Raw genomic sequence first — 72089 nt, 5'->3', positions numbered from 1 at the left:
GGTCGTTGCGCTCGGGGGGTCGACCGAAGCGTCCATCTCGAATGGCTCTGAGCTCTTGACAGTCATTGGTGTTGTGGCTGTGTACGTTGTGGAAGGCGCAGAACGTTCGGCTGCCCTTGGACGACTCAGGATGGTCCCGACTGTGCTTTGTGTCAGGCTCCGCCGCGAGCACGGCCACCCCCTAGCGCTTCACGTCTTTGGCCTTGACTTTCTTTTCCTCTGGGTCGGTAGCTGGGAGCTCGAGGAGGGAAAGGCGCCCTTCCCCAGCTCTAGCGCACTTGATCGCTATGTTGAATAGCTCCAGAGCCGTGCATAGCTCCTCGTGGATGACGAGCTCCTCCTTCATCTTGACGTCTCGGACGCCGTCGGAAAACGCGGAAATGATGGCCTCGTCCGTCACCTTGGGGATCTTGAGACGAACGTTGTTGAAGCGCTGGATGTACTTCTGCAAGGTCTCTCCTGGCTGCTGCTTGACGCGACGTAGGTCACCCGCGGCCGGCGGACGGTCGCGAGTGCCCTGGAAGTTGGCGACGAAGCGGTCGAGCATCTCACCCCAGGAGGAGATCGAGCCCGGGGGCAGGTTCAGGAGCCACGAGCGAGCACCATCCTTGAGAGCCATGGGTAACCAGTTTGCCATGACTTTCTCGTCGCCATTGGCCGCCTCGATGCTCAGCTCGTAGAGCTGCAAGAACTCCGTAGGGTTGGGGGAGCCGTCATAGCGAGGAGGCAGGTCCGGCTTGAACTTGCCCGACCAGACCACGCTACGCAGCTCTGGGGTGAAGGCGCGGCAGGCTGCTGTGGCCACCGGGGCCCGTCGTGGGGGCGGAGCTGGATCTTGATGCCGTCGCGCTGCCGCCGCAGGCGGCACACGGTCTTGACGTGGTGGCGCCGGGAGCGCGGGGGCGTTCTCCGGCGGCCGAGGAACTTCTTGGCAGCTTCTTTCTTCGCGCGCGGGCGCCCGGCGCGGTGGGTCACGTCGAGGGGCCGCGCGCCTTGGCGCCAGGGCACCGTCTTGATGCAGAGGTGGTGGAGGTGCTCCGTGAGCTATGTCGCCCGCAGCTGGCGGGGGGTGAGGCAGCGAGAGGGACGGTGCGGGGGAGCCCCCAGTGGCGCTGACGAGCTCGGTGATGCGATCCAGCCAGTCCTCGTAGAGGTCGTCGACCGAGCGGTAGCGCAGGAGCTCGCATGCCATGAACAGCGCGGCCAGCGCGTCCATGGGCGCGCGACGAGCGTGAGACGATGAGCCGACCGGAGTCAACGATGGAGTGGCGATGCGGCCGTCCCGCCGCACGGAGGGGTGCAGCGAAGACGCTTGCTGCTCGTGACGGAGAACAACGGGGAGGCCCGCCGACAGGGGCCGTTTGAGCGACGAGGGCGGCGATGGCGGCCCGACGCTAGGCGCGCGCTCGACGCGCATCAGCCATAGGCACGATAGAGCGGTGGAGCGCGAATCGGCGAAAGGAAGGCTTCAGCGCACCCCTACCTGGCGCGCCAAATGTCGGATTCTGTGTTCCGGCAAAACCCTTGAGGTTCGACCACTGGGTGCGCACGAAGATCTCTCCCTCCCCTAGCTCACGCTCTCACTACGATCCCAAGGCTCAGCACGTCGAACCCGCAAAACAAAGGACACAAGGTTTATACTGGTTCGGGCCACCGATGTGGTGTAATATCCTACTCCAGTGTGGTGTGGTGGATTGCCTCTTGGGCTGAGGATGAACAGGTACAAGGGAAGAACAACCTCCTGAGGAGAGGTGTTCTTGCGCTCGGTGAGCTTGTGCGGTTGAGGATGATCCGAATGGCCCATGATCAGTTGCCTCCTACTATGGTGGCTAGTCCTATTTATAGAGGCCTTGGTCCTCTTCCCAAATATTAGGCGGGAAGGGATCCCACAACGGCCAATTTGAAGGGAGACAGCTAGTACAAGTTATCCTGACAAAAGGTGGTCTTGGCCTGCCAAAGGTTCTGGTGGTGACGCCGTCTTGGGCTCCACGGTGACCTCCGTCCTGCCGTCCTGCTGGTCTTGGTCTCTTTGCACCAATATGGAAACCTTTGCTTGACTTCTCGGGACTCCGCGCCTGCGCCTGCTCCTTTAGCACCGAAGAGGAAGCTGGCGCCCTGCGCCCGCTGGCGCCCGCCTGGCCTTGGTCGTCATGGCTTGTGTCACGGGGAGCTCACGAGGTGCCCCTCGCCTTGATCTCTCCGCCCCTTGCGAGCCAGCCTGGTGAGGCCGCCCCCGAGGAGGTCTTGCGTCGTCCGCCTCGCGAGGCTTGGCCCCTCGCGAGGGTCTTGAGCGTTCGCTGATGAAGATGGGCCATACGGGGCCGCTAGTGGAGCCACGCCGTGGGCCGCAGGCAGGCAAGTCTGGGGACCCCGTTCCTAGGACGCCGACAAGGGGTACGTAAAAGACTCGACTTCTATTGATCCCGTTTCTTTTGGCAAAGTGATGAGGCCAAGAAGAAATACAGACTGGCTAGATGGGATATACTGTGTAGATCAAAAGACCAGGGTGGGCTAGGGATCGAATATTTAGAGGTCAAGAATAGATGTCTGCTTAGCAAATGGTTATACAGACTATCTACCGAGACTGAGGGCATGTGGATACAAATCTTGCGGAATAAATACCAACACTCTAAGACCTTGGCCCAAGTTAGTGCAAGGCCAACGGACTCACCCTTTTGGAAGGGATTAATGAGGACAAAAGTATCTTTTTTCTAACGGGTAAAGTTCTCCGTTAGTAGTGGTACCACAACTAGAGTCCGGGAGGATACCTGGCTAGGGGAGACGCCCTTGGCTCTACAATATCCTTCCTTATATAATATTGTGCAACGTAAGGAGGATTATGTCGCTACAGTATTAAGCTCGGTACCACTTAATATCCAGTTTAGGAGATCCCTCGTAGGGGAACGCTGGAATGCTTGGCTTCACCTGGTCCGTAGGTTGATGGATGTTCAACTTTCAGACCAGGCAGATACTATCAGTTGGAAGTTAACCTCGAATGGAATTTTCTCTGTGAAATCCATGTATTTGGACTTAATTGATTCCGGTCCATTGTCGAGGTCTTTACACATATGGAAGATTAAAGTTCCGCTTCGCATCAAAATCTTTATGTGGTTCGTGCACAAGGGAGTTATTTTGATCAAAGATAATTTGCTAAAAAGGAGTTGGATTGGTAACTCCAGATGTTGTTTTTGCGACCAAAATGAATCGATTAAACACCTCTTTCTCCGATGTCCGCTTGCACAATTGTTATGGCGATCAATACATATAGCTTTTAACTTTCATCCCCAACGAGCATAAACACGTTATTTGGGACGTGGCTTACTGGAGTGGACAAATATATAGCTAAACATATTCGGATAGGGACATGTGCACTCTTATGGGCTATATGGAACACGAGAAATGATATGATTTTTAATGGGACAAACTTCACTAACTTTTTGCAGTCATCTATAGAGCTACAACTTGGATCCGTATGTTGTCGTTACTCACTCATGCAGATTTCAGGGAGCCTTTGGATATTGGGTGCAACCGCTGGGAGACGGTAGCATGGGCTATCTTCAGCCAATTTGGATGGCGACTTAATAATAGGCTAGGTGTGTAGGCATCGTAGTCTATTCTTGATTGCCGAATGTGGAGCGTTTTCGCCGAGTGTGGCACCCTACAGACTTAATTTTTTTTCTATTTGCTCGGACTATGAGCAGCATTGGAACTTAAGACCTTCTTGTGCTTCTTAATAATATGGCCGTATGCATCTATGGTGCAGAGGCAGGAGGTTTTCCTCCTTTTCAATTTTTTTTCAAAGATGTCAAAAATCAACGTGCTCTCAACGGAGCCTGCTAGGCTTCTAGCTTACCTGAACACCCTTTGTTGAACTTTATCTATTTTTGGACATCCTTGAGATGACATCAAATTTTGCAAACAGGTCGGCATGCCCATGGTAGGAATTCATGTCAGGTTGAACGATTTTTGACACCGTATGCAAGTTTCGGCACGTCCGGTCATTTATCAGTCTTTTTTGACCAAGAAATCTCCAGAAAATGCAAAAATTGTCAAGAACCAAAACAACTTGACATGGTGCGTGGAATTGGTCGTACAAGTCTTACTAGCAAAAGAAATGTTTAAAATCATAATTTAAACATGTACTTAAAACTGTTATTTTTGTCCATGTTTCGGCGTGTGACAGTGAACCGGCCTAGTCTGGTGGCCTCCTATGAATAAAGTATTCAATTTTTGAAGTTTTTTTTTCAAATTTGTGAACTTGTTTTCAAAACGATGAACTTTCTTCAATTTTGCTAATAATTTTGTTAAATTCATGAACTTTTTTTCAAACATGGCCAGAGCGCCGGAAAAGCTCACCCAGGAGCGGGGTGGACGCTTCCGCGGCGAACCCTCTCTTTCTCGGTGGGGAAATGGCCTTTGTAGCTGCGGTGGGCAGGTGGGCGGCGCCGGGATCGGCACGACGGCGGAAGGAGTAGTGCGCGAGGGGGGCGAATCTGGAGAAAAAATGTTTTTTGCTAGACAGTGGTGGCCCATGCGTCATTTTCCCTTCCGTCGGAGCCCCTAAGCGCCCCCTAGTGCACTGGGTTCGACCTAGGATTGCCGGGCCAAAAATAGGCCGAACCGGCGGAAATCGGTGTCCTGGGGGCGCGGCTGGGGGATTTATCGGCGCCGGCGGAAAAAACACACCCTGCGGGGCCTGTTGGGGGCGCGACTGGAGATGCTGTTATTCGAGGTCGAGCGATCGAGTCCTCAGAAGTGCGAATAAAATGCATAACTTTCTCTTGAGAGGTCCAGATTGATCGGCCGATGGACATGTTTTGCACACCGGCCTAATGTATTATTTTATGTTTTGTGCTATCGTTATCACTAATGGGCAGCGTGGTGGAGTGGCAAGATGTTTAGTCTGGAGGGAAAGGTAATGAGTTTGATTCCTGGTCTAGTTCCTTTTTTCCCAGGATTTTTAAATCTATCTTTGAATAGATAGTGGCCCAGCGCCTCATGGGCCGGCCCAGTTGTGCCTGGTCTCGGCGAGCTAGCTCGTCCATACGCAGGCCGCGTATCGATGGTCTTAGTGCCGACGATGTACTTTCAAAAAAGACTATCATGCCCTTTATTATGAAGAGGGACCACAACCATTGATGCGTTTAGGAGGGTGTACCGAAGCGAAAGTGTTGGGCTACACTAAGAATAGTGTTGGCCATAGATTTCTAATAGTGAAATCTGATATACCTGATGTGAAGGTCCGTACAATTATGGAGTCCAAGGATACTACATTCTTTGAGGATATTTTTTCTGTGAGATATATGCAAAACGTTTCGAGAGAGGAATCTTATGAGAGTCCTAAGCTTGCCATTTGCATGGAATATTATGAACAAACATGAGGAAAATCTTGAGGAGGACGACGAAGAAACCCTTGATAAGGGCAAGAGAAAAAGGACGACAAACACCTTTGGTAATGATTTCCTCGTGTACCTCGTGGATGATACTCTCACTTCTATTTCAGAAGCGTATGCCTCTCTAGAAGCTGACTATTGGAGAGATGCGGTCCGTAGCGAGATGGATTCCATCATGGCTAACAGGACATGGGAGATCACTGAATGTCACTATGGTTGTAAACCGTTGCGATGTAAGTGAGTGTTCAAAATGAAGCTTAGGCCCGACGGTATGATTGAAAAAAAATACAATGCTAGGCTTGTGGCCAAGGGTTAGCCTAGAAAAAAGAAGAAGATTTCTTTGATACTTATTCACCTGTGGCCAGACTGACCATCATTCGAGTATTACTCTTGTTGGCGGCCTCGTATAATTTTCACGTCCATCAGATGAATGTTAAGACGGCTTTCCTGAACGGAGAGTTAGACGAAAAAATTCACATGCAACAGCCAGATGACTTTGTGATAGGTGTTGGGTGCCCGCCAACACAAGTATCCCTCCCAACCCCAACGCTACAACCTGCCATTAGACTAGAGTTTGCTATCACCTCACCCGTGCCAATCCTATGCTAAAAACAGGCCACCCAAGAAAAATCCAACCATGGAGACCACGAGGAATATACACAACTATTTAGAATTTGTAGCTTGTGGTACTAATCAATCCTTGAGCCAGCTAATCTGGGGACAAGATAAAAAAATTCACACTCATAGGCAGGACAATTCAAGGGATGGAGGTGGATGCAGACCTGAGCAAGGAGGATGAGGCGTCCGATTTCCAATCTGGAGCTCGTCTTCAGCTAATCGTGGAGGGGAACAGCCAACTCGCTCAATTTATTTATGCACCCAACAGAAAATACGAAGATTTTGAAGGATTTCATTGGGGATGCATGAGGAAAAAATGTGGAAAGTGGAGGAGGTCAGAGTGGAGAGGATACAGGGATTTGTTGTAGACGAGTTCATCCATCCGAAGAGTTTGGCGTGGATTTGTTTCGCGCTTCCGTTTGCCGTCGAGGGCTAGCCAAATCGGCTGTCCCGCGGAGCGAAGATTTTTCGGCCCACCCAGGCAAGCTGCCCCAAAAAGCACGATTATATTTGGTTACCAAACGGGTAGCCTAGCTTAGCGAGGCAAAAACGGCTTTTGCCAAGGAACCAAACGGACCCAAAATTGCTAGATGTTGTTACGAGTCTAATTTTGCAATCTCGTGGGATAATGATCCTACATAGTTTATTCTACCTGAACTTGTTTCTGATATATCTCTTATTTGAGTTGAATAAAATGTGCCACAAGTTCAAAAAGAAAAAAAAACCGAGGTGAAAAAAGAGCAGTATTCGTTGCTCCATCCACCACTTTTGAACTTTTGATGTAACGACCAGGAATCACCGGAGGCCGAATCAGACGGTCAACGTCGCATCGGGCAAAGGATCAAACGGCCCAAATTCCCTAAGCTCTTAGAGCATCTTCAGCCGTTTGCCCCCCAAGGAGGCATTTTTTCGCCCCTTGGGGGGCTGCCGGCGAAACATTTGATTTGGGGGGCAAAAATTTTCCACTCGTTGCATCCCCACGAGCAGTGTTGGACTCCCACGAACAGAGCGGCATTTCGTCGAGCATCTTGCCCGCGGCGGCATCGACTACCTCCTTGTCGCGCAGCTAGAGCAGGTCGCTCCTGTCTTGGCCTTGACCTTGTCGTCTTCTCCGCCGCCGGAGACGCGCTGCTCGAGCTCGGCGCGCCCATGCTCCTCGTGTGCGGCCTCGACGGCGCCCCCGTGCTCCTCGTGCGCGGCCTCGACGGCACCCCTGTGCTCCCGTTCTGTGTGGCCCGCGCCCTCCCTGCCCCGCCGTCGCGTTCGACGCCGCCGAGAAGACATGGGCGCGGTGCTGTGGCGCCCCGGACCATGGTGCCGAGCACGCCCGTTCGGCTGCTGCTGCCTGTGCATGCCCGACCACGCAGAGGCGGGCGCGGGCGTGGGCCGTCCCGGCCACACCCCGGCGAGCTCGGGCGAGCTCCGCCCCGGCCACGCCCCGGCGGGCGCGGGCGAGCTCCGCCCTGGCCACGCAGAGGCGGGCGCGGGCGCGGGCCGCCCCGGCCACACCTCGTCGGGCGCGGGCGAGCTCCGCCCCGGCCACGCAGAGGCGGGCACGGGCGAGCTCCGCCCCGGCCACGCAGAGGCGGGCACGGGCGAGCTCCGCCCCGGCCACGCAGAGGCGGGCACGAGCGTGGGCTGCCCCGGCCACACCCCGGCTTGCGCTGGCGAGCTCTGCCCTGGCCACGCAGAGGCGGGCGCGGGCGAGATCTCCGCACCGGCCAGGTCCCGGCGGGCGTGGGCGAGCTCCGCCCCGGCCACGCGCGGCGGGTGCGAGCTCCGGCGACGGCTCCTCCCCGTGCAGCTCGTTGTGCAGCGTCCTCTCCAGACTCCCATGCGGCGGGTAGGCAGAAGGAAAGGGAAAAGAGAGGAGAGAGAGGAGGAGAGGAGAGGAGAGAGAGGGGGGGTGGGTGGCTGACGTGGGCCAATTTGATTGGTTAAGCAAAAGCGCCGGTGTCCCCAGATGCCCCCCAATGGCCTGGGTGTGGGCTGCGCGCGTCGGCTGTATTTTTTGTCTAAACCGGCGAAAAGTGAGGTCCTGGGATCCGAGTGGGGCGTTTTTTGTCCACCGGCGTCTAAAAAGTGGCTTGGGGGGAGATGCTCTTAGGCAGCTCATGTGTTCAGGCAAAGGATCGATCGGTAAACAAAAGCTACGTACCATGGGGTCGCAAAACCTGCCCTGCACTAGGCCGTGTCCTATGCGTCCTGTTTCTTGGGGAGGCAAAGCTCGTGCCGTGCTGGCCGGCTTTACGTACGGAGAGATGCTTCATGCTCCGTCTCACTGCACGAATAACAGCCGATGAGCAGTCTTCTTCTCTACACGACCTAAAATTAGGCGTGTTTGGTTGAATACCAGAACAAGCCACGCCGCGAACGAAAATCAATCGGCGCCAAACCTTTGGCCTGCAGCACTGTCGTCCAAAATGAATTAGCAACGCCCTACACTCTCGAACCTTGGTGCCAAAGCCCTCATCAACCTATAAATACCCACACAACCCTGAGCCATAAACCTCAGCCCAAACCATTGCGTACTGCCAGCCTCTCTCCTTCCTCGACGCCCTAATCCTCCAAGCCATGGCGATGGCGTCCACCAAGCCCCTGGCCCTCCTGCTGCTCGTGTTCGTGGCTCTGTGCGCGACGGCCATGACCGCCGCCGGCCAAGGCTCCTGCAACGGCCACAAGGTGACGGTGCAGAACCTATGCGGCCACGACCTGAACCTGGGCATCGAGGCGCGCTCCAACAGCAAGGCGCTCTTCCCCAACGGGTATCTGCTCCCCAGCGGGAAGCACGAGTCGTTCGACGTGTGCGCGTGGACGGGGAGCGTGTCGGCGCAGGGCGCCGCCGTGGCCGAGTTCCACATGGACCACGAGGGCGGGGCGTACTACGAGGTGAGCACCAACCAGGCCAGCATGCCCGTCCGTGTCTCCGTCACCCCGCACGGCAGCCCGCTGCAGGGCCACTGCCCCACCGCTGGGTGCGACACCGGCAACCACTGCTTCGAGCATTCCGTCCCCGGCGGCAACTGCCACGGCGTCACCGAGATCAAGATCGTCTACTACAACCCATAGGTCCACCGACCGCCTACGAACCTAGCTGCTTGCTGCACTTACTAGCTACTACTGTTTAATGTTGCAGCTGCAGCTATTGCCGGTTAATCTTATTGTGTGTTCCGACGAGGTTGTAACTGTTAGAATTAATGGGCTAGGTCCATAGCAATTTCTGAAATCTCAAAGCCCATGTGTAAAATGGCAAGTGGTGGTGCTAAGTTTAGTCTCACCCCGGAAGTTGAAGAAGAGTTGGACCTGTTTATATAGTGAGTTCTCTCCACCACTCTAAGTGGTGTGTGAGAAGAGAAAGGGAAAACCACACGCGCGTGCTCGCTCGCCTCGCCGGGCCGTGGCGAGGCGTACATGCGACATGCGCGTGAATGGTCCGTCTTCTTGCAGGAGCGCAGCTTCCTTTTGCCGTTTTATTTTTATGTCTTGGCAGACAAGTTTTTGATTTCTTGTCCGGTAAGTATACGAATTAGAAACCGAGTCGGTTTGGGATTGTGGTCGCGACACAATACCGCCTCTGGTCCTAATATATATACAGCTACCGGCTGCGGCCAGAGACACACCGAAAAACACCTAGGGTTTTGCCTCATCTCACAACTTGCGCCGCCATCGTAGTCTACTCCATCCCAAACGCCGGCGTGCATCGGCGCGTGGGAGAGCAGGTCTCCGGAACCGTTCGTCTTTGCGATCCTGCACCGGGAGAGGACGAATTAGGTTTTGGGAAGCGCTGTGCGCGACTGCTCAAATTCGTCATCACGGGTCGTCTTCCGTCCAAGTCGGGCGGTGCTACTCATCGTCGTATTCATCGCCGTCAGCAGCAGATCGTCGCCAACATCGTCATCAACACTGTCGCACCCATAATAGCTAACGATCAGTACGTCCAACATCCTCTGTTCATGTCTGTTTCTACAGCTATTGTTACGTGTTTGCTGCTGTTATGCATGTCTTGCTGTTCTTCTAGTTTGCTAGATTATTGCATGCTAGTATCTCTTCTAGTCATGAATTATTTACTGGAATTAATCATGAACTTGCCTAATATTCCAACAATCCAAAAACCTAATTATAGGCAATTTCCTGAGTTAACTATGGCTGGATTCGCTGATGCACTGAGGCCGGATAAGTTTACCGGTGTGCACTTTAAGAGGTGGCAGGTGAAGACCACGCTCTGGCTTACTGCTCTGAAAGTTTTCCACGCTAGTGTTGGTGCTCCAGAGGGAATGACCGACGAAGATCGGAGAAAATTCCAGGAAGCCAATACTATGTTTGTGGGATGCATTCTGAGTGTTCTTGCTGACCGTCTGTGTGATGTGTACATGCACATAAATGACGGAAAGATTCTGTGGGATGCACTGAATGCAAAATTCGGTGCAACAGATGCAGGCAGTGAACTGTACATCATGGAGAGTTTTCATGACTACAAGATGGTGAATAACCGTTCTGTGGTTGAACAAGCTCATGAGATACAGTGCATTGTGAAGGAACTTGAACTCCTTAAATGTGTTCTACCCGACAAATTCGTGGCTGGGTGCATGATTGCAAAGTTGCCTCCTTCATGGAGGAATTTCGCCACAACTCTGAAGCATAAGAGACAGGAGATATCAGTTGAAAATCTGATTGCATCTCTTGATGTTGAAGAAAAAGCTCGGGCTAAAGATACTACTGAAAAAGGAGGTGAGGTTCAGCCTACTGCTAACATGGTGCAGAGGTACCCACAGAACAAGAACAAAGGGAAGAACAAACCTGTTTTCAACAAGCCTACCAAGACTACTACCTTCAAGAAGAAGAAGTTCAACAAGGCTGAGCTAGAGTGCTACGCCTGTGGGAAGCCTGGACACTTTTCCAAGGAATGCCCTGAACGTGCAGACCGCAGAGGGAAAACAAGCTCCAAGACTGTCAACATGGTGACCGCTAGCAATACTGATGGGTATGGTAATTTACCTATTGTGCTTTCAGTATTTCAATCATCTTCGTGGTGGATTGATTCGGGTGCTAACGTTCATGTGTGTGCTGACATCTCCCTGTTTACTTCTTATCAGGTCGCAAGGGATTCTTCCGTCCTAATGGGGAATGGGTCACATGCTTCTGTTCGTGGCATTGGCACGGTGGATCTGAAGTTTACTTCGGGAAAGATCGTGCAACTAAGGAACGTGCAGCATGTCCCTACTATGAACAAGAATCTAGTTAGCGGCTCCCTTCTATGTCGAGATGGATTTAAGGTAGTTTTAGAGTCCAATAAAGTAATCGTGTCAAGATTTGGACAATTTATAGGAAAAGGCTATGAGTGCGGAGGCTTGTTCCGCTTTTCTCTTTCAGATTTTTGCAATAAGTCAATAAACCAAATTTGTGCTAGTGTTAATGATGATGCAAGTATTTGGCACTCTCGTTTATGTCATATTAATTTTGGTTTAATGTCTCGGCTATCCAGCATGAGTTTAATTCCGAACTTCACAGTTGCCAAAGGTTCTAAGTGCCATAGTTGTGTGCAATCTAAGCAACCTCGAAAGCCTCATAAGGCTGCCGAGGAGAGAAACTTGGCACCTCTAGAACTCATACATTCTGATCTTTGTGAGATGAATGGTGTGTTGACAAAAGGTGGAAAGAGATATTTCATGACTTTGATTGATGATGCGACTAGATTTTGCTATGTTTATTTGTTGCAAACTAAAGATGAAGCATTAGACTACTTTAAAATCTATAAAGCTGAAGTTGAAAATCAACTAGAGAGAAAGATCAAGCGTCTTAGGTCCGATCGTGGTGGAGAGTATTTTCCAAAAGTTTTTGATGAATTTTGTGAGGAACATGGTATTATTCATGAGAGGACGCCTCCCTATTCACCTCAATCAAATGGAGTGGCCGAGAGGAAAAACCGCACATTGACTGACTTGGTGAATGCCATGTTAGACACTGCTGGTTTATCTAAGGCATGGTGGGGGGAGGCTCTATTGACTTCATGTCATGTCCTGAATAGAGTTCCCAACAATAATAAGGAGAAAACCCCTTATGAGGAGTGGGTTGGGAGAAAACCATCACTTTCTTATTTGCGCACTTGGGGATGTTTGGCAAAGGTCAATATTCCTATTCCTAAGAAACGCAAACTTGGACCAAAGACAGTGGATTGTGTCTTTCTAGGGTATGCTCAACGGAGCATTGCTTATAGGTTTTTAGTGGTAAAATCTGAAGTACCTGATATGCATGTTGATACTATAATGGAATCTCGTGATGCAACATTTTTTGAGAACATATTTCCTATGAAAGATATGCATAGCATTGCTAGATTTTCTTCTGAGATAATTCCTGAATCTAGTACAACTGATGAATATTTCGAACAATCACATGAGGAAGTCCTTGAGAAGGATAACAATGAAGTTCCTAGAAGGAACAAGAGACAAAGGATTGCAAAATCCTTTGGTGATGATTTCATTGTATACCTTGTGGACGACACACCCAAGACGATTGCAGAAGCATATGCATCTCCGGATGTAGATGATTGGAAAGAAGCTGTTCATAATGAGATGGACTCAATTCTTTCTAATGGAACTTGGGAACTAACTGATAGACCATATGGTTGTAAACCTGTGGGCTGTAAGTGGGTGTTCAAAAAGAAGCTAAAGCCTGATGGTACTATTGATAAGTACAAGGCGCGGCTAGTGGCCAAGGGCTACACTCAGAAAGAAGGCGAAGATTACTTTGACACCTATTCACCCGTTGCTAGAATGACCACCATTCGAGTGTTACTTTCCTTGGCTGCCTCTTATGGTCTTATCATTCATCAAATGGATGTAAAGACAGCTTTTCTCAATGGAGAGTTGGAAGAGGAGATCTATATGGATCAGCCTGACGGGTTTGTGGTAAAGGGTGAAGAGAGAAAGGTGTGCAAGTTGTTAAAATCTTTGTATGGTCTGAAACAGGCACCTAAGCAATGGCATGAGAAGTTTGAAAGAACTCTGACTTCTGCAGGATTTGTCATTAACGAGGCTGATAGGTGTGTTTACTATCGCCATGGTGGGGGCAATAGTGTCATATTATGTTTGTATGTGGACGACATACTGATCTTTGGTACAAACATTAATGCAATTAATGAGGTCAAGTCTTTTCTATCAAAAAGTTTTGACATGAAAGATCTGGGAGAAGCCGATGTAATTCTAAACATCAAACTTATTAAGGATGAGAGTGGGATTACATTAACGCAATCTCACTATGTTGAGAAGGTCTTGAACCGATTCGGTTTTATGGATAGCAAGCCTTCTCCAACACCTTATGATCCCAGCGTGACACTCAGAAAGAACAAGAAAGAAACGAGAGATCAATTAAGATACTCTCAAATTGTCGGTTCACTCATGTACTTAGCTAGCGCTACAAGACCAGATATCTCTTTTGCTGTGAGCAAACTGAGTAGGTTCATGTCCAACCCGGGTGATGATCATTGGCATGCACTAGAAAGGGTCTTGCGCTATCTGAGAGGTACTATGAGTTACGGAATTACTTATTCAGGGCATCCTGCTGTGCTAGAAGGATATAGTGATTCAAATTGGATCTCCGATGTTGATGTACTTTACGCAACAAGTGGGTATGTATTTACTCATGGTGGTGGCGCAGTGTCATGGAGGTCTTGCAAGCAAACCATATTGACGAGGTCAACTATGGAAGCAGAATTAACTGCTTTGGACACAGCTACTGTTGAAGCAGAATGGCTGCGTGAGCTCTTGATGGACTTGCCGGTTGTTGAAAAACCTGTACCGGCTATTCTTATGAATTGTGATAACCAAACGGTTATCGCTAAAGTGAACAATTCTAAAGATAATGCAAAGTCATCAAGACACGTGAAAAGACGTTTGAAGTGTGTCAGGAAGTTGAGAAACTCCGGAGTAATAACTGTTACGTATATACAAACAGACAAAAACCTGGCAGATCCCTTTACAAAGGGACTATCACGAAATGTGATAGATATTGCATCGAGGGAGATGGGTATGAGACCCATAGATGTTACACCATAGTAGTAACCCAACCTTTGTGATCGGAGATCCCGTGAATTAGGATCTGGGAAGAACAAGCTATTGGTTAACTGAGGAGAGTAATAACTTATGATTGTCTCTAAGTGAAGATGCAAAACTCTCAGAGCTGTAAGGCTCAGATCTGTAAGGCAGGTTGGCAACATGCCTTAATGTGGTTCTATTGGCTATAATTAGCAAAGATGCTGTCCTACAGAGCAGTCTCGAAAGAACACACCTATATGAGTTCTGACTATAAACGTCGCAGTCTATGAGATTTGGGTGATCTCTAGTAAGCTCACGAAGAGACCAGGGAGTATGACGTATAAGCTCCAAACCGCGGGGTACCCTACTGGCGGTCAGCTACTGGTTAAGACTTTGAGTGAAATCTGTTCACACAAAACTAGCAATTCAAGGCATAGTCCATTGTCAAGTTGTGAATGGATGTAGCTTAAAGTTCTAGGCAGAAGTTCAACTTAACAGTCTCTGCTGAAACACTGGTATATTAAACAAGTGGTGAGAGAAGGCAAATCTCCAAATGGGTATTTGAGATCTGGTGGGGGATTGTTAGAATTAATGGGCTAGGCCCATAGCAATTTCTGAAATCTCAAAGCCCATGTGTAAAATGGCAAGTGGTGGTGCTAAGTTTAGTCCCACCCCGGAAGTTGAAGAAGAGTTGGACCTGTTTATATAGTGGGTTCTCTCCACCACTCTAAGTGGTGTGTGAGAAGAGAAAGGGAAAACCACACGCGCTCACTCGCTCGCCTCGCCTCGCCTTGCCTGGCCGGGCCGTGGCGAGGCGAGGCGAGGCGTACATGCGACATGCGCGTGAATGGTCCGCCGAAATCTGGTCCGTCTCCTTGCAGGAGCGCAGCTTCCTTTTGCCGTTTTATTTTTATGTCTTGGCAGACAAGTTTTTGATTTCTTGTCCGGTAAGTATACGAATTAGAAACCGAGTCGGTTTGGGATTGTGGTCGCGACACAATACCGCCTCTGGTCCTAATATATATACAGCTACCGGCTGCGGCCAGAGACACACCGAAAAACACCTAGGGTTTTGCCTCATCTCACAACTTGCGCCGCCATCGTAGTATACTCCATCCCAAACGCCGGCGTGCATCGGCGCGTGGGAGAGCAGGTCTCCGGAACCGTTCGTCTTTGCGATCCTGCACCGGGAGAGGACGAATTAGGTTTTTGGGAAGCGCTGTGCGCGACTGCTCAAATTCGTCATCACGGGTCGTCTTCCGTCCAAGTCGGGCGGTGCTACTCATCGTCGTATTCATCGCCGTCAGCAGCAGATCGTCGCCAACATCGTCATCAACACTGTCGCACCCATAATAGTTAACGATCAGTACGTCCAACATCCTCTGATCATGTCTGTTTCTACAGCTATTGTTACGTGTTTGCTGCTGTTATGCATGTCCTGCTGTTCTTCTAGTTTGCTAGATTATTGCATGCTAGTATCTCTTCTAGTCATGAATTATTTACTGGAATTAATCATGAACTTGCCTAATATTCCAACAGTAACGTCGTCAGTCGTGTACGATCGGATTAGTAGTTTAACTACTACTGTATTTTGTGGTACTATACAGTGTATTACATAATTAATCGGAGGGAAAACCTCTCTATTTTATAAAGAAAATCAAAAGTATATGTAAAGGCGAGTCTAGACATGTGTGTGAGATTCCTTCATCCGTGTCGCAAAATTGGTTGCGCAGTAGCCTCTCGGCAGCAACTTTTCTTTGTTTGCGCTCATATGCCGGTGAGCTACAGCAACAATCGACGGAAGAGATTTGATGGAACTATTCATGTGCCTGCAGGTGTGTTTTCACAAATCACTTTCTTATCTTAAAATAGGTCAGTGATTGCTAAAGTTTGAGAGAAAAGTTCTTTTGTTGTTTCGCCATGATCAAGGTACGGTAAAGCCCTTCATGGGATTCTAGGAAAACTAATGTGGAAACGGTATTTTTGTGATGGCAGCAAACATATGATCTGGTAGGCATGAATGCATGATGGATGCTAATGCTTGATAATATTTGAGTTGCGGTTACAATGATCTGAAATCTGACCAACCTAAAGAGACCGGAACACGCTTTGTTGTTCTACTCTATGTGCATATTACTCCTACATATCTGAAAAATTCCAAGTATACGAATCCTTTGCTTATTCATGCTTGTAACCGAGACCTTATTCAAAAGATTTTATGTGTGGTGGGTCAGAATTTCCGCCCGCAACTGCTGTCGTAGATGCAGTGGTGGGCTTTTATTTTCACTCGCCACTACTACTATCCAAATAACAGTGGCAGGTTCCTGACCATGCTTGCTAATCATATGAGGCCACCTATAACATTCTCCAAGAACCAAGAGGAGTGGAGCAATGGGTTGCTACCAGTGGAGAAGTGGTCCATGAGGGTGTAGTAGAGTCTGCGGCAGGAGGGCACGTCGGACATGACCGGGAGTTGGCAGCGTCGGGCGCGGTGGGGCAAGATTGGGGCGGCCATGAGGGGGGTGGTGTACGACCGGGAGCGTGGATAGGGCGCAGTGGGTGGTGAGGCGACAGTGGGAAGAGAGGAGCAGCGGCCGGATTGGGGACGTTCGGGAAGGAGGCGTGTTGGATTGGGGATTTTCTTCCAAGTCCACGCTCAGCACAGTGATAAGGGGCACTCCAGCCAACTAGTATTTTTTCTTTGTAATATTTCAAAATGTTAGGGTGTTAGGGTTAGAGGCATGGTGTAACTATTTTGGGTTATAGTTACACCCTTTTACGTTGCTTGACAAACTTTGGCACTTCTTTGTCAATGTTCTCTTTTTAGTGCATCAAATGAAGTTATAGTTACACCTGAGAAAACCAACCGTGACAAACACCTGAGAGAAGCGAAAGTGGGCAGGAATTCTTACTTATAATATCATACATATAAGTACCTGAGAGAACCAACTGTGGCAGACACGAGAGGCTCTGCAAACTCAGAAGCAAGAGGGTGGTCAGGTTTGCTTGAATCTCTTAACTGCATGCATTGAAAATGGAAGAATTGACCGAAGGCTTTACCAGGGCAATATCAGGGTCATGTTAAGAAGCCCACCATCATTTTTGAAGAAGTTGCATCACATGATCTTTGGATTTGGCATACTTTCTTTGGCATGCGCTGGACTCAGAATGACATCAATGTGTTGCAGCGATCACCGTTATTTGCGAGGCCGACTCAAGGAAAATGATGCGGAGCATCCTATGGACATCACCATGTCAAGAGTCCGTTCGGCGAGTGACACGTGCGACATCTACTTCACATACATAAAGGTGAATCATCTCCTTTACACGTGCTCACTTGACCTCTTCGAGGATGGTATACTACTTGACACTTCTCCCGTGTGCATGCATAGATATTGTAGGAGCTTCACGAATGTTGAGGAGGAATGCAAGCGCCAGGGAACAACTACACCATCCGCGAGGGAAGCATGGAAGCGGAGACAGAAGAAGACGGAGCTGTTGAAACTACAACGGACGGACATCCGGTGCCTGGGCAGCCACGCAGGAGCTGCCCAGCAGACGGCCAAAAAGCATCAGCGGCCAGACATCCGGCGCAACCCCGGACATCCGGCACCTCTCCCGGAAATCTGGCATCGACAACATAATGCATCCGAGGTTCGGCCGCCATCGGGCCGGACGTCCGTCCAGTGCCCCGGACATCCGGCGTCTCACAAAGCCCCGTACATCCGGTGCCTGCCTGCGCGCAGAGTCGGGCCAGAGGCCCATGTATCCCTTTCCTACTTACCCCTTCGTGGCTTAGACTATAAATAGACCACCCCCTCCTCCTAGTCAGGGTTGGTAATAGTTTACCTCATTTTAGAGGTAGAGCTTTGCTCATCCTTGTGGTTCTTTTCGATCGAGAGACCGCGGCCTCTTCGGAGAAGATCCACGCTTGGATACAAGACCTCTTCGGAGAAGATCCCCCCAGTGGATTCACGACCCCTCACGGGAAGACCCCCCTCAAGGCCTCCTCACAGAGAAGAACTTGCTACTTGTATCATCCTTTGTTGATCGTGTATCTCTTTGTGTTTCGAGAATCTAGCACATGTGTAATCAAATCTTGTTGGTTTGAGTGTTTCCTCTCGTGTTTCCCCTTGTGTTTTCCCCTCGTGGTCTTCGTAGGATCCGCTCCAATCGTGAAAGATCGGCCCTAGGGTTTCCACTCTACATCATCTTGGTATCAGAGCAAGGTTGATCACAAATTTGGAGCCCCTACCCTTTTGTTTTCTAGCCTAATTTTGTTGATTTCGTCCTAAATTCGAAAATCCGCTCCAAAAATAGCCCCCAATATTTTTTTTTGTGATTTGTTGGTTTGATGATGTTTTGTTGATTTTGATCCATGGATTCGTTGTGTCTTGAGTAGATCTAGCTTTCCCCCAATTTTCTCCACTTTCCATCCACGAAATCTCATCAATTTTGACCCCTAAATCGAGTTGCGAAGTCCAAATCCCGATCTGGAATCGTCGGGCCAGACATCCGGGCCAGAGGCCGGACATCCAGGCCCCAAGCCGGACATCCGGCTCCTGGAGCACAAAAATCTGCACGATTCTGAATATCAGCCCCCGGATATCCGCCCCCACCCCTGGATGTCCGACCCTGGGAATTCAGCCTCCCGTGTTTCACCGTTTTGCCCATAACTTTCACATCCGGAATTCGATTTTCGCGTTCTGTAGCTCGTTGAGTAGCTATTGACATCCCCCATCCATCTAGATAGGTTTAAACACCATTTGGCTCCATCAAAATTTTGGAACTTTGGCATCTTTGCCTAGGTCTTCTACCATATCATCCGCATTGCCACCACAGACTTCCGCAACCTAACCCATTTTGTTCCCCATAGCATTAGTGGTTGCTTGAGTAGTAATTCGAGTCTCCTAAGGTGTTTCGGCTACTTAGGGACGGTTGCTTCTTCATCAACCACCACCATAACTTCCGCATAGGCTTGCCCACCATACACTTCCGCCACCCTAACTTAACCCAATTTTGTTTGGGTTGTGAGTTGTGTCTCCTAAGGTGTGCTCGACTACTTAGGGACCGTGCTTCCAACTATGACACCGTGTATATCCCACCAATACTTCCGCAACCACCATTGCTTTCCCGCTACCACCATTTGACAATTGATATTTGAGATTTTGAGTTCGCGGTTTTTCCGCTTCCTAACATGTTTCGACTAATTAGGAACGGTTCGACATCGTGAACACCGCCACTCATCATCGCCACGAGGTCATCAACGTACATAAGGACGGTAACCTCGATGACACAATTGTATATTCCCCTTGCAATTGCATTAATAACCCCTAGCCCATTTTGCGTCACTTATCTATCGAGACTAGCCATTGAGTGTTGTCGGCAACGTTACTTGTGCACATTAGTGATCATCGATCCGCCCTTCCATTGCATACATACCATATTATATTGGTATCATCATATCCTCTCTTGTGCCACAAGTTTGTTCACCCATATATACAATTGCTATCTTGGTTTGTGCATTTCGTATAGTGGCCATACAAAAAAAACAAATAAGCTTTTAAGCAAAGAAAAAGAGTGAACAAAGAGCTTGTAAGCAATAGCCATAGCATACAATATTGCATATAAGATTGTCATATCCGATCATCTTGGATCATATTGAGAGAAACACCGGGAACCATACATACATAGCATACTTGGGATAGGAAGTTGATACATTTTGCATCTTATAGGTTGTGCACAAGTATCGTATCCGCCTATTGAGAAATCGTGCTAGCGTCTCTCTTGAGTTGTGCAACACGAGCGTTTTCCGTGGATTCCACATTTTGTGCTCATTCCTTGGTTGCACGACCCCATTTATCTATTAGTGTGTGTGTTTCCATGTACCACATATTACTATTGGTGTACTCATTTCACTTGCGAATTTGTGAATATCTTTTAACATTATTGACTCTTGCTAACATTTTGCATCAAATTTTTGTGCCACTATCCTCACCAAGCTACTCCATAAGACTTACTTGTGTAGGTGTGAGAATTGACAAGATCCGGTACCAATCGTGCTATTTCCTTGTTACGTTATTGAGTGATCATTGATCCATCTTCAATATTGGTTAAGGTACATTTGGTCTAGTTCTTCTCTTTCTCCCACTCACATTTGCTCTAGTCTTGTGATGGATAGGAAAGGCATTTCACCTTCGGTCTACAACAACAACAACGAGTTCGATGCCGCAAAAAGCTCCACCGACGCCAACATGCAAGCTCAAATGGAGGAGATCAAAGCCCTCATCAAGTCCTACAAGAGATCTTCCTCATCTTAGAGAAGACGCTCTAGTGCACGTGCTTCCGAGCTACCATCTCCCGCAAGGTCACATTGGCATCGACATCATCAACGACGAGAACATGAAGGTCAAGAGTTCAACACCAACAACCTCTCAACGACTTCACCATCTCCCTTGGCATCTTCCCAAAGCGACTTCAAGGCATATTCGCCTACGGACATACGACATCTTCGCCAACAAGCACCCCAAGACTACACTCAAGAGATGCTCCCCAAGCTCAAGTCCGCAACTTCCATGAGCTACTACGACCTCAACACCGACCACAAGATTCCTTTCTATGGGACTCTAGAACCCGAGGAGTATCTCGAGTGGGAGCACTTGATGGACGACTACCTCAAGCTACATCAAGTTCCTCCTGAAGATCAAGTGAAGTGCGCCACAAGGAACTTCCACGACTATGCGTCCACATGGTGGCTTCACACACCTTCGGAGAGCTATGACATGAGTTGGCCCAAGACGAAGAGAGCTATGCGGCGAGAGTTCGTGCCTCCAACTTACACGGAACAACTTCTACACCAATTGGAGAACACCACCCAAGGATCCAAGTCCATCGACGCGTACTTCAAGGAGATGAAGAATGCCTTGCGACGAGCCGGCGTGGACGACCCCATTTCGGTGAAGTTCCACTTCATGATGTGATTGCACAACGACATCTCCAAGACTATCTTCCTCGAGAACTATAAGTCCCTCGACGACAACTACATTGTTGCTCTCAAGGTGGAACAAGAACTCATTAAGGCCAAGGCTTCTCCACCCCAAGCAGACTTCTCAAAGACCAAGCTCCAAGACGACGAGCATGAGGCTACTACCACCATGATGTCCAAGCCCGATGAGCTCCAAGACGATGCTCCCAAGTTTGACTTCACCGCCATCCCTCTTTGTGGCATTGATGATGCCGAGTCTACTTTGACTCTTTTTCAAGACGGTGCGGCAACGACTACAACTACGGAGCCAATCAAGGGACATGCTTTGGAGGCAAGCGACATGGTGACGAGTAAGTATGATGCTTCCATCTTAGGAGGTGAGAGTGATGATGTGCCATCTTCGGCCTTCATCCACGGCGACGATGACGAGATGATCAGGCATGGGATTTTCCCTTCTGTCATGGAGGAGAGTGATGATGTGCCATCTTCGGCCTTCATCCACGACAACGATGACGAGATGATCGAGCATGGGACTTTCCCTTCGGTCATGGTGGAGAATGATGATGTGTCATCTTCGGCCTTCATCCACGGCGGCGACGACGACGAGATGGTTGAGCATGGGATTTTCCCTTCGACCACGGCGACGTATGATGACTTGAGTGACTTTAGCCACCATATTGAGAGTGAGATGAGTGACTCCACCATACGTGAGATTAAGTGCACCTACTTTGAGGGCGTGAGTGAACCACCACATAGAGAGAGCGAGAGAGTTGATGGGTCTTGTGAGGCCATTTGCATTTCTAACAACTTGACCTCTACCTCTATCGTGTCTTCTCATTTGGTGCTAGGTCCCATATATGATGACGCACCGATTCGCGACAACTACGTCCTTCCTTTGGACAAAACGATGGCCATGGTGGAATATGATGCACCCCCACATGGTTCCATCAAGATGGAGATGACCACCATTTAGTTTTTGCCACCTCACCTACACCACTTGAGTGGAATGACAAAGGTAACATAGGTGAATGTGATGCTCTAGTCCCACTAGTGGACATTCTTGACATTGATTTCTTGCATGCTGTTGATCAACCTATTACCATGCTTCATGCTAGTGCGACTTCCTCATGTGATGATTTCTTGCCCATTTACGATGAGTATGATGATTCTCATGTGGAGTCTATTGGTTGTGATGCCATGTTACATAGGATTTCTTGTGACAATTCTCTATGTCACATCATGTTTTAACAATCCGCTTGACTTGTCATGTGCTATGCATGAGATCAAACATATGTCATATTTGCAATCTCTTCTTAGTAACTATGCATATGCCATTAAAATAAACCCAATTTGCACATATGGCATAGATGACAAGCCCATGGTTATTGGCATTTGTTTCTCTTGTGATGATATTGATATGCTTCCTTTGCATCATTTATCTCATATGCCATGCCATGACCACCTAGCTTCGGATATGCATTGTTTTGGATGTTGTTCATATTCTCCATATTATGATTCCGATATTGCACTTGAGGAGACCCCCATAGTTTCCTCATACATGTTAGGAGATTTTGATCCATCCCATCCATTGCATGATCCCAATAATTGTGTGCACAATATGCTCCCCATGAATAATTTTTTTATTGATGTGCCATATACTTGTGTGCTAGATTTGCATCCCCATCGTGTTATACATAACAACTATTCTTTCATGATGGATGACATGTTCTTATACCATGCATCAAATTTTTTTGAGAGATACTTATCTTGTGCTAACTCACATGTGCACATACACATCATGATGGATGATGTGTACATTTACCAGGCACACAATTTCTTTGGTTTGTGTCTCTTTTGTGTAGGTACCCATGAATACTTGTCAACCTCACAATCCCATGAGTTGACAAAACGAGCTCTAGAGAGCAACGATGACTTGGGATCCCGTGGATTGTCCTTACAACCATTCCATTCACGCAAAAACTTCACGCATTTCTGCTACATGGCCCTCACTTGGCTATGGGTTGTTGTCCATTACATATTATATGCCCATCTTGCCATGTTCACTTTGCATGATATGCTCATTACTATGCCTTTGCCATGCATTTGTGACCCATGCTTTGCATTACACATGGTGATTGATTCTAGTACTTGTATGTGTATTTGCAAGCTTGGTGGAGATATTGCTTGTTATTGACGTGTTCCACTTATGACCCATTCCTACGATGATACTATGATTTTGCTTTGTGTTTGTGCTTGCGTTATGTCATGCATTGTCTATGCCTACTATTTGCTCACATGACATGATTGCCATGATTTCCTCTAGTGTGTTGCATCTTCGCTCCACTAGTTTGCGCAATATGAATGCTATGCTTGCTTATGTTGCATCACCCATAATTCATACTTTCTCATTTCATGCGGTTGATGACAACCATTTCCATGCTTTGCACATGATTGTTATTGGCTTCTTGTCATATATCTCCATGTGTTGTCTCTCTAATGCTAGATGATTTGCCATGTATTGAGTGCACCAATGCTTTTAGTCTTGATAATGAGTTTGCCCCAATAGCATTCTCACATATATTTGGAGATTTTGACATATTACTTGTGAAGCATGCTTTCCTTACTTCTTTGCACCATATACCTAGTGCCATGAATATAGCCATTGTTGCATCATATTATTCATGCACTTGTGCTTCTAATGGTTATGTTCAAGAGAAGAGAACCATCATGATGGATGATGTGTTTATCTACCATGCGCATACATTCTTTGTTTTGTTGTGCGCATGTGTAGGAAACTTGGACTTTGTGTCAACTTCCACTTCACGTGAGTTGACCATTCGAGCTCTTGAGAGCGAGCCTCATACATTCTACCACGACTTGCTTATACATCGCTCTTGCTTGCGCTTCGGCTTTGTGAAGGATGCACAAGGACACGCCTTCAAGATGACATCTTTCTTGAGCATGGATATTGTGGATAATACTACTTGTGTTGCTTGCACCATGAGACTTATTGGTCATCTTGGACTACTTTATTGCGCAGATGTTAGAGATCTTGCTTCGACTTGTCATTTTCACCTTTCCATGCCTCATGACATATATACCTTGTGTGTTGCATCCCATTCTTGGATTACTTGCTTCTATAATATGTTTGGTTGCAACAATGTCATCACTTCACATATGCCATGCCCCATACATTGCTACATGCTTGCCTTGATTGCCTCACACATGATGAACAATTTCTCTTTCTATTGTGTTGAGTGCCACACTATATTCACTACACCCCATGCACGACATGCTTGGATTGTCTTGCATTTGACCCATGTGTTTAGACATCTCATCTTCTTTGGTGTTGTGAATGATTCATATTCCTACCACAGACCTTTCATTGAGAAATTTTGGAATGCTTGCTATGGCCTTGAGGTAGATGCTTATTCTCTTGCCACACATATTTGCATCTCTACCTCACATTTACATGCTTGTCCCTATGATATCTTTGCTTGTGCTCGATTGATATGCTTACATGCCATGTCACAATCCTTTGTCACACCATATGCTTTGCATGATGACGACACTTGTTTGGTGACTCACCTATCGAATGCTTGGTTTTGCACTAATGCTAACCACATTTGTTTTTCCAAGTGTTTGTTGTTCTTACTCCTTTTGAAGGAATCACACGATGGTGCGACATTGGAGAGTGCCCATTTCGAGCTTCAAGAAAATGAGTACTTGGTGAACGTCCACTTCTACACGGCGAAGCAATCTCTTTCCCATGGTGATTTGGTTTTCGATCCGAGGTCAGATCTTTCCAAAGGGGGGGGGAGATGATGCGGAGCATCCTATGGACATCACCATGTCAAGAGTCCATTCAGCGAGTGACACGTGCGACATCTACTTCACATACATAAAGGTGAATCATCTTCTTTACACGTGCTCACTTGACCCCTTCAAGGATGGTATACTACTTGACACTTCTCCCGCGTGCATGCATAGGTATTGTCGGAGCTTCACGGATGTTGAGAAGGAGTGCAATCGCCAAGGAACAACTACACCATCCGCGAGGGAAGCATGGATGCGGAGACGGAAGAAGACGGAGCTGCTGAAGCTACAGCAGCCGGACATCCGGGACAGAGGTCGGACCTCCGGCGCCTGGGCAGCCACGCAGGAGCTGCCCAACAGACTGCCAAAAAGCATCAGCGGCCGGACATCCGGCGCAACCCTGGACATCCGGCGCCTCATGAAAGCCAGGACATCCGGCACGTCCCCCGAAAATCCGGCATCGACAACAGAATGAATCCGACGTTCGGCCACCATCGGGCCGGACATCCGGCCAGTGCCCCGGACATCCGGCGTCTCGCAAAGCCCCGGACATCCGGCCCCGAGCCCAGACATCCGGTGCCTGCCTGCGCGCAGAGTCGGGCCAGAGGCCCATGTATCCCTTTCCCACTTACCCCTTCGTGGCTTAGACTATAAATAGACCACCCCCTCCTCCTAGTCAGGGTTGATAATAGTTTAGCTCATTTTAGAGATAGAGCTTTGCTCATCCTTGTGGTTCTTTTCGATCGAGAGACCGCGGCCTCTTCGGAGAAGATCCATGCTTGGATACAAGACCTCTTCGGAGAAGATCCCCCAAGTGGATTCAAGACCCCTCATGGGAAGACCCCCCTCAAGGCCTCCTCACGGAGAAGAACTTGCTACTTGTATCGTCCTTTGTTGATCGTGGATTGTGTATCTCTTTGTGTTTCGAGGATCTAGCACATGTGTAATCGAGTCTTGTTGGTTTGAGTGTTTCCTCTCGTGTTTCCCCTCGTCTTTCCCCTCGTGTTTTCCCCTCGTGTTCTTCGTAGGATCTGCTCCAATCGTGAAAGATCGGCCCTAGGGTTTCCACCCTACATCAGAAAAGCTCCTCCTTGCCACTATACTATCGATGGACATGAGTACAACATGGGCTACTATCTGGTTGGCGGTATCTATCCTCCATGGGCTACCTTTGTCAGCACCATCTCTAACCCAGTTGGCCAGAAAAAGACTCACTTTGCCCAAAGAAAAGAAGCAGCTAGAAAGGATGTGAAGAGGGCATTTGGAGTTCTGCAGGCCAGTTTTGCAGTTGTTCCTGGACCTACTAAACAATGGGATTCGGAGACCTTGTGGGAGGTGATGACATGTTGTGTGATCATGCACAATATGGTCGTCGAGGATGAGGGTGACAGTGTTGCCGCAACTCTAGAATTTAAGAACATGGGTGATCCTATCCCACTTCCAGACCAAAATCCAGTCACATTTAAAGAGTTTATTCAAATGCATCAACAAATCGGCATCGACGGACTCATGAGCAGCTGAAGGAAGATCTGATTGAGCATCAGTAGGCGGTTAGAGGGGACAACAATGTCGGGATGTGATATTTGAACTTTTTTAATTTGAACTAGTGTTGCATGCGGCTATTTAAACTTCCGCGCTCTATGTATATATGAGGCTATTTGATCATGCGGACTAAAAAAAGAGGAACACCGGATGTATGCATCTACGGTTGGATGGTTGCCTCCCGCATCTGTGTCCATGGACTGGGACGGATATGCGAGAGAAAATTTGTGGGTTGCCATCAAACATGAAGGCCTCCTTTGGTCCATAAATAGGAATGTCACAGGAGTAGGAAAATCATAGGAAGTGATATGATATGCATCTCCATTCCTATAAAAAAAGATATGTCATTTGAAGTATAGGATATAATTTTTTCATTGAGTTTAGGCCTCCTTTGCTTCATAGGAATATTGTAGGAATTATAAAGGATAGAAATTTTGTAGGAAAAATTCCTTTGGAGCCTTTGATTTGTAGGAATGGATTTCTATTTCTATGTAGGATATGAATCAATCCTTCGCATTTCAAAAAAAAAACATTAGCCTAGATTCAATGAAAAAATCCCTATCCTATGCATGAAATGACATCTCTTTCTCTATAGAATTTGAGATGCATGTCATCTCATTTTTTATGGTTTTCCTACCAAAGGAGGTCTAAGATTAATGTTTTTTTCTTTGAAATATGAAGGATTAGAGTACTGCATGCTTCATTATATCAGCAAATAAACGAGTACATAATTAACCCACACGCAGAAACAAACACAAAACACGAGAGGACAGAAGTCCCAATACAAGTGCAAAGAAGACCCTCACAAAATAATGAAGATTGCAATCAAGTCCCTGGGAGTCCCTGAGCACACGAAGCCCAAAACCTGAAGCCGCCCACCGTCGCCGCCAAGACAAACGCCGGGGAGAGACACAGGAAGCCGAAATCATATGAACTGAGGTCGCACCATCGCCGAATTGGCTTTCTGAGTCGAATAAGAGGCCCACCGTAACCGGCGAGGCCATTGTCGCTGTGGAGCGTCAACCGAGGTCCATCCCCATGCTCCTCAGCCCCAGAAACGGTTCCTCCATCAGATGATGTCGGGGGAGAGTCGCCGAATCTGCCGCCACAAGCCACATAGCCTGCACAGGACCACATCTTCTCGTGCTCACCGCCGTGTCCGCCACCGAGACGAACAACACCGGCCACACATCTCCAGTACAAGCACCCAGACCAAAGAATGACGCCGGAGGGCGCACCACCCAGGCGGAGGCAGGTCTGGAGCACACAACCGCGAACACTTGGTCGCCACCGCCGCCATGCCAACCAAGCCGCGAAACACTGGCACCCAGATCCACTGTCAACCGCATGAATCGCCTCGACGAGGGATGAACTGGAGCCTTATTCGATGCCGCCGTGAAAACCATCGACATGCACAAAAGATAGACTGCTCGGCCCTAAACCTACTGCTCTACAGGATCCAAACGCGAGATCCGGCGACTTCCGTCCACACCGACGTCCACAAAGGCCGTCAGGGGAGGGGAGCCGCCGGAATCTGGCGCCGGAGTGGCGTCCGCGCACGAGCGGATCAGCGGAAGATGAGATCGCCTCTTTCTCTGGGAAAGGAAAGAGCGGAACTGCTAGAGTTCCCCTAGTTTATATCCTACCTAGGACTAGGATAGGAATTCGTCCTACAAACCAATGGCTCCAATTTTTTTTTCCTTTGAGCAACCGCAAAAAATATATATATATATATATATATATATATATATATATATATATATATATATATATATATATATATATTTGAGAATCCTATTCCTACACAATTCCTTCGAAAATCCCACAAACCAAAGAACGCTGAAAGGTGAGGCAATTCCTCGATTCCGCACGAGCTCGATAGGGTTCCTTCCCGCTTGCACCCCGCCGCCGCCTCCCGCCGGCGTAGCTCGTCCAGCTGCATCCACACCTCCGACGCTTCCTCCTCCCTCCGTCGCATCCAAGGTCATCGCCTTCGGCCACCGCTCGAAGCTCTGCCTCCGGCCTCCGAGATCCGACGGAAGCCTCCGCTTCAAGCTCCCCGACGCCGGCCCCTGCTCCAACCGCCATCTTGCCTCCGCTTCTCTGCTCCGTCACCGATCCCTGCTGCTCTGCCGCTTCCCCGGCCACTATGGACAGTCACGCGAAGCCGAGGTAAGCACTGCTCCGCTCTTTTTCTCCCTCTGTTCCATACACTAGTGGCTGGATAAGAAACTTTGGTGAAACACTTGTATTTTGTTTGGTTTAAAATCTTCAGGTTCAAAGTGTATATTTTGTTTAAATTGCTCTGGAATGAGCACTTATTCGGATTGATCAATGATCTTATTCTTATGCGGCATTACATGATGCTGGAAACAAAAGTCTCTAATCTGTTTGGCGGTTTGTGTGTCCAATGATGTTTGGCGGTTTGTGTGTCCCACCGTCCCACGAAGCACTAGGAGAAGCGTGACTTGGTTGATCTTATCCATATCGGTTGATTGATTGATCTTATGTCTTCATCGTCGGTCCAAAGGGATCTGGTCGGTGGGTGTTGCCTCGCGGTGGCTTCCCGGCGACGGATCAACTGCAGGAGGAGATGGTGGCCTAGGTGCTGAAGTGGGTGAGGATGCCACCGTCGGTGGCGGTGCCCGTGGGTGTCGTTTTCCTTGTTGGAGGCGATGGTGGGGCGTCCCTCGCTCCATTGTTTCTGGGGGAAACCTCATATCTGGAGGAGGCTACCATTGACAGCGGCACCCGTGGGCGTCGTAGCCCTCGTTGGAGGCGTTGAGGGCCTCCTAGTTCGGATGATGGCGACGTCTTCGTCGTCACCCCCATGGGGGCATCATCTTTGGAGACATTCATCGGCTGGACAGACATGTGGACGGCTTGATGGTTGGGCATCCGTAGGTGGCGGAGCGGTGCTTCATCCTACACATCGATGGCAGCGGGTCTCGGCGGCATGGCGCAGTGGAGACTCGGCGTCCGATGTGTGGCGATGAATTCGCGCAGGAGGATGACGTTGTCTGGCATCGTGGTGGCTTCGATGGCAGAGAGGTCTGGCAAGGCCGATGCGTCATTGTCTGATCCGAGGATGGATCGATGGATGAAGGAGGTGACGGCCCTTGCAAAGTGCGCTGGACCGGTGTGTAACTCGGTCCAAGCATTGTGGCTTGGACGGGGCATCCGGCATTATATGTTATGTGTTGGTGCGATATCTGTTTGGTATTAGGCTCGGACATTCTGCACCTCTTCATCACGGGGATAGGAGTAGCGACAGGTGTCATCAAGATGGTGGCTTCAGGCTTACTGATGTATTATCTTGTAAGGGCTTTGTGAATAATTAATAAAATGGCTGCATGCATCGCCCAGATGCTGAGACCGGGGGTACTTCTTTCTTTAAAAAAAATGGTACTCTTGTAGAACTTGCAGCACGTAACATTGCCATTGCTTGTTTGCTACCTAGTTTTGTCTATTTCATGTTAATGACTTTCAGAAGCTTGTATGCTCCTTCGTTCTGTTGTATATGTTATTCTGTATCAATCAGTTGTCTAGCTGGTTGGTGAGTTTTTTTTATGTGCTTATATCATGAATAAGATATTGATGTTCTCTGTCTTAACAGAAAACGGAGACCAAACAGCTAATTTAGGTAATTGCAAGCACCAAGCAGCCAGATCACGAGGAGAGGGCAAGTTTTGGTTGATTTCAACCACTTTAACCAAGTTTTTCGGTTTGTCAAGTCTTGATAAAGATGGATAATGCGGTACGTTATCTCGCCCTCTTACTCTGTCACTACCTTGTCCTTTGATGCTTGTGCCATGTGCGTGACAGGAGGTGTTAGGGCCTGGCTTTTGGTACGACACTTGGATGCCACTCCTTACCACTGATAATTGTGCGCATGACCATGGCTGCGTAGGTTTTTGGGCAATAGGGTTAGGGTGTGGTCGTGGTCATTGTCTCTGATCTTGTTTGTTGTTTTCTTTTATCTCCCAAGGATCGATGGTCGCCTTTTTTGTTAGCGGGCGAGAAGATTATTACCAAGGTTAGCCTCCACCTCGCCTTATGAAAAAAAGCTTATGCAAAAGGAGTATTTTTTGGGGGTGTTTCAAGAACAAATTTACTTTGTTATTTGCTTACACAATGATCTACATAATTAATATATTTTAAATTTTTTTTCTTATCATATTTATTTTTCCCACCTCTTCGTAGTTTGATTGTATTCGTTTACAAAACACAAATGATGAAGGCATTCTCCTAGTGACGAATTTCCGGTTTCTTTTCATGGTAAGTCTATATTATGTGGGTCTCTTCGCACATCCTACTACTATTCATCTAATGTGTATGGTGTTTTCTTTTGCAGAGTAAAAAAACAAAAAGCAAGTTGGGTACCATCCCTCTTACTACAGTTGAGCAAATAAAGGTAAGTTGTTTTAGGTTACCTTCATCGCTAGCTTTATTCTGACTTCCATTATTGTACCATATCTACAAAATTTGATATCTAATGGTTGCGACTTGCGACCCACGATTAAGAAAAAAAATTCAATGTGTTGCTGGGGTGGGAGGTGTTGTATGGCTGTGCTTAGTGGGGGAGAGGAGGGACAGGAAAATTAGGGCAACTTCACATTGGATTTGGTGTGGGGACTACCTGCCATGTAGAAGGGGAGGTAGCGATGAAGGAGCAACAGGAGGTGGCCCATCATATAATGTCTTGGGGCCAACTTGGAAGACATCATGAATGTGAATGGAGGCCGGTAGCTCAAGGTGATAGGCCACGTTGTTGATCTTGGTAGCGATGCAATTCAACCCATAGTAGTGAGGCCCCAGCTTGCCCTTTGCTGCCCAGGAGAGAGCTGGCTGCACTGTGATGAAGGGCAACCAAACTTAGTCACCGACATTGAAGTGAAGCTTGTGGTGATGACCATCGTAGTGGTGTACTCCTGAGCTTGCAGTAGACGAGTCTGCACATCAGCCAGGAAGAGGTCACAAACTTGAAGCTTAGGATCAATTACTAAAGTGTGTGCTTCACTCGGTCTGTAGTGGCGAACAGCGGTAGGATCCCAACCATACAGTACTTGTAACGATGATTTCTTGAGCGTGGAATGGAAGGATTAATCATAGCAAAATTCACCTCAGGGGAGCCAGCGCACCCATTGGCATCGACGATCTGCGGTCATGCAACCGAGGTGGATGGCAATTGTCTTGTTGATTGCCTCAGTCTGGGGGTGAAAGAAAGTGCTCATCTGAAGAGAGCTACTACACATGGCAAAGAGATCAATCTAGAGAAGTTGGAGGTGAAAACGGGTTTGCAGTCGAAGACATTTGATACCAGAATGGTGTGGAGATGCACAATCTCATCAGAGAAGGTGTGTGTCATGCATGGTGCTATGTATGGGTGCGCTAGTGGAATGAAGTAAGCTTGCCTGCAGAAGCAGTCCACTACCATCAAGATGACAGAATTGATATCGAGGCTGACCATGCTTGCACTCTTTGTGGCAATACCATAGGTTAGCCAAGCCTGTGAGGTGCTAGGATGCCAACCACATTTTTTTATTCGCCAATGTGCACTGACTTGCAAATAAATTCTCGCACTGATTAAGCCACGACATTAGGTCACCCTTGCCATGGTTGGTCGGGAACTCCAGCTTGTGAAAGTGCGGAGGCCTTCAATCGACGTGGTCATCAGTCAGGTGGGCACCCCATCCCTTGGGCAACGTTGCCGTAGTGGCGTGATCTCTTGTGTGTCCACCCAGGTCATGAGCAGCGTGGTGGATGTCGCTAGAGGAGGAGTCCACCGAGTGATCTAGGTGGTGTCGATGGCGACAGTCACAGGCATGAGCCAATGTTGAGAACCCCTTACTCATAGGATCGCAACAAGACAGTTTCTATATTATTTACAAAAAAAATCCACAACAGGAATAGAAAAATCAAGAAGCCTCTTATGGCCAACATAAGGGAAACGAAGAAAAGATGAGCCAGCTCGAGGAGCCACCCTTTAAGAAGTGCGTAATAGCTCACTGATCGAGCGCACTTGCACTGAAGATGAACAGGGCTAAGCAATCCAACGAAGTTGGGATGTCACAATGCATTGGTAGGGGAGTGTTTCACCTTAGAGAGAAGTTACTGCAAAAGCAGGGGTTCGACTACCGGTGGTAGTGTCAGCCGTGAAATGTTGCTGCTTCTGTTAGTGAAGATAAACGATGGCCATCATGCTGCCCTGCATGAAGGACACCCCATCTGGTGCAGCTGAATTGGGCGCACCTTTCACATGATATTAGTGGTTCCAAGTACTTTTGATTATATAGATTGATGTGGTGGATTAAAGAGAAATGTAAATTAGTACATTTAAAAATTGGTTCATGACCATCTTAAATAACTCACTGCACTGATTTTGTCACATGATTTAAAGCCACGTTCTTTTCTCCAGGAACATGATGTAAGGTCTTTTGAAATAACTGGTACGTATTTAATATTTGGAGTTCTCTCTGAATACAAATATATGTCTATTTTAATGGTTTTTCGGTTCAGGTCACGATATGAGAGTGCTGGTGTTTGATTTGAAATCTAAACAAAAGCAAGAGGTACTTATATGCAAAGCCAACATTGCATTTTATTTTCTCATGTGTGAAAACTTCCTTATATCATATAGCTAGTTATTTGATACCAATTCAACTTTTATTTGACTTGCTAGGTCAGCTTTGATATATGGCATCTAAAATATGCTAAAATTGTATCAAAAAATAAATTCTAGAGTACATGAGACTTTGGTAGAAATCTTTACATTAACTTTATAATTTGTTGTAAAACCTTTGGTGTGTGATAACTAAAACCATGGCATCAAGGTCCCCGTCACGTAATCTAAAATCATCTGTGTCATGATTATCTACACCAGCTTTTCTAAAGTTTTTCTTCCCTTGGTGTCCATCTTGCTTTCCAAAAAAATCGAGTGCTGGGTGCAGCTAGGTCATGAAAACCTTGATTTGCTTTTCAATCTTGTATTTGTTGTGTGAATTCATGTCCAAAAGCAAGGTTGATGAGCAGGCATAGTTTATCATAAGAGCATTTCCTTAAGAGTTTGGAATAAGTGAAATCATTCCACAGGATTGGCTTGCTTCTACTATCTGCTTACTCCATTTGCCTAAAATGAATTATTTCTAGACGTACTGTAATTTTGTACTTGCAATAAAATTTACTCATGAGATAATTATGCTGTTTTTTTTGGCAGCTGAGTAAGATAGTGGCATATTTGATAAGATGCGCCAAACCTTCACGTTTGGTTGATCTTTTTGCATTTTCCCTTAATTCCACTCCCGTCGTTGCTAATCGAACCAGTCCCAATATGCGTCTGTTGAAAGAATATCAACGCATTCTTTGTAAATGGTTTCCTCCAGGCACCGGTTTTGAATTTCAAAAGAGTTTAGAGGATAAATGGTGGAGGGTAACTGAAGTCAATTCCGATTATTCCTTCTGTTCAACCTATCCATCTCACCTGATAGTCCCACGCACCATAAGGTACTTCTACAACATTTGCAATAATATCATGTAATAATTTTATGCTTATATGTTCGACTAATCTTACCATTTTTCTACCACCCATCAGTGATGAAGAGCTACAAGAAATGTCTACCAGCCGAGCTCTTAGTCGCTTGCCTGTTATTTCCTGGTGTGATTTTGGTGCGTGTGCTCTCATTTTATTTTGTTGTCACCAAATATTTATGTTGAATTTGCTAGAAATACTATTCAGAGATTCTTTCATTTAGTTGTAACCAGCATGAAACTTGTTTATATAACAGTATCTGGAGCCGTCCTAGCAAGGTCTTCTGAGCACATGGGAATCAAGAATCTTAAGAAGTGAGCCGTTATCCATCTAAATTGATTTGGCACATGCACTGACTTTGGAATGCGGTTGTTCTGATTGTCAGTTTTCTTGCATCAGTAGGTATGAGGATGAAAAACTTGTATCTGCCCTTCGCACTCCAGGAATACACCGCACAGAGCCTATAAGGTATTCTGGATATGCTTTTCATTCTTTTCGGTTGGGCTTGATTATTATTGGATTGCTGTGGCATATTTGATGTTTCTATTTTTGTTTTAAAAAATGGGGAATCAACACAGGAAATTGTGCAAATGCTAACCTAGTTACCGTTGACTTCTATGCCACCCACTTAAATTTGTTTACATTTTTTTACTACTCTGGTACTTATATCATAAACAGTTTCAGTAATATTCAGGTCACAGTTATTTTAATTGCATTGTAAACATAATTGCATTGTAAATAGGAAACTATACATAGTTGATGCTCGTCCAGGGGTCAGCGATGTAGGAAATGGTAGGGGATCAGAGTCAGCTTGTTCCTATCCAAAATCTGAGGTAAATAGTATATGTATGAATTGGCTAGTGCTTGTTATCTAGTGCATATGTTCCATAGCATTACTTTGTCCTTTGTTTCATCTGGTTATTTTATTGGTGGGACCAGGTTGTCTACCTAGCAATTGAAGACATATATGAAATGAGAGTTAGTTTTTCATCTCTCCGGAAGTATGTTGATACTTATGGATCAATTTCATCAAATAGACTCCCTTTAGCTGGATCTGTCATTGGAGACCTGGTAAGTCTATGGTTTCCTTAAAAGTTAACAACTACATCTCTTATTTAGATCTGTTAGATAGATACCTCATTACCCAGCATGCACTCTTTTCATATGTAAATTTTGTAACGACATCGACATGTGGTTCCACACAGAACAAGACTGTAACTTCCCACATTTGCATGTATTTTCTATAATGCAGCCAATGAAAAGCTTCTGCTGCAAAAATTATTTACAGATTTTAGTTATGGGACAGTGTGGTCATTTGTTGAAACTCCTAGTGATTCAGGATTCAAGTTTAAGCCTAGTGGCTAGTAGAAGTATTTGAATTCATCATATTGAAATGTTTACAAGTTGTCAAGAATCATTGTATAGAAGAGGAGATTGACAATTTATTGTTATTTTTCTAGGTAAATCATGGATCAGCCTGGGGCGGCGGAATTATAAATAGCATGACAAATTTTTCTATCCGGGAGGAATGGCTAAATCATATTCAAATTATCCTGATTGGTGGTTCATGGATTGCTGAAAAAATTGTCCATGAATCAGCTTCAGTTCTAGTGCATTGCAGGTATTTTTTGACAATTTACATGTCTAATTATCTGCAATATTTGTTAACTGAATCAAGTCATGTAATGTGGTAAATGGTGAACATGAGTGATGATGTTTTCTGTATTTGCATGTATCAACATTGAATTTGTTACTGGTTCAGATTGATTTATGTCATGAAAACAAGGGTGTATATTGCACTAAAAAACATGAAATTTGTTCGGACATGCTCACATGCATGTCATTGTTTTCTTCATTTGGGGTTCTTTGTCATCAGTATTACTCTTATTAGGTACTGGTGCCAACTTATTTGGTAGTCTTGTATGGCATGTGTTTTAGGTACTTTATATGCACCAAATAAAATGCATCGACACAAATTTCCTTATCTTTTTGCAACTTGTTTTGATGTTTGACAAGTGGGTGGTGTCTTATATTCATTGTAACAAAGTCACATAGGTTGTCACTTGCACTTGTTGTTATTTCCCTATTACAATTATGCTGGCTACTACTCAACTAATTCACATCTATGTTTCTGAGAAACTGGTTATGGAAAAATAAGTCTAGCCTAGGCTGCTATGGTTCCAGCATGAAACTGTGCAAAGCATGGTAGTTTACTTTAAGTGTAAATACAAATTTGAGCTGAGAAGCAGTTTATGTCCGGTCACCTTTTGGAGGTTGCTATAGAATTTTAACTTAAAATTTTAAAATAGGAATCGATGCCATCATATTTTCCAAATTCTGGTCTCTACTAGCAACCAGCAGGAGTTCAAATGTTAGCTGCCTTGTTCACATCTCAAGCAATAATCTTGCAATCCTTTTGATGTCATCTTAGGTTGCCTCATCTCAATAACTTTGTCGCTTTGTGTCTTTAATCAGCCACAGAAAGGATTTTGTTTATTTGATCTTTTTTTTAATCTTCTGCAGCGATGGCTGGGACAGAACAACACAGTTAGTTGGACTTGCTTCCTCCTGCTTGATCCGTATTATCGAACATTAACTGGATTTCAGGTACAAACGACAGATACTAGAAACTAAACTTTGCAATGCAGTTGGCAGCAGAATAGTTTTGATTATTGAAAATCTTTTAGTTTGAGTTCAACATTATAATTTGTGTTTATTTATCTTTTTGCTTGAAATAGAAGAGCATTTTGGTGATGTTTCAGATTAGAACTACAATTTGTTTTGACACCATGCAGCTCCGTGTCGAAAATAATTGCACGCATCGAAATTAATTGTAACATTCATGCTGTCTAGTACTTTCTATTTGCTATTTTATTTTAATTGTTCTTGCAATAGTGCCAATGTCATTTCTCAAATTATAATATAATGGATGACTCAGTTTTCGATATATGACACTCTTGTACCACATTATTATAGGCGCTTGTGGAAAAAGATTGGCTAGCTTTTGGCCATCAATTTGCGGAGAGGATGGGTCTTCCAACAATAGCTAAAGGAGGCCGGCCTGCAAATCCTTCGGTTAAATCTCAGGCATCAGATAATAAAACTTCACCAGTACTGTTGCAGGTAGTCTACTCGCTATTTTTGTCCTCTTTTCCGATGCAGTTTGTATTAATATAAGAATTTCGCTTGCATCGAGTTGCACATATTGAACCATGGTTCAAAGCTGAAATTTAGGATTAGGTTGCAACATGCCCCTCACAAATTATGCATGTCAGGAGGTATTTATTTTATAATAAAATAATGTTCGTTGGTGGTTCGATATGCTGATTTTTTCAACAATGGGGTTTAGCATTTCAAAGCAACAATGCGTGTAGTCATGCTATCCTTTTAAACTCTGTCCAGATATATAGTTGACTGTGCTGCTATATTATCTATACATTTTATGTTTGTCTCTGCAGATACATGTTTTTAATGTGCCTTGTAATTAATATGATTTCTTATTTTTCAGTGGCTAGAATGTATTGCTCAGTTGTTGCGCATGTACCCATCTGCATTTGAGTTCTCAACTGTAAGACTTCCTGTTTTCTGCTACTGTTTGGATATGCTGAAACTAAAAATCTCTTCATGGATATTGATAACCTGAACTGCTCTTCTTAAAGGTATTCCTGGTTGACTTTATTGATGCTGTGTTGTCGTGCCGTTTTGGAAACTTCCTTTGCAATAGGTAACTAATCTAGCTTGGTGTTTAAATGATTGCATGTGCGCCTTAAATTCAGTTTTGTATTAGTAGCCAATTAGAAAAAGGTGATAGCTGAATGTTATGCATCATGATTCATGAAAGACTATGTGCGAACGTACAAAAATCGTGCTAAGCTGACAAATCGTTCCATATGTTGCCTGGTGCTCAAATCACTCCGAATTATTTATTATCCTACTTGTGAAATTAGCCTATCAGCTACGTATTAGTTTAGCATATAATTAGTTGCCAAATTGACATCCTATTTGTGGATCAATCGTTGGCTTGTGCTTGAACTGTGTAACCTTATCGCCATGGGAACTGAAATTCTATGATTGTCTGTCTCCAAGATTGGCCTTTCTGGATCATGCACGACATCTCTTGATTTAAAGTAAATATAATCTTATCCGTTCATCTGTTGTATCTGATTTCCTCTTGATGCTAAAATATCTCGCATTTCTAATTTCTAACTTAAAATGCAAGTGAGTGGGAAAGGAAGCAAGCTGAAGTCGAGAGCTCTTGTCCTTGCATTTGGAAGTACTTGGCTGACCTCCGGGCTTCTGGCAGCATCTTTCATGAGCACAGAAATCCCTTTTACAAACCAAGCAAGTATAATGGTCCCATTGTCCCGCCATCTCCGGCGCTTGCTCCCACCCTTTGGCCTGAATTCTATTTGAGATGGGCTTGTCCACTTGAATCGGAAGTTGGTGTTCGTGAATGCAAATATATTGAAGTGGTGAAGGTATTTATTTGTCTAATAATTATTTCTATTTTACCTTTCCACGGTTTCCTTTTTGAAATACAGAATCATGACAAAACGTTTGGTTTGATAAGAGACCAAATAGAGTCTGGCTGATTCTAATGTTCGCTTACCTGTATTGTTTTCTCACGTGACAAACTGGCATTCAAGGATGCTGAATCTAGACTTGTTGAGATCAAAAGGATTTAGCAGAAGAGAACATGAGCCGTACGGTTAATTCAGACGTGGCCAAGCCAAGTGGAGGAAGAAAACAGTACGGACCATGGGCTACAGTGTTTTGACTAGGTGTATGTACGTAGCTGCACGAAATGGGAAAGCCAGACCTGTTTCGATTGACCGACGACAGTTGTGTAATTTTGATTAGCTGATGTCAGCATTAGAAGGATATCTCAACATGACAGATGTTTCGCGGGCTGTGGGGAGACTATTGTCATTGCTTTCCTCTTTGGATACCCACTATCTTGCACTGTGTTGGCTACATTGCTGGGAGTTGGTGCTAAGTGATCTGTTTTAGCACGGAGTGTGTCGTGTTATGCCTTCCTTATGTTTCGGAATTCTGCTGGACGTGGATATCCCATCTTGATCGCACTGCTAAAATCAGGTAAATGCGGGTGGTGTTTCCGGTAAAGGGGGAATCTCAAGGAGGGAAACCCTCAATACCGGCATTGCTCCTATCAAAATCAAATAATTGGATTTGTTTCCCCACTTGTTATTGCAGTCAAGTAGCCAGGAGCCTTCAATCGAGGCTCAGGTTTTAGCCCTCCGTTTTACCCCGGAAGTTGGATCTGGGGCAACTCTCTGTTATAGCAGCGATTTCTTATTCATTTAGGGCGCCCGTTTTGTGGCCTGAGCTTCATTCATTGATTTATTCGGGTGCATTCCTTTCGCACCCCGGAGTTGACGACGACACACAAAATCGAAGCAGGCTTCAGGATCAGCCTGGACGTAGCGAGCGGGCTCGCGGCCCGTTATGGACCGGACCGTAAGGTCCTGGCCCGCTCAAGAAAATGGACGGTCCGGTTACGAAATATCGGCACGTAAAAGTCTCGGTCCGGTCCGGTTTTAGCTTGGTCCAACTCAGTTAACCAAAACAAGGCAGCTCAAAAACAGCCCAGCACACGATTCTGCGATGCGCGTAATCAGCTTCTTTTTGTTTTCTTTCCTTTTTATTCTGTCCGATCCACACATCTCGGAGATCATGACCGGTCGTTACGCTACGCCTCCTCACGATCTGCCATCTAACTGAAGATCGATCAGAGGCAGACCAAACTTGTACGTGGGCATACCCGTGATAGGCCCTGTTTATTTGCAACATGCAAATTGTAAGTGGATTAATATGGCACATGCAACAACCCTGCAATGCAGACTCCTTTCGGCTCAACAGAGTTAACGTGACATAAATCAGAATTAATGTGTCAAAAAACAGGAAGCAACGAGGCAAGACCATTAATTGCATAACACTACGTCGCGAGTAACAAAGCTGTGTGGCCGTTTCCATGGGCTTCATCCGCTCGGGGGCCTCCCAGATGAAAGAACTCCAGCTACCCGTGGTAGGAAGGAAGAACTAGTTCTTCCGTCACCGTGCGCCAACATGGGAGGTCCACTCAGTGCGGCCCGAGCTTTACCACTGCCGGTCAGGTCCAGGAAAAGAGGACCGAGAAGCTGCTCGGTCCGGTCCGGTCCAAACGGCGGCTCAGTCAGGACCGGACCGGCCCGGACCGTGTCCACCCTGACTTCAGGGGCAGGCTTACAGTCTGCTGATATGAGGAGTTGTAGCACCAATTCCAAGTCTGGCAGCACCAAAACAATAGCTGATATGTATTTCAGCCGGCCATCACAATCCTTGTCGACTTGCGCCACTTGGCTTTCTGCGCTTGTCGCCCTTTGCTTCCTATTCGCCGTCTTCCTGGTTGGGGAGGATATGAGTCGACGCCCACATCAACCTAAATGTCAAGGATAAGGTCTGGTCTGGTCCTTCTTTGCCCCCTCAATCATTCTACTGCTCTATCTTCTCTGCCCCTCAACCTATATGTGAAGTGACGCAGATGCATTGTGAATCTAGGGTTTTCCTCCACCGTCATCCTCCTTCCTTCGAAATGCGTAGACCAGTCCTGCTGCAGGTTCCGAACCAAGTATCAGTAGCATGACCACCAAATTAAAGCAAAATTGCAGCAACGAAGCCACTAGGATGCACCTGACGCTTGTCTTGGATCCATCACAACTAGTAGATCAATATCATATAGTATAAGGGAATACCTAAAGCTCAGTTACTTTATAATATCCCAGCTTAGCTTACAAAGGGCACCACATATGTTGCATGCTTGCCGTATCTTGATCATCGGGAAACAACAAAAAAACTTTTCTCTCAAACTTTAGCAATCACTGATCTATTTTAAAATAAGAAAGTGATTTGTGAAAAAACACCTGTAGGCACATCACATGAATAGTTCCATCAAGTTTCTTCGGTCGATTGTTGCTGCAGCTCACTGGCATATAAGTGCAAACAAAGAAAAGCTTAGCTTCCGATCGATGGAGGAATCTCACAGGCATGCATGTCTAGACTCGCCATTACGTATATTTTGTTTTCTTTTTTTCCTTATAATATAAAAGAGAGGTTTTCTGTCCGATTAATTATATAATGCACTGTAGTACCACAAAATAGTAGTTAAACACTGCAAATCCGATAGTACACGACTGACGATGGTACAACCTCGTCAGAACACACGATAGGTACCCACTGAGGATCGTGCTTAGCTGCAACGTTAAACAGTAGCTAGTAAGTGCAGCAAGCAGCTAGGTAGGCGGTCGATGGACATGGACCTATGGGTTGTAGTAGACGATCTTGATCTCGGTGACGCCGTGGTAGTTGCCGCAGGGGACGAAGTGCTCGAAGCAGTGGTTGCCGGTGTCGCACCCAGCGGTGGGGCAGTGCCCCTACAGCGGGGTGCCATGCGGGGTGACGGAGACGCGGATGGGCATGCTCCCCTGGTCGGTGCTCACCACTGGCGGAGGGCTCGGTGGGCAGGGTATGGCAGCCGCCATACCTTGATTTTGAGCAACAAATATTTTATACCTATGCATATGCATCGATCGCAGCTGTCTCTCGTTCGTTTTGGCAAAATACAAAAAAAGGTAAGAGGCCGCTGGCCTGATGGGCCGATGCATCCAGCCCAGGAACCGGTCGAGCCACAGCACGCACGACAAGTTCGATTGCCTCAAAAAAAATGCACAAGTTCGATCTAGCCAACTGCCCATGCAGGATGCAACCTAGCATAGACGCAAGCACACGCAAACTATTTTTTCCGAGGAAATTATTTGGTTAAATTCTCTGGAATAGTGTTACAGTCTTCTAATACAAAACCAAATACACTATCTGAAACATGGTGCAACCAATAGGCGGTGCAGCCTCCAGAACGATTAATATTAGTTAGATAATGAGCAACACTATTTTGATGACGATCTAGTTTCTATGGAATAAACCCACGCGGTTCTAGGAGCATTTTAATTTTCAGAGTTAGATGTCCATGAGCAGATTTGTTCAACGTGACTCGTCCGTTAATGCAGCAACCAAGACAGAAGAATCTAATTGAATCATAATTGGAAACACTGTCCTTTGAGGACAGATTGGATAAACCAACATGACTCATTGTATTTGATTATTCGTCTGTAGTGTGCATTGTTAGTGTGTATTAATTTTTTTATTTGCATCATAAAAATTCTTCGTAAGACTTCACCACACCTTAATTTTTTTTTCATCCTCCGCCTGCTCACCTCGTAGTACGCCCCGCCCTCGTGGTCCATGTCGAACTTGGCCACGGCGGGCGCCGACACGCTCCCCGTCCACGCGCACACGATCGAACGACTCGTGCTTCCCGCTGGGGAGCAGCCACCCGTTGGGGAAGAGCGCCTTGCTGTTGGAGCACGCCTCGATGCCCAGGGTCAGGTCATGGCCGCACAGGTTCTGCAGTCTACTTGTGGCCGTTGCAGGAGCCTTGTCCGGCGGCGGGCATGGCCGGACAGAGCCACCAGCAGCACGAGGGTCAGGGGCTTGGAGGACGCCATCGCCATGGCTAGCCCCAGGGAGTCGAGGCGAAGAAGTGAGGCTGGGTTGAGGTTTATGGCTCAGGGTTGTGGGTGGTATTTATAGGTTAATTAATTAGGGCTTTGGCACCAAGGATCGACAGTGTAGGGCGTCGCTAATTCATTTTGGACGACGCTGCATGCAGGCCAAAAGTTTGGCGCCGATTGATTTCGTTCGCGGCGTGGCGTGTTCTGTTTTGCAACCAAAGACGCTCAATTTTACGTCGCGTAAAGCCGACCAGCACGGCACGAGTTTTGCCTCCAAAAAACAGGACGGAGTAGGACACGGCCTAGTGCAGGGCAGGTTTGCGACCCCATGCATGGTAGGCAGGGCCGGCCCGGGCCCCCAAAATCCAGGGGCCCCTCCCCAGGTAGGCTATGGCCCAACACATATATTCAGTCATAGAAACAAAATTACGGGCTGGACGGCTGGGCCTCACGTAATACTCTGGAAAGCCCTCGTACGCGCACTCAGCCAAGGAAAGAAGCCAGCGATCGATTTGTTACGTTCAAACTGATTACCCTAAAAAAAAGGAACTGATTGATCCCTTCCTATTCCAATCACGCACGCATTCAACGCAGCTATTTCCAATTTCCCAGCGGCCGCCGATGCTTCGTCTCTTCGCTGCTGCGGGCTCGGCCTCGGCGCTCCTTTTCCCTTTCCTTTTCCGCCAATTCCAATTCTTCAGAGGCCCATCGCAAACTCGCTTTGCTCTCCGTTCATTAGTGATTCGACCATCTGACTATACTAGGTATATCTTGTATTCATATATTGCGGTTCCTAGATGAATTGCCGGCACAGCGGGACTGTTCAACAATTGATGCAATTCTTTTTATCTATCTTCAACATTAGTGAGAAGCTTAAAGAACATGAAACTAGCGGTGACCATATTAATAACACACTGATTTTGGATGCATTTTAGTGTTATTGGTAATATTTCATATATATGTATATTCATTTTTTATTGTTATGATGTCTATATTAAGGGCCCCGAGTTTTAGTCTCGCCCCGGGCCCCAGTCCCCAGGCGAGGTGGCACTGGGAGAACCGCATCCCCCTCTCGTACCCCGACGTGACGCTGCCACACGACTGGCATTTGGATCCAGAGCAGATCCTGGTGCTGTCGGTGCCGCGGACGTCGAGGGCGCACACAAAGGAGGTGCAGTGTCGCGGATGCCGTGGGCGCACGCGGAGGAAGTGCGGCGCCGGTGATAGCTGCTGACACCGGAGCAGCGCCTCAACCCGGCCTATGCGCCAGACTCTCTAGATTGGGAGGTCTGGTTCACCCTCGAGCACGAGGAGCAGCGTCGGCTCAGCGTCCAGCACGTTCGTGCTGACAACCCCCCCCCCCCCCCCCCCCGGTCGTGCGCGAGGAGGATCGAGAGGAGGAGGCCGCCATGCAGAACAACATAGAGGACGAGCGGCACAAGGCGGAGGAGGAGGCGGCGTACCTGCCGCGTTTGCAGGAGGCCATTATGCTCTCCGCCTTCGACGACTATGACCTGCAGTCGCCGTCCCCTGTCAAGGCCGAGCCGGCGCCGTCCCCTGTGCTGGCGACCCAGTGGTTCACCTGGGATGGAGTGGTGCGCGAGTGGGTCAACGCGCCCTCCATCTGGCTTGGGGCGATGCCGGCACAAGAGCAGCTCTACCTCCAACAGTGGCGATCACGCTGGCAGGCGGAGGAGCACGCCGACGGCGAGTGCCAGATGCAGTGGAAGCGCGAGGCGGAGAAGAGATTGTGATTGTGGATAAATGAGTAGGTAAACTCACCACGAGATATTTTCGACGTCCTACATTTTTGCTCTTGCTGCCAATAATAAAGATTTGGTCATTTTTTCACATAGATAGGAAAATCAGACTGAATTGGTTTGACTTTCTTCTCAACTCTCTTCTTCATTTGCCTAGGTAGAGTTACCCCGGGCTAAAATATACAGATGCTGAAAAGGCCCCACGACATAATTGGACAGAGGTGGCAAACCGTCTTCAAGATTCATAGATGGTTGGTAATTCGCCTTGTGACCTTCGTGTCATGGAAAACATATAATAACCAGAACAAAAAACGAAGGGGATGGTGGTGCAAAGCGTTAGCAGGCAGCAAGGAGGTGCTGGACTTAACCTCGAGGCGATCAAAAGAATGATTGCCGAAGGGGTAAAATCTCAGTTGGTGCAAACTCAATATTCCATGCGGCCATGGTATGTTAAACCGTACCCACCTGATGTAGATATGGTTCCCTTCCCAACTAATTACAGGCAGGCACAGTTTAGCAAGTTTAATGGGAGTGGATCTCCTCATGAACACATAGCCCACTTTCTCGCAGCTTGTCAGGATACAACTCATAATGAATCATTCCTCCTCAGGCAGTTCGTGCAGGCATTGTCTGGTCCCGCCTTCACTTGGTAAACCAAGCTAGCTCCCAATTCCATAAAAACATGGGAATAGATGCAAAATTCATTTCTCGAGCGATTTTATAGCACGCAGAGAACCGTAGGCATCTCTGAACTAACCCAGATAGGACAAGGGTTTAATGAAAGGGCGGCTGATTTTATAAACAGATGAAGAAATCTAAGTCTTCACGGCTCACAGCCAATCACTGAGCCCGAAGCGGTGCGCATGTGCATGAATAATCTTCGGTCGGAAATGGCTGTACAATTACAAGGAGTGTGACCCATCGCATTCAAAGAGTTGGCTTCAAAGGCTACAGACATAGAGAATTACATGCAGCTCATCGCTCGTCGGACAAAGACGACATTCAATAAGCAAGCGGAGAAAGGTGCTCAGCGGGAGAAAAATCCAGATGAAACATAAGTCTGCGCAAGCTATGGAAGCAACAGCGGTAAGATCTCAGTTTAAGCCTGGAAGAGTACCTATGAGGAACCAAGGACAGAAAAATTAACAAGTTGGTAGGAGGCCAACTCTCACCGAACGACAAAGCATGAAGTATATTTTTTCTGTAAAAGAAATCCATGATATCTTTAGGGGCTTACGGGGGCTAAAACTTATAGAGCTTCCTAAATCAAAAAGGCTTGAAGAAGCCAATATGTTTAATGAGCCAAACTTCTGTCCTTACCACTGCATATTAGGCCATACACTTGACGATTGCTTTGTGGTAAAAAATATCATACAGTAAATGATCAACAAGGGGACCATCAACAGAAAATAGTGAGGAATTCAACTTACAATGGTCCCTTCATTGATCATTTTCTGTATCATATTTTTTACCACAAATCAATCATCAAGTGTATGGCCTAATATGCAGTGGTAAGAATAGAAGTTTGGCTCATTAAACATATTGACTTCTTCCGGCTTTTTTGACTTAGGAAGCTCTATAAGTTTTAGCACTAGTAAGCCTGTAAAAAGATCATGGATTTCTTCTATAGTAAAAGAATACTTTCTGCTTCGTTGTTCGGTGAGAGTTGGCCTCCTACCAATTTGTTCATCTTTTTGTCATTGGTTCCTCGTAGGTACTCTTCCAGGCTGAAATTGAGATCTTACCGCTGAGCACCTTTCTCCGCTTGCTTGTTGAATGTCGTCTTTGCCCGACGAGTGATAAGCTGCATGTAATTCGCTATGTTTGTAGCCTTTGACGCCAACTCTTCAAATGTGATGGGTCTCACTCCTTGTAACTGTACAGCAAGTTCCTACCGATGATTATTCATACACATGCGCACCACTTTGGACTCAGTAATCGGCTATGGGCAATGAAGACTTAGATTTCTCCATCTATTTATAAAATCAGACGCTCTCTCATTAAACCCTTGTTTTGTGTGGGTTAGTCTAGTGATGCATACGTTCTCTGCGTGCTATAAAATCGCTCGAGAAATGAATTTTGCTTATGCTCCCATGTTTTTATAGAACTGGAAGTTAGCTTGCTATACCAAATGAAGACGGGACCAGACAATGTCTGCACGATCTGTGTGAGGAGGAGAGCTCCATTATGAGCTGTGTCCTAACAAGCTGCGAGAAAGTGGGCTATGTGTTCATGACAAGACTCACTCCTATTAAACTTGCTAAACTGTGCCTGTTTGTAATTAGTTGGGAAGGGAACCATGTCTACATCAAGTGGGTACGGTTTAACATACCCTGGCCGCATGGAATATTAAGTTTGCATCAACTGGGATTTTACCCTTGGACAATTATTCTTTGGATCACCTCGAGGTTAAGTCCAACACCTCCTTGCTGGCTGCTAGCACTTGCACCATCATCCCCTTTGTTGCTTTTGTTTATTGCAAGATAAACTCTATCATGTTTCTAACTTCTCCTGTGTTTATGGTTTAGAGTTTAGGTTTAGGGTTCACGGTTTTTCAATATGGACTACATATGAAGCAAAATGAGTGAATCGACACTCTAAACTATGTCTATATACATCCGTATGTAGTTCATATTGAAATGTCTAAAAAGACTTATATTAGGAACGGAGGGAGTAAATGATGTGGTAGCATGTTAAATTATGTGTCACCTATCACTAGACTAAATCACCAATTATGCTAAGTTATGTGTCACCGCTCACTACACAAAATCGCCAACTATGTCATGGGGTTCTTTATCTAAGTGAAATCAGGGAGATGATGTAAAGGACATACCAGCGCCAAAACCGCCATGGTGTGCGCGACCAATACAGGAGCACTGATGCAGAATATTCGATCCTAACAGCAACATATTACTTCCACCACATCAGAAAGATCCTATTGAACAAGGTTAAGCTACTTGCATGGGGAACAATAAGTATAAGATGATTTAGTATTGTCAATTAATTGGTTTAGTTCGGTTGTACTCACAAAAACTTAACTTATATGGTTCAGATTGTTGTCTCCGAGTGTTGACCCTGCTGTGGTTGGTACCTATGATAGCATAACAAGGAATGAGAGCTCTGACAAACTTTTTACACATTGCTAATGTAGGACTGAATATCAACAAAAGAAAGAGCAAGAAAGAACACATAACATCTACCTCTTGGCTCAACTTGTTCTAGCTAATTAGTAGCTAGGCTGAACGAACTCAGCATGTCTCCAAGCAAAAAAAATGTATTCAGCTACAATATATGTAATATACTACTTAGAAAGTACATTTATGAACAAAGCCGTCTAGAAGTCCAGCTACGCCAGTAAAAATAATCATGTTAGAGAAATTACTTACATGCACAAAAACTAAGGACCATTAGGGACCAATGGCAAGGAATTTCGCCACACAGCAGAACAACCAATATTAAGCATGCATCTCAGTTGTTTCAAACATAGTAAATAAAGAAATACTAATCAATGTCAATGAAGCAACAAAAGGTGTTAGCTTTGTACTTGACATGCAACCAGCAGAAGCTGATTCTTCAGGAAGTAAAAGAAAAAATAGTAACCTCATGGCATGAGTAAGAAAATTGTACAACTATTATTCCGGTAACCAGCACATAGACATGAAAAGTACTATCACATCCACACAACCAAGAAAAAATCAAATAGCAGCAATGCATGTATTTTTTTAACTCTCCCTCAAAATAATATGCATTTAGACTTACCTACACATGTGGTCATTGTAGCTAACTTTTAACCAGATTGTTTAAGAGACTGTTATTCAAATTATTAAAATGAATAATACTGTGAAGAAGTATCACAAAACACAGGAGATGGTATATAAATGAAGATACATGTCAGCATGTTTAGCAAGAATATAGAAACAAAGGCAGGGAGGACACTTTTGTATCATTCAGTGTAAGCTGGAAGAGCACTTTGTATAACATTGAGTGATCTGGATAGGTAGTAGCCCCAACATAAAGGAATATTCAAAGATAAAGGACAACTTGGGCAGCATCATACTGCATTATAGTTGTGTTCATAAAGATATCATAGATATAAATCGAATTGCTAGTGCAAAATCACCTGGGTTTCAGTCATTGATCTCAAACTTCACATTTGCCTTATGAGATTATATAAATAGTCATACCAAGGGATTCTAAGGGTGGTGGAAATCAACTGGAACATATGAAGATTTCAGTTGCATGTGCAATATATGCTTCCAAGAATAATCTAGAAATCATATTATATGACAATTCCAAAATAGAAGGCACCTCAGGAAGCTTGCAGTCAAATTGTAAATAAGGTACCATTATTTTTCCCATTAAAAATAGGTATGACATATTAGATTTCTTAAATCCTTTACTCGAAACCGCTATATTGAGCAGACACGTGCCGTTAAATAAACCCATACCTGCCGCGAGCATGTTCTGTTTATTGCAGTCTTTCAGCCCGAGCTGCTACTCAAGAGCCTCTCTCCAACTTAAAAGTGTAGTGTGTGCTCTGTTAATCTAAAGACATATAGAAGTTGTACAAAGTAAAAAAATTGTGACATCCATAAGTAGCTTAGCAACCATTAGGATATGGAACGAAGCTTTAGTGAGAAGAGAATATTTGCTATTTTAGTTAATTAGTTACAAGTACAACTAACAAATACATAATGTCACCTTGCTTGTCTGCAAATCCATGTTGTCCTTTGGAAGAACTCCATACTGTTTACGTAATCCCCATCCATGTTTCTGTATGCCCGTGTTGTTGTCCCCATGTTGTCAACTTCCTTCATGTTGACACCAGTCGTCTTCCCAACCCGGCACAGATGGCGAACTCTGCCCATCTAAAAACATAGAAGTTGTAAAAGGCAGGTCTGACCATAAGGATGATTCTGTAGTCCAAATCACCACCGATGATATATATGGACCACAACATTTTGTGAGACGGTAGCATCTGATTATCACAAGTACGAATTGAACCGTGAATGGAATGTATAAAATGAAGTACTGTGTATATGTCCAATAAAAATACTTCAGTGTGCAAGACTCGCCTAAAAAAATACATCTAACAGAAACACGCAAGAGTTTAGACATACATGATTGCACTTACTATGTCCGAATACACACGTTTCAGAAACCATAAACTGAAGAACACTGTCCAAATTAGTAGATGCTTCTAAAAACAACTTGGTAGTAGCAGCGGCAACAAGGATTACTTTAGAATGTGCTTCTAAAAACAACTTAGCAGTAGCAGCAGCAAGGATTACATTAGAAGATGCCTCTAAAAGCAACTTAGTAGTAGCAACAGCAGGGCTAATATACATGCTCTGTCCTTTGACTAAAAGCACCACTAACCTAATCCAAGCGAATCATGCATGCATGTAAACCCTAACCTAATCCAACTGAATCCTTTGACTCTACCTTGGTGAGGGCACAAGGAGTCCGTCCAATCTAAGCTAAACAGGGCCAAGGCTGACAAACCTATCTGACTGGATCCAATTCACCAGGAGAAGGAAGGGGAACTGCAGCAGGGCAAACTAGTAGATGTAGAACCAGGGGAAAATCGATGGATTTCATACCAGGATGAGGTCGGCCTTGAAAAACTCGGCATCCCAGTTCTCCTCTCGGCGGGTAGTGATTACATACATCTGCGTCGGACACGCCGGCCCCTCCAGCAGCTGAGGGACTGGAGAGTCGCCTCCACGAACGAATCCAGAAGGAAGGATCCTCTTCTCTTGTCTTGTTGGAACAAAAAAAACAGGGCATGCATTAATCAATAGAGATGGATTCAAAGCGCAAAACATGGGTTAAGGTGTCAGCAGTCGGTGCACCATAACTGGATAAAATAATACAAGTATAACAAAACAGAGTCAGCAGATACTAGTACATTCTTGCAGAAAAGTTGATAATGCATGCATGGCTAGTACACTAGAAATTAACAGTCAAGCAATGCTCCGTAGAAGAAGACGTTCATAGTGAGCATGGATCAACAGTGGCATCTAGAAGAAGAGGTGATATTAAATACATGGATACAAACTTGAAAACAATTGTTAACTATGTTATGTAGCATAATCATAGCTGTCACTGTGTATGCCCCACAATTAATTAACAGTACAGGAGTAATTACTCTGTGTACCCTATTCTAACTTAATGAAAAAAAGGCAGTAGGAGTATCTCATGCTGCGCTCACAGCTCAAACAAATTAACGGTAGGGGAATGCTAAGTTGAAGGATCAACAATGCACTATTAGTCATCATAACTGAAAGTCAAGCAATGCTAGATTATATATATTGTTTTGTGTGGATTGATGTTTCACAAAGTTAATCAAGGAGAAACCTACAAGGCTACCACTCACTCTACCTCACACTGATACTGTAAAATTTATTGGCACGCACAATGATAGTGAATCTATCTAATAAGGAAGCATATTAGAGCACAAGAAGATATATAATGAAGCATATCAGACCACAAGAACATGTCCTGCCGCTGTGTACATCATACAATACAGGCTCAGTCCTCTGACTTAAACACGGGCTGATTAAGCCAATCATCTAAACCCTAATCCAAGCAAATTCAATTGAATCTGCCTTGCTGGCGGCTCAAGGAGTCCGTCCAATCTATCTAAAACTAAACAGTGGCAGGAGGAGCCCATCCAATCTTGTAATCTAAATAAACAGCAGCAATACAGAACAGTAGAGCCGAGCCCCAGATGGGGAGCAGCAGGAGGAGGATGAAATATTATATCTAGAACAAGGAAGGGGAAAAACGGTGGATTCCATGCATACCAGGATGACGGAAGACTTTGATCAACACGGATCCGGTGACGGCGACCTCGATCTACATGGATCCGGGGTAGAGAGTGTTGGGGAAGGAGCGAGAGAAACAAGTCAGTCAATTCCTCTTCTTTTATATACAATATACAAGCTCATAATATTGGCGAGGGGAAACAAATGGGGAAATATTGTATATAACTACATATTTAGGAGTAGGGCATTTTGGAGACGAGCTCCATGGAGCCCTTTATTTTGAAAAAAAATAAAAATTCAAAAATTTCAGTTTCAAAAAATTCGGACAAAAAATACACATGCATGCAAGGATGTAAAGTGTATGTGTGAAAAATTTCAGGATGAAATACCTTGAATTGCAAGCTGCACAAAAAAACAAAATCATGGACTTTGAAGATGAACAGTACATATGCTAAAAAGCCCAAGAATTGTCTTTTTTGAGTAGCTCAAATTTTAATGTATTTCTACCTGAAAATTTGCACACATGTACATTATGTATCTAGGTATATGTTTATTTATTCTCAGAATTTTTTGAAACTGAAAAGTTTGAATTTTGATGTTTGCAATTGAAGGCCTCCATGGAGCTCTGTCTCCGTTTGGCATTTTCGCATATTCAGTTGCAAAGTTGGTTAGCTTGACATTAATGGTGTGTAGCAAGGAGGTCAATTATAGTCATTCAACCACATAAAACAGTACACTATTGTCAAATTTCTAAACCATATACCAAAAAAATGAGTATGCCTTTCTCCTTTTGGACAAACTAACCTTTGGAATCACATGTCCGTCCAGCTTTGAAGAGTAGCATGTACACTGTCATCTGTTCCTCAATCCATTCAACAGTTCCATTTTATTCACCTCCAAGTTTAGTCCGCATGGAAGGTTCAATGAATAATAATGCACTTAGAAAAGTAGATAAATAAGAGCTTAATAGAGCCGAAAAAGGTTTATATTAGTGCAAAGAGGAGGACATAGGTGGCAGTCAAGTGCACAACCAAAGTAGAGGGATCAGAAACATTACTACAGGAGAAAACATGACACAATGGACAACAACACATGTTATCTAAACAGATCAGATGGACGTGTAATAGTAACAATATATAGAGTTCTCGTGCAAACATCACCATCCTAATATGGCATGAGTGATCTCAGACAAAGGTGAGTGAAAATAGAACTCAGGACTTCACAAAAGAAAGATTTAAATTTATTCAAAAGTAGACCGTACACAACCAACTGACAAATCAGTATGGTTTTAACTGGAGTTGTGCTATGCAAAAATGTTGTACTAGTATATGCAACATGCCACTGGATTTTTTGAATTACATGATTTACTTGTGTCAATGCAAGTCAGATCCAAGGTCCCACATATTCCCTCTGTAATGAAACATAAGAGCATTTAGATCAATACTTTAGTCACGTAATGAACTTGTGCCACTACCAAGGTTTTGGTTACCGAATGGTGCATTTTTACCGAGGGGGACCGGTAAACGTGGTTACCATGGTTACAACGAAATTTCAAGCAAATTTCGAACGAATTTTGAACTAAATATATAATTGATTTTTGAATTCAAATTCTTTCAAAATAGATATAGATAGCACTTGAACTTATATTTATCATAAAAGAGCTTCTAGCTCAATGGAACGTTGTCTACACTGTCAAGTGCTGCCATACTTTACTATACATTGAGCGTTTGAATTCACAAAATCTGTTTTTTTGCGCGAAATGCCCATTTACCGAGGGGGGCCGAATTATGCAGTAACCATGGTAAATCTCGAAATTTCGAGCGGTAACCAAAACCCTGGCCACTACTACAACCCAGATTCGGGTTTTGTTTGAAATTGAATCTCAGGCCAACATAGATTCGGGTTTTGTTTGGATAAAAATGAACAGAAATCTCAAGTCTCAGCAAAGTTTTAAATGCTACAGCCGCTATAGCGGGAGATAGCGGCCACTAAGCCAATTAGCGGCAATCAGTACATGTGCACACTTGTCCCATAAGTAGAGGATTTTCAGCAAGAAACAGATTAGAAATTCAGACATAACCAGAATAATAGAGATCAGCAAGAGACACCAATTCACCACATAATATTCGTTATAAATTCAGGGCCTCGAGAATCACCAGTTCACCACTTAATGTCTCAAGGTCTGCACCAGTTCAACACAACGAAGGACCACCATTTCAGCACTTAATGTCTCAAGCAAACGGAGCACAGAGGGCTTGCCTGTACGCGAACTACATCGTGGACTTGTCGTTGCCATGCCGCCTCTCCCGTCAGTACCTCCGGCCTGCCGACTGGAACCTTCGCCACCGCCTTGCCGCCCGTCACTGCCTCCGGCTTGCGGTGAAGCAGCCGCCGGCCACCGAGCGCATCTTTTTCTTTTTGAGCGCATCTGGGAAGAACTGCCGAGCCGCCGCAACCTTTTCGGTGGGAGGGAGAGAAGAAAATGGGGAGAACATTCTAGGTTTCCGGGAGGAGCTGCTCTATTGGGGCATAAAGATAGCCGAGATCGGTTTGGGCTGTTTGGATTTTTTGTACGCACCCAGCCCAATAATTTGTGTGAGCCGTGGTGGACCGGCCTGCAAATGAATACACGCATATATGTGAGGAAAATATAACTTTTGTAGAATATATTAAACATTGAACTCTATTTGTAGAGTTCATCATGTAAAATACAGTGGTGCAAATAGATTGAAGTTTGACACAATGATCTAAGAGAAATATAACTGTTAGAAGAGAGAAATATGTGCGTACAAAAAGTTAGCCAAATTGGCAATCGGTGTGCACGTTATATGGCTTGGCAGCCTCCTGTACTTTGGTGCTAATTAACATTGCTGAAAAAAAGAATAGAACGCGAATCAACATGTGGTTATATGGTTAGTGGGACAGTGGTATCCCAACCCACCAGGGTTCAAGTCATGATATGCGATTCTGGCGTGTAGGCAGGCAGAGGGACGGATGCCAGCCATGCCGTGGGCATAACGAAGAACATACGGTTGTTCGTCCCAAAAACTGAGGACTTGTGCGAGAGACGGGCGAGAAGCAAGAACATGTTGAGGTTCTCGTTAAGCTTCTCTCTAATCTCACCTAAGCACACGTTGAAAGTACGCCGATTCGCTAAACAAAACAGCAATGTCGTAATACCGCGTAGATGTCGAGGTACGTTTCATATACAGATCAACCTTGCACCTATCTCTAAAAGAGGATGCCAGCCATGCCGTGAGTACCATGAAACAAAAGTTGGGCATCGCAAGCACCTAGAAGTTGCACGGGAGCTGACCGGTTATTACTCCGTTGGGCCTTGGCATTTTGAGATTCATATACCCGTAATGGGGTATGTCGTGGAATTTTATGGATGCTTCTCACCCAAGAAGAGTGTGGTAACCGCTCTGGAAGGATACGATGCGGAAGGTCAACTTCTCGACCGATAGTTCTCGGGAGTGCCGGAGACCACATCAAGAGTGATTTTTTTCCTTGCATCGCGCTTCTCTACCGGGGATGATTCCCTTGAATGTGATGAAGCTATGTTGGATGCGAGTTGTATCAAGTTGCATTTTTTTCCAGCGTGTCCCCATAGATGAGGTTCAAATTGCTACCGCCGTCCATTAGCACCTTATGAGGATCAAGGCGCGCGGCTGGGCACCGGCTCCGGTCGATCGCCGGCTGATCGTGCTGCTCAAATGTGATCGACGTTTCTAACCACGCGTCCGGGATCGTGCGTATCTAGACGTGGCTGAGCTCATGCAGGCCCTTTTTCTTTGATCCTTTGATGTGTACGTTTGATAGATCATTAAGACCTCGGCTTCGTCTGAGGATCTTGTGGCATAATTAGTGGTGGGCCTATTTGCGAGGAGAGCCTCGCCACTCTTGGCCACCTGTTTCATGACACAGCAGGCTCGGAGGTTGTGGATTGGATTGGTGTTTAACAAGACGAAGTGTATAGGGCATGGTTGATCCATCAGTCCATCCAGGGCGGTCAGAGAACCTATCTTCCTTCTTTTCCATGATGCCTCTACTAGCACGGGGCGCCTAGGTGGCTCCCCTTGTGCGAGGTCGCATTCTTTCGATTTGTCTGAGCGGATTGATTTCTGAGCCAACCAGCCATCTTCAATGCATGGTGCAAAATTTTGACACCAACTCTGAGAGCTCGACAAAGTCTGAACTCGACGCCGCGCGAGGGCGTTTAATACACCCTCATCATGACAGTTGTGACAAAAAGTGACCAGCGCTTCTGCATCAAGGCAGTCGGTTATCCTGTTCTTGACAAACTAGAATCGTAACCAAAATTGTCGAACTATCTCCTCGGCTCGTTGTTTTATACAAATCAGGTCCTAGACGTCGAGAGGCCCTAGATTGCTTGGGCAATACTCGACGTGGGGGTGGGTGGGATCAGAAATTTCAATAAATGTCCCAGCTTAGCTTACAAGCGGCACCACATAGTATGTTGCATGTTTGCCGTATCTTGATCATCAGGAAACAACAAAAGAACTTTTCTCTCAAACTTTAGCAGTCACTGATCTATTTTAAGATAAGAATGAAAGTGATTTGTGATGAAACACCTGTAGGCACATCACATGAATAGTTCCATCAAGTCTCTTCTCGTTGATTGTTGCTGCAGCTCACTGACATATAAGTGCAAGCAAAGCAAAACTGCTTCTGAGAGGCTACTGCGCAACCAATATTTGCGACACCGATCGACGAAGGAATCTCACACGCATGTCTAGACTCGCCATTACGTATTTTTTTTCCTTATAATATAAAAGAGATGTTGTTACGTACAGTAATACACTGTAGTACCACAAAATACGGTAGTATTTAAACTGCAAATCCGATAGTACACGACTGACAACGGTACATCCTCGTCCGAACACACAATAAGATTAGTCGGCAATAGCTGCAGCTGCAACGCCACTGACGAGTAGTAGCTAGTAAGTGCAGCAAGCAGCTAGGTTCGAACGCGGCCGATCAGACATGCACCTATGGGTTGTAGTAGACGATCTTGATCTCGGTGACGCCGTGGCAGTTGCCGCCGGGGACGGAGTGCTCGAAGCAGTGGTTGCCGGTGTCGGACCCGGCGGTGGGGCAGTGGCCCTGCAGCGGGCTGCCGTGCGGGGTGACGGAGACACGGACGGGCATGCTCGCCTGGTTGGTGCTCACCTCGTAGTACGCCCCGCCCTCGTGGTCCATGTGGAACTCGGCCACGGCAGCGCCCTGCGCCGACACGCTCCCCGTCCACGCGCAGACGTCGAACGACTCGTGCTTCCCGCTGGGGAGCAGATACCCGTTGGGGAAGAGCGCCTTGCTGTTGGAGCGTGCCTCGATGCCCAGGGTCAGGTCGTGGCCGCACAGGTTCTACACCGTCACCTTGTGGCCGTTGCAGGAGCCTTGTCCGGCGGCGGGCATGGCCATCGTCGCGGACAGAACCACGAGCAGCAGGAGGGCCAGGGGCTTGGTGGACGCCATTGCCATGGCTTGGAGGATTAGGGTGTCGAGGAAGGAGAGAGGCTGGCAGTACGCAATGGTTTGGGCTGAGGTTTATGACTCAGGGTTGTGGTGGTATTTATAGGTTGATGAGGGCTTTGGCACCAAGGTTGGAGAGTGTAGGGCGTCGCTAATTCATTTTGGACGGCACTGCATGCACGCCAAAAGTTTGGCGCCGATCGATTTTTGTTCGCGGCGTGGCGTGTTGTGGTATTCGACCAAACACGCCTAAGTTTACGTCGTGTAGAAAAGAAGACTGCTCATCGTCTGTTATCTCTCCGTAAAGCCGACCAGCACGGCACGAGCTTTGCCTCCCGAGAAAAAGGACACATATGACACGGCGTAGTGCAGGGCAGGTTTGCAACCCCGTGGTAGCTTTTGTTTAGCGATCGATCCTTTGTCTCAACACATGAGCCTCCTAAGAGCATCTTCAATAGACGGTCCATATCTAAAAATAACCCATTTTCAGATCTTTTGATTAAAAAACAGCTCTCCAATAGATGGTCCATATGCAAAAAAAAAAATACATCTCCACCTCTCGGAGATGTAAAATTCAACACCACGCGATGCAAATTTACATCTCCAGAGGCAGGAGATGTAAAAACCGCGGCCACGCCAACGCCCAACCGCTCTTCATTTCCTTTCCCCCTTCTTCCTCCCGCCCACCACCGCCCTCCCGCAGCTCCCTGACGCCGCCCCGCCACCGATTCCACCCCATCCGGGCCGCCGCCTGCCGCCACGCCACCCCATAGCGTCCGCCTCCACTCCGTCCGCCTCCGCCCCGCCCCGGCCCCGTCCGACTCCGCCCCGCGCCGCACGCCGCCGCCCGCCCTCGCCTGCACCGCACTCTGCCGTTCTGCTCCGTTCGCCTCCGCCCCGCGCCGCCTCCCCGCTTCGTCCGCCTCCGCCCCACGCCGCACGCCGCCTCTCCCCGCTTCGTCCGCCTCCGCCCCGCGCCGCACGCCTCCGCCCCGCCCTACTCCCCGCTCGGCCGCCGCCCCGAGTCGCTCCTCGCTCGGCCGCTGCCGGCTCCCCGATGGCGCCGAAGAAAACGCCGAAGGGCAAGTCAGGTTTCTTCCGCATGAGGGCGAAGCCCTCCGGGAACTTCAGAATGGAGTTCTCCGACGCCGGGCATCGTTGGTGGCTCGGCACGTATTCCACCGCTGATGAGGCAGCGTGTGCCTATGACGTGGCAGTGTGGCGTGCCGGACGGCCGAAGACGGACCTCAACTTCCCGGAGATCGAGTCCCGGGCGGCGACGGAGTGGCTCGTGCCGTAGGGCATCCGGATGGAGGCGATGCCGGCGAAGAAGAAGAAGAGACCGGCGGTTGTCGTCACTCCCAGCGAGAGCGACGAGGCGGTGATGGCTCGCTTTGCGCGGGAGCATCCCGAGTACGTCCAGGCCGAACAGGAGTTCTACTGGAAGCGTGATGCCGAGGAGGAGAAGAAGACGAAGGAGGAGGAGGACGAGGCCGGCCCCTCGACCGTGATCCCTATCGAGTCATCGTCGGAGGAAGAGGACGAGGGGTTCTGGGGGCCCATCGGATGACTCCGAAGAGTCATACTGGATGCCCTCGGACGACGAGTAGTTCTGCTAGTTTAAATTTATGTCATCTATGTTTGAACTATGTTGAATTTGATGTTTGAACTATCTTGAGATGAAGTAGTAGTTGGTCATTTTCAGAATTTTACATCTTCGTTTTGGACTATCTGTTGGAGTCACTCATCTCCGTTTTGGACCATCTGTTGAAGTTGAGACTTTTTCGGAGATGTAAAAAGCACTTTTTGGTGCTCTAAATTTTTACATCACCGGTTTGGAGCACCAAAATATACATCATCTATGGGAGATGCTCTAAAAGCTTAGGGAATTTGGGCCGTCCGATCCTTTGCCTGATGCGACGCTGACCGTCTGATTTGGCCTGCGGTGATCCCTAGCCATAACATCAACAGTTCAAAACTGGTTGATGGAGCAATGAATACTGATTTTTTTTTTCACCTCAGGATATGGGTCGCACATCTGTGACTCCACGGGGTTTTCCGCTGATGGGACATTCGTGTTTGTGGCTTTGGGTGCAAGGGATTTTCGGTGTGGGTGGCCCGCGAACAAATTTGGAATGGTTGCCCCTGTGGTTCACAGATCCTACCGGGGGCATAGATGGGATTTCGCGTTTGGCTGGCCACGTGGCCTTTTCCAATTCGATGCTCCGTCCCCAATCAATGAGACAACTAGCTAGGGTCTGGTCTCTCTCCTCGCATCTCTCTTTGGAGCCAGCCACCTCTCCCCCTCCCCCCGGTCAGTCGCCCTCTTGCATCTCCGGGAGGGGCGCCACTGTAGCTACCTTCGCCGCTCCCCCTTGAGCTTGCGGTGTCCCCATCACTTAGGAGGAGCGAAATCTATCACTCCCACAGTTGCTTGACTCTCTCCCCCTTTGTGACGTCCCCGATTCAATCGTACACTAATCATGCACGCAAATGTGTACGATCAAGATCAGGGACTCACGGGAAGATATCACAACACAACTCTACAACATAAATAAGTCATACAAGCGTCATAATACAAGCCAGGGGCCTCGAGGGCTCGAATACAAGTGCTCGATCATAGACGAGTCAGCGGAAGCAACAATATCTGAGTACAGACATAAGTTAAACAAGTTTGCCTTAAGAAGGCTAGCATAAAAGTAGCAACGATCGAAAAGGCAAGGCCTCCTGCCTGGGACCTCCTAACTACTCCTCGAAGCCGAACTCCATGTAGAATCATCCTCGGGATCTCTAGCTCCTGGACTCCAGCATCTGGTCGCGACAACCAGGTATAGAAAGGGGAAAAGAGGGAGAACAGCAACCGTGAGTACTCATCCAAAGTACTCGCAAGCAAGGAGCTACACTACATATGCATGGGTATATGTGTAAAGGGCCATATCAGTGGACTGAACTGCAGAATGCCAGAATAAGAGGGGGATAGCTAATCCTGTCGAAGACTACGCTTCTGGCCACCTCCATCTTGCAGCATGTAGAAGAGAGTAGATGGTAAGTTCACCAAGTAGCATCGCATAGCATAATCCTACCCGGCGATCCCCTCCTCATCGCCCTGTAAGAGAGCGATCACCGGGTTATATCTGGCACTTGGAAGGGTGTGTTTTATTAAGTATCTAGTTCTAGTTGTCATAAGGTCAAGGTACAACTCCGGGTCGTCCTTTTACCGAGGGACACGGCTATTCGAATAGATAAACTTCCCTGCAGGGGTGCACCACATAACCCAACACGCTCGATCCCATTTGGCCGGACACACTTTTCTGGGTCATGCCCGGCCGCGGAAGATCAACATGTCGCAGCCCCACCTAGGCACAACAGAGAGGTCAGCACGCCGGTCTAAATCCTATGGCGCAGGGGTCTGGGCCCATCGCCCATTGCACACTTGCACGTTGCGAACGCGGCCGGAAGCAGGCCTAGCCTAGCAGGCGTTCCAGTCCAATCCGGCGCGTGCCACTCAGTCGCTGACGTCACGAAGGCTTCGGCTGATACCACGACGTCGAGTGCCCATAACTGTTCCCGCGTAGTTGGTTAGTGCGTATAGACCAAATGGCCAGACTCAGATCAAATACCAAGATCTCGTTAAGCGTGTTAAGTATCCGCGAACGCCGACCAGGGCCAGGCCCACCTCTCTCCTAGGTGGTCTCAACCTGCCATGTCGCTCCGCCACAAAGTAACAGTCGGGGGCCGTCAGGAACCCAGGCCCACCTCTACCGGGATGGAGCCACCTGTCCTTTAGCCCCCTCATCAGAATCACTTGCGGGTACTCAACGAGCCGACCCGACTTTAGTCACCACATGTGTCATGTATATAAAGTATATAGTATATACCCGTGATCACCTCCCGAAGTGATCACGGCCCAGTAGTATAGCATGGCAGACGGACAAGAGTGTAGGGCCACTGATGGAACACTAGCATCCTATACTAAGCAGTAGGATAGCAGGTAAGGGTAACAACTGTAGCAACAATGACAGGCTATGCAACAGAATAGGATTAACCGAAATCAGTAACATGCTACACTACTCTAATGCAAGCAGTATAGAGAAGAATAAGCGATATCTGGTGATCAAGGGGGGGCTTGCCTGGTTGTTCTGGCAAGGAGGGGTCGTCAACACCGTAGTCGAACTGGGGTCACCGGCAGTCTCGGGGTCTACCGGAAAGAAGTAACGGAGGGGGAACACAATAAATAACAGAGCAACCAAAGCATCACAAAACATAACGAGGAAATACACGGTGCTAGGTATGCCCTAACGTGGTAGTAAGTGATACCGGCGAAGGGGGAAACATCCGGGAAAGTATCCCCGACGTTTCGCGTTTTCGGACAGATGAACCGGAGGTGAAATGTTGCACGTTTGCTATGCTAGGGATGTGTGGCGGACGAACGGGCTACGTATCTGGATTCGTCTCGTCGTTCTGAGCAACTTTCATGTACAAAGTATTTCAATCCGAGCTACGGATTATTTTATATTAATTTTTAAATATTTAATTCATTTTTAGAATTAACAAAATTAATTTAATTAGAAAATGCAATTATGATGTCAGCATGATGTCAGGGTGATGTCAGTAGTCAACTAGTCAGTTGACCTAGTCAAACTGACATGTGGGTCCCACTGTCATTGTCTAAGACTAACTAAGCAGGTTTAATTAGTTTAGTTAATTGATTAGGTTAATTAAACTCACTTAATTACGTTAATTAATTAATTAATTAATATTTTTATTTTTTAAAAATTCTTTTTTTAATTCCTTTTAAACGTTTTAGTGGGAGGGGCCCCCCTGTCAGTGGCCTAGAGGGGCCATAGCGGGTGTGGCTAATCGGGCGGAGCCGGGCGGAGGCGCTCGGGCGTGGGCGCCCGAAGGCAGACCCAGGGCGCGGCGAGTGTTCGCTGGAGCGCGACCAGGGGGCGGAGGTGGGACGGCGAGCGGTGGCAGCCACTGCGGGAACCGCAAGGGGGCCAGGGGCGAAAGCGGACGGGGCGACGGAGGCGTCCGGAGGCAGCAGCGGGGTTCGCGGGCGCGCGACGGGCGCCAGAGCGGGTGACGTGCGCGCGCGGGACGACGCGTGTGCTGGACGTGGCCGTGGCCGTGAGCGCGTGCGCGAGGGAGACCGGAGGAGGGGAGGAGGAGGGCACGGCCCTCACCGGCGTTGGAGAGCAGAGGTGGCGGCGAGGCTCGATGTGGTCCGGCGGGGAGGAGGACGGGGACGGGTCGGCGGGGTCGACGACGGGGAAGAGGTCGAGGCGGCGTGGTCTCCGCGCGGCGGTGGTGTAGCGCACGGCTACGGCGCCGATGTCCAGGGGCGGCGGGGCGTTGGCGTCGCGAGGAGGGAGGTCAGGACGAGCGATGAAGACGAGGTGGCGGCACCGACGACAGCGGGTGGCAGGGTGGCCCCGGCGGGGGTTCCGGGCGGCGGCGGCGTCGAGCACCCCCGATCCCGATCGGGGAGGAGCGAGAGAGAGAGGGGGGATCGAGGAGAGTGGGTGGGGGTTCGGGTTAGGTTAGGGTTTGGCTGGCGGTGAGGGGATAAGGTGTGGCCGGCTGGGCCTGGTGGGTTGGCCCAGTGGGGTTGATGGCCTGCTGGGCCGGAGCCCGGGGGGTTCTTTTCATTCTTTTTTTTTTTAGTTTTGTTTTCTGTTTTTGTCTTTGTTTCCTATTGTTTTATTTTATTTTTTGTAAAATATATATTTGGCATCTAATTTAGTAATTCAATTTAGGTCATTGTCACAAAAAGTCTAGTCCTCAAATAATTTAGTTTGACATTTTATTAATTACAAAAGGTATTTAAATAATTATTTATGCTGCTGTTTTATTCATCTGATAGTATTTAAATATTTTATAAAGGTGTGGTTTCTTCACCATAATTACCTATGCAATATTTGGTTCACTCCGGACATTTTAGTTTTAATATTCGAAAACTTTTATTGTTTGACTTGATTTCGAATTTTGAATTCGAACGGGATTTGAACCAGAGTGAGTTTAGTAACAATAACAGTGGTGACATGGCATCATTAGTAGAGGGTTACTGTAGCTTAATTATCCGGGCGTCACACCCTTAGAGTCGAGTGGCTCATGTATACGCCACAATCTTCCGGCAAAAAAAATTCTATATACATTACCACACCACGATCTGTAGTACTGCAATGCTACTCATTTAGGTATGCCCGATTCTCAATGCGCGTCCCTGGTATGTTGTCCTTACGTCGGCAATAAGATATGCAAAGTTGTTTGCCCAGCAAAACAAAGATATGCAAAAGTTGAGGGAGCTTCAAATCTTAAGTCTAGCCACCTTGCATGTCATACTTATACTGACATAAAGTCAAAACACAAAATAATGAAAAGGATGTTGCAACCTGCTGACTGAGATGTGAAAGCCATGCCAACGATGAACATCACTTTTTCTTGGCAACTCCAATGACAGTCACCTAAGGCAACTTCAATGTGGTCCTCGAAAACAGACACCACGAAATGTCTGTAGACATGAGTAGGGGCGGAGGACATTAAACGGAGTCACCAAATATAAATAGCACAATTCTTAAGGAACTAAAAGATAAATATTCCAATGCAACAATAATTCAGCTAATAATATTACAATCAAAACTTAAAGTTTTTAACAAAATAGTCCAAGTTTGAATTCATCTTAGTGGGACACATGTTCTAGTTATACGTATGAAATGCTCAAAGATGCTCAATCAGATCATTCTTTAGCTACAGCTTCTTAGAGAAGGATGGAGGGAAAAGTGAGTTTGTGATGGGGTCTAGGCTGATGGGGAGGAAGAAGAAGAAAGTGGGGCTCTCTCCGGGTGCGGATTTTTGGAGGCCGAGCTCCAGTGAGCTCGGTATTTTCAGAAAATCAAAAGTGTATTTAAAAGTTCCAAAAAAACTGAAAAAAAATTCCATGGAAATATATATGTATTCCACAAGACGTGTTAAATTTCGTCGAAAAATGTTGTGATTCGTAGGCTGTACAAAAATAACAAATTTCCGGCCCGATAAAAAAAATAAAAGGCCCATTTAAAAATACGTATTTGTCTTTTTTCTATACGCCACATGTAAACGTATAATGCTGTGAAATTTTGCATACATGTAGTATACATGTGCATGTGTGTTCACAAAATAAATTTGGAATTTTTCGCGCTCCGAAAAAATAAAATTTGAAAACGAGCTCACTGGAGCTCGGCCTTTGTTGGCATGTTCCGGGCTCTCTCCCCTCTATCTTCCATTGGCGCCGGAATGCAGCGGGGGAGCCGCCCCAGTACTACATGACTCGGTGGCATACCTAGAAAATCACCCACCACATCATACCAGTAGCGGGCGAATGAATCAGCCTTTCATTTGGTAACGTCCCCCAGGCCAAGACAATGCTGGCATGACAACGTCATGTGCTTTCTTGGCCACGTTTCGATGTCATGGCCGTGTTTTGCACATTACATCATGTTACATTGATATATCCATACATGCATAAGCATTACCTAGACAAATTTATCTATCACCTTCATACATGCATCCATAAATTAAAAATGCTAAAATTGAAACGAATTGATTGCCATAAATTTGATAATATGTTGATGAATCAACATATCTTGGAAATGTTGGCACTCATAATTTCTTGAAAAACAGAAAACACGACGTGAAATCATCGCAAGCAAGTTGCCTCGCCTTGATGGACAGAAATTCATACACATATAATTCAAAAAACACAATATGTATATGGCGACTATATATATTACTGGAACTTAGGGGCTGTTTGGTTCTAGGCCTTGCATTGCCACACTTTGTCACACATTTTTGCCAAGCTTACCTACAGTTAGTCATAAACCAAACAACCCCCTTAATGGCTGGAAAACCAACAAGTGCCTCGGTCGGCCATGATGGGTTGAAAATCAACAAGTGCAAAGATCAACTATATGTATAGCTAGGTTAATTTGAGAAACATCTATATGCCTCAGTAGCCCTAAATTTAACATATATGGGAAATTATAACAAACAAGTATGTATCAACATATAAGGAAAATTTGTGAGTTCGAAAAATGTCTGCAAACAAAAAATATTACCGCGATTAGAAAAATGTTTCTTGGTTTAAAAAATGTTCATGAATTTCAATAATTCCAATAAATTCGAAAAACATTTTTTTCAAAAACATTCGTGAATTCATAAAATGTCCATGAATTAAAAAAAATCCGTGAACACAAAAAATGTTTGCAAACTCAAAAATGTTCATCAATTTAAAATGTTAAATTTTTTAAAGATGTCCTAATGTATAACAGCAAATAGTATAAAATGTTCATGAATTCAAAAAATATTCTTGATTTTAGAAAATGTTCGAAAATTTGTTAGAGTGTTCATGAATTTGAAAAATGTTCATGATTTCAAATATGTTTACGAGTTTAAAAACAAGTTCCTGATTTCAAAAATTGTTCATGATTTCGTGAAATTTATCTCGGTGATGCAGCAAAGTGTGGTCATGGCCATTGGAGATTATGATTATTTTTTCCTGTTGCGACGCACGGGCCCTTTTGCTATTTTTAGCTTTATCTTTACCTAATAATAAAGCGACTTTCGTTTCTGGTCGTACGTCATCAGCATTTTTGTAGAAAAGTCCCTCCATTTTTGAGAATTCAACCCGCAGTCCTATTTTAAGTGGGTATATGAGAAAACGTTTCATTTTTGCAAAAAACACCCTGCCGTTATTTGTATTCAACCCACGATCCTTTATTCCGAAAAAAGCATCTTTCTCTCCTCTTATCCATAGCGCCCATCCTATCATGTGCCGGCGGCCACCGTGGCTCGTGCGGGAGGATGGAGGACATCTCGCCGGGGTTTGCGCTCGGGTGAGGGATGGCGCCCTTGCCGACGGCGAGGACGACTTCTGCCACGCGGTGAGGTGGAGCAGGGTCGACGCGGCAACTCGAGCACTTGGGGGCGGTGCGGCTGCTCGATGCAGAACGGCGGGGGCGGCTGGATCGGCGGCGGCAGCTAGAGCTTGTGAGTGGAGACAAGAGGATCACCGGCGGACGTGCCACCGCTAGCGTGTGAGGCGGCTAGCTATAGGGGCGTGCAGGCGGCGCTCGGGCAGTGATGACATGATGGTTGTTCGGCGAGGCGGGGAGCAACATGACGTGCATGGGCGGCACGCTGGCCGGCCGAGATGAGGAGCAGAGGGGAGGCGCGGAGGAGGCAGTTGTTGCCGATGGCGGCACCGGATGTGTCGGACACGCACACTCGCCCGCGGTCATTTTTTTCCTGAATCCCTTTCTTCTCCGGCATCCACTCTCGATCGTCGTCGCTGTCGCAAGCTCTCTTTGTCGTGGAAGCAGCGGAGCCGGAGCTCCGTCCCCCCTGCTCTCCCCGCCGTCGACGACCAGGTTCCTCAGCGCCCCAGCAGCCACCATCGCTCCCTACGCTGCTGGAGGCTCGCTTTGTCAGGCTGCATCATCTTGCCGTGTTGTCGCCGACGAGATGCAAAAGACGGAGATGGGGTCTCTGTTAGAGCATCTTCAATAGATGATGTAAAATACATCACCAAAAAGTGGGGAAGTAAATTTTACATCATCAAAAAGTGGCTTTTACATCAAGAGGTGTTGTCGATGCTCGCGTGCACACCGGATGCAGGTTGTCGCTCCTGCATGGGACGCCTGCTGCAGGTCGAGCCGCACTCGCACTGCAAGCCACCGGGCATCAGAGGTCTACGGAAGACGCCGTCACCATTGCAGTTCTTGGCGCACTGTCGTAATCCCGCTACAGCTCACCGGGGGTGGCGGAATCGGCCAACTTCGGAGGGGAATGGGTAGGGGAGGTCGGACCTGGCGGTGGCGGGGTGCGGAGGCATCCGGTGAGCGGGCGGCACGACCGCATGATGCGGTGGGAGAAAGGGGATCGGCCGGTCCGGAACTTTTGTGCGGCGGTTGGGGCTTCGCGTCAGGTGACTTTACATCTGTAGATGCCAAGTGATGTATATTTGCCACTTGGTGTTGTATTTATAAAATTGTGAATCTAAATCACATATGTAAAAATTTACATCTACATCATCTATTGAACGGACATTTTTTTGGTCTAAGTGATGTATATTTTTGGTTTTTACATCTATATCATATATTGCAGATGCTTTTAGGGAGATGAAACAGGTTGGGCTGCTTTGAGATTCTGTTGCCAGGTTGTGTGAGACAAGGAACAGGGCCTCCAGTTTGTGTTGCGTACGACCGAGTCTTATAGGATTTATTTTTCCAGTGAGAAGGTCGACCCTACCTTAGCTTTTGGATGTGACATCACAAATTTGCTTATTAATGTCTATTTATTTTTGCGAAAAGGCATATACTATAAGAGCAAGTATAATATCATCTATTCAGCCGGTTGTAGCGTGTTTCATGTCAGTAAAGTCGTAAGTGGATGGGTGATAAGTGAAGAGAGAGACTTGAGCGGGCGCTGGGCGTACAGCCCGGCTATATCACAGTAAACGGGAGTATAAAGCCTGCATGCGGCCAGCGAGTGAGCTTTTAGCCGGCGTTTTACTCCCTGCACCAATCACGTGTGTTTTCCTTCCTTCCCCATAGTGAATCATTTAATCCTATAGCCAAGCTAATAGCCATTCTATAGCCAAGTCTATCATATAAGCTAACTTTCTGCAAAGGCTTTAGATGACATGACACAACTACATAGCCAGCAGCAGTCTCTTCAATTATCCGTGCTCTAAGAGAGTTCACTGGAACTATAAAGTATCCCAACATAATAAAAATCAGATCCAGATTCCTAGACCGCCGAACAACTATTACCGCCGGATTGAGCCACCGATGCGCCGTTGTGGCTGCTCCCATACCGAAGCCGGCCAGACTTTATCGATGACAACCAAGAAGCTTCGTGCACGTGGACCTAAGGACCAACGCCCTGGAGCCGTAGTCGTCGCCGTTGAACCTTTAAATTGATTTGAGGTGCATGACACCAAATCTCACCATCACACACGTACGGCGAGAAACCGTAACCTCGCCGCCCCAAGGAGACATCAGTAATCTATTTTGGAGCTCTGTCGACTTCATCCTAACGGTTGAATTTGAGGATGATCGAAGTCCGGAAGACCAACCCAAAGATGAAGCGCGGCCCATGTGAGGACTAACGAATGCTAAGCTAAACTACTAGCCAGAGCCAAGGCACCGCGATTTTCCTCGCCGCCACTACCCACTGGAGCAACGAGTAGAGGGGAAGCGAATCTACAGGCTAGCTAGCGGAGCTTGTAGGCGAGAAAAACTTTGTCCTAGCCTTGAGGCATATTAATGTCTTGAAATTTATACATGCATATTTTTGAATTGCGTGTAGCATCGCGCATAGTGGTAAGATTTACTTACGGATGTGCAATACTTTTTTTTAAACAAATGACTCAATCTTTTTATAAAGGTTCACCATAAGTATAAATCACCTTAAACATAACAAAAAATACATCAAGGTCTCTGGACCATCGAAAGACCCCTGCCGCCACTAGAACGACCCCTACCGCCATGGAAAGACTTGTTATGTGCAACACAATATTTGTATCCAACATTATATCTTCAAATCTCAGTCATTTGTATTAAAAGGTTAGTGGTTGAGATAATTTAATCTATGTGGATATACTTTGTGACTTTTTTGCCTCTTGTTTCAATAATATACGAATACTAGATAGGCAATGTTAATATTGCTTCATATTTCTAGGTTGTTATTCATATATTGTTCATACATTGCTTAGGCGGTAGCATACTTATTTGATCACAATAATGAACTTAATAAAAATGCTCAGATGATGTGTTATGAATATTGTTGCAATATTAATTTTGCTAGTTGTATTCGATTTGGTGAATAATCTTTGAACACGACTTGAAACAATAAAAGTTGTAATAAGAATGAAAGTATGATTATGAACTTGGAGGCAAGAATGGAGAAAGAATACAAGTGCAACCAACCCCGGTCACCTGGCCTCATTCCCTTGCATTAAAACCAATGTACCAAATGGTGGGAAGAGCTATGGTTCCCAGATGATGGTTGCACTACATGTTTCGATTCCCAGCTTGCAAACTTATTAAACATGAAGCAAATATTTCCTTCAAGAATTACAAAAATGTTAACAAATTTTTAATATATGTAACTAAGTTCATTAAAAAAATCATGAATTCAAAAAAGTTTGCAATTTCAAAAATTGTCTGTGAATTCAAAAAATGTTCATGAATTTCCAAAAGTTTTAAAAATTCAAAATATATTCTTTATTTTTGAAAACAATTATCATGAATATGACATTTGTTGCAAATCCAAAATTGTTCATGAATTTTAAAAATATGTTTGAGCATTCAAAACAAATTTTAATGATTCAAAAAATATTCATGAATTCAAAATATGTTCACGAATTTTAATAATTTTGCAAATTCAGAAAAAATTCAAGAATTTATATAAATGTTAATAAATTTTGAAAATATGTTCGAGAATTAAAAAATGTTAATAATATGCAAAATAAGGAACTCAAAAACTATTTGTGAATTGAAAATAAGTTCATGAATTGAAAAAAATATTCGCGAATTCAAAAAATGTTCATGAAAATAAAAAGAGAGACAAGAAAAATGACAATAAAAAACATAAGAGAAAAAGAAAAGACAAAAAAGAAGAAGGAAAATGGTGGAAATTGGTGGACGAACACTTTTAAGAAAATTGGTGGAACAATTTAATCAAAGAATTTCTAGAAGGGACGAACACTTTTAAGAAAATTGGTGCAACAATTTAATAAAAGAAAATTTTGTGAACATTTTTTAAACAGTTTTCTTGAATCCGCGAACATTTCTACAATCTACAATCACTTTTTTGAAAATCGGTGGAACAATTTTAGAAATTCACAAACATTATTTTGATTACAGAATATTTTTTGAAATGCAAGATTGATTGAATCAATGAATAATTTATGAATGAATAAACTATATCGTAAGTCGAATGGTTTTCATTTTTAGGATATTTTTCCATTCATGAACTTTTTTGAATTGATGAAATTTTGTTCAATTTCATTAATATTTTTTAATACACGAAATTTTTAAAAAATCATGAAGATTTTTTATTTTCTGAACATTTGTTTTAAATTTTTTGAACATTTGTTGAGTAAGAAAACATTTTTTAAAAAATTACAAATTTTTTTTGAATCCACAAATATTTTATGATTTATTAAACATTTATTTTGAAATTCTCATTTTAAGAAAATTGGAACCTTTTTAAGTCCGAAATTATTGAAAGTAGAAAAAAAATAAAACGGTAAAGAAAACTAAAAAATAAAAACAAAAATTAGAAAACAGGCTACGGACATGGCTGGCCCAAACGGGCGTGCAACGTCTTCTCCCAACGTGCAGAGCGCAGTATAGTTGTTCCCTAATGCATGGACCGGCCCGGGGCGGAGGATTCCCCTGTGTAAAACTTTTTTATCATTTATATGTGGCATTGATGGGGAATATTTTGCAACATTGGGGACAATTTTTTATTTCATACCGCCAGAAGTAATATCCCTTTTATTATTACTAGCAAAAGAGCACGTGCGTTGCAACGGGAGAGAAAATAACACACTCTCTTAACCCAATAATCATGACTCAAGACACTAATAGGTCCACGTCCTTTATTTTCACATGGCATCACATTTGTGTTGCCGACGATAGCCTCAGTGCTCACACAACGAAAACGCGTTTGAATGTGGTCAGTCCTAAGGCATCTCTCTCTCTTTCTCTCTCTCTCTCTCTCTCGTTTGAATGTGGTCAGTCCTAAGGCGTCTCTCTCTCTCTCGCGCGCAAAATAAGAAATAAGATGAAAAATATGTTGTTTTCCCCGCGAGGTTTTTCAGAGGTGTGCATGTGTGGTTATCGATGTTTTCCTTTCTCTCAATCTGGTTATAATGGGTGTTTATATGCAATTCGGATCGTCGCTAGTACGAAAGAAAATGGATCGTACACTATATATTAAGTTTGCACTAAAAATAATATTTAATAAATATTTAACAGCTAAAAATAACATCATATTTAGATTTTACATATTTTTCTAATCAAATTTCACATATAACATGTTAGAATCGGAGTTATGGTTTAAAAGATATGTATAATTTTGTTTTAGATAAACTGCGGATTGATTAACCGAAAAGTCAGGGGGTTTTATGTTAAAAAAAAAGATTCGACTGCCTTAAATACGGACCGCAGATTGATTAGTATAAAACGCAGAGGGTTTTGTGTACAAGGCGAAAAAACCGATTCGTTCTCAATTAAAGATGGACTGCGGGTTAACTAATAGAAAAAGTAGGGGTTTTCTAAAAAAAGATACGGACGACCAGAAACATTCTGTGCTTTATCATTAGGAAAAGATTAGGTATAGATTCATTTCCCTAAGAGCATCTGCTATAGATGCTATAAATGTAAAAAAAACAAAATATACATCAACAGATGTAGATGTAATTTTTTATATCTGATAAATACAACACCAAGTGGCCAATATACATATGAAAAAACAAAATATATATCAAGAGAAGATATAGATGTAATTTTTTACATCATAGCATCTGCAGATGTAAACGCAGAAGACGCAAAGCCCCAACCGCACATGAAAGTTGAGGACCGTTCGATTTCTCCCGCCGCATCACGCAGCTACCCGCCCGCTCACTGGACACCTTCGCACCCCGCCGCGGTCAGATCCGACCTCCCCTACCCATTCCCCTACTCCACTGGCCGATTCCGGCCATTCCCGCCACCCCCGGTGAGCTGCAGCGGGAGTACGGCAGTGCGCCAAGAACTGCAACTATGACGGCGTCCTTCCTGGACCTCTGACGGACGGTGGCCTGCAGTGGGAGTGCGGCCCGACCTGCAGCGGGAGTACGACAGTGCGCCAAGAACTGCAACTACGACGGCGTCTTTCCTGGACCTTGAGATAATTACACGATAGTACCACATTTGGGGCGGTGGTGGCGAATTGGTACCACTTTTGAAAAATTTTACGTGTCAGTACCACGTTTGGGTCTAACCGTTGCAAATCGAGCTAATCTTCGTATTTCTACGTATTGACGCTGGAACTGACCGCCCGGGCCCGCGCGTCAGCTGCCACGCTGGCGAATCGGCACCAGCCCGCTCGCTCGATACGTGCGGTCCGGCTCGAACCGGACCGGCCCGTGCTCTGTCTCTCCCTCTCCTTTCTTCTCTTCCTCTGTTCGTCGACGAACCCTAGCTCCCTCGCGCGTCTCTACGGCGACGGCGGCAGCAGCGGCGGTGGCAGCAACGACGATGGTGGCGGCGCAAGCATTCCCCTCTTCGGTAGCGGCGCGGCAGGAGGAATCGAGGGGAGATCTCCAATCGAGGGCGGCGACGGCTACTCGAGCTCTGAGTATTCCAGCGACGACGACGAGTTCATGGAGCCCGCACTGCCCATGGAGCAGCGGGTATGGCTGGCACAACAATGGGTGGCGAACCCTAGCAATAGCCACGAGCTGACCCACGGGCTCGGCGGCGTCCTATAAGTTTCTGTTTCTGTCTTTTTTTCTTCTCATTTATTTGCTACTTAGGGTTATAGTGTACTGATTA

General features: G+C 46.0%; 1 protein-coding gene and 3 pseudogenes across 1 annotated transcript; 2 read left to right on the top strand and 2 right to left on the bottom strand.

The window, feature by feature from the left end:
• Positions 1–8530: 8530 nt before the first annotated feature.
• On the top strand, positions 8531–9315 carry LOC123140733 (uncharacterized). The gene has a single exon (XM_044560016.1). It carries the CDS (start codon positions 8586–8588, stop codon positions 9078–9080), a length of 495 nt encoding a protein of 164 aa, XP_044415951.1. The 5' UTR covers positions 8531–8585; the 3' UTR covers positions 9081–9315.
• A 21283-nt stretch (positions 9316–30598) lies between these two features.
• LOC123140732 (phosphatidylinositol-3-phosphatase myotubularin-2-like) lies at positions 30599–38972 on the top strand (annotated as a pseudogene).
• A 2175-nt stretch (positions 38973–41147) lies between these two features.
• LOC123142875 (uncharacterized) lies at positions 41148–42470 on the bottom strand (annotated as a pseudogene).
• A 13538-nt stretch (positions 42471–56008) lies between these two features.
• On the bottom strand, positions 56009–56505 carry LOC123140957 (uncharacterized; annotated as a pseudogene).
• Between the last annotated feature and the right edge of the window lie 15584 nt (positions 56506–72089).

This window comes from Triticum aestivum, chromosome 6D, assembly GCF_018294505.1.
Source record: "Triticum aestivum cultivar Chinese Spring chromosome 6D, IWGSC CS RefSeq v2.1, whole genome shotgun sequence".
In the NCBI taxonomy this organism is placed as follows: Eukaryota; Viridiplantae; Streptophyta; class Magnoliopsida; order Poales; family Poaceae; genus Triticum; species Triticum aestivum.
Note: the sequence above shows the minus strand (reverse complement) of the source record. Positions and strands in the feature narration are given on the sequence as shown.

Excerpts from the sequence above, each read along its gene's own strand:
- LOC123140733 (XM_044560016.1), top strand. The coding sequence starts at position 8,586 with ATGGCGATGGCGTCCACCAAGCCCCTGGCCCTCCTGCTGCTCGTGTTC.